Genomic DNA, 51418 nt, shown 5'->3' on the forward strand with positions numbered 1-51418 from the left:
AGCAGCATACTTGAAGTAATGGCAGCTTTCTTCCAGACTTCATCACAACATGTGTCACAATAAAGGTCACTGTGTTCCTCGTTGGTAAATGAAAGGTGATTGGACATGAGAGAACGGAAGGAGGGGGAGGGGGAAGGGGGAAGGGGGAGGGGTGTGTTTACAAAAGGGAGAAGAGTTGGACAGATGGTGGTAGGGGGTGGAATGAGATGGGGGGGGGGGATGGAACGAACATCATTTCTCTCATCTTGTGAATGCTATACTGTTGACCATCTTGCCAATCTTCTCCTCATTACGCAGAATGTTGGACTTGACCGCTGCGATGGTGTCCACCTGGTCAGCGATTGCCTGGTCCAGCTCGGCCAGTTGGGCCTGCAGCGGCTCCAGCTCAGAGTCGGTGATCCTGGAAAGGGGGGGGGGGGGGGGAGTAATTAGGAAATTTGAGCACATTTAGTTGTCACTGTGCTATATAATTATGACTGTCACTAACGAAGTAACTTGGGCACAGCATTCATGTCTGTTAATCATTAATATGTTTGTGTGTTGTTGATTTTGTGAATAGCACTCGATTTGCAAAATTCACAAAAATAAACCCATTGCAAAATATATGGCTCATAAAGTACATCTTTTTGTAAATCTGCATCTGGCCCGAGTAGGGCGCCCTCGCTCATTTCAACTCACCCCTGCTCTCTCTTGATGGCCAAGCCATGCTCCTTGTTCTCTCTCTGCCACAGCTCCAGCTCCTTCTGCATGCTGTCCACGTCCTCCTGCAGATAGTCCATGATCTTGCCCAGCGGGTTGGCGCTGCGGGTCAGCGTCTGGATGGCCCCCCGCAGCCGCTCCACCTCCCGCTGGACCAGCTCGCGCTCCTTCCGCCTCGCCGGATCCAGGACCACCGGCTTCTCCTGGTGTTGGGCGAGGGGTGAGGGTGGGGTAGAGTTGGTTGGGGGAGAAGGTAATGAAAATTGATATGAGGCTGCATGTCTGATCTACTAAACCACATATCACTACACATACAACGTATACATGTATGAATCATTTGTGGATGTCAAAAGGAGCCTTATATTGGCAAATGATCAGTCGTGGTATGTGAATGTAAACCCCCTTTACTCTTCCTCTTCTACTTTAGTGGCCAGAATGTTTCAAATGATTCATTTTTTGTTTTGTTTTGTTTTGTTTTTAATCTATCCCAGTTTTCTAATTCTCTCTTTGATATGTAATAACAGTCAGCTCATCTTCTCTTTAAAAAAAATAAAAATGGACGGTTTCACGAGCTGATTCTCTTGCAAGTCATACTGTTAACAATTCAAGAATGTCCTCTTGTGGTCATGCAACTACATCATGCAAGAAACACACAGTCTTTGATGCAGAAGACAATTTTCTGAACAGTGCATCCCATTTCTTGTATGGAACTTTTTATCACATATTTTATCTGGTGAATCCATCACTTTATGCAAAAATATATGACTGCAAGATGAGAATGGAATGCTCTGAATAGCCAATTTTGAGTGGTAGAGGTGAATACACAGCTTAAGATTCTGGACTCGCCAGCGAGTACTCACATCCTGCTTGGTCTGGGAGCCTTCTAGTTCCTTCTTGGTCTCCAGGATCTTTTTGACAAGACCGCCGTGTTCACCATCATCCTCGATTGACTCACTGGCCATGGGCTGGGTAATGAATAATAAGGCACAGATAGAGAAGTTAAACCATAAAGAATGTCATCTCTGGCTCCATCATCATTCTACTATTACAGTGCACTCCCATTATAACGAACACGGTTGTAACGAAATTCCTGTTACAACGAAGTAAAAATGTAGGCTAAAACATTAACAGCTCTGTGTTCTTTTATAGTTTTATTTGTTCGAGTATAACGAAATATCGATATAACGAAAGAAAAGTGCCGGTCCCGAGCACTTTGTTATAATGGGAGTCCACTGTATCACAGGGCTCGACATTGGCGGTGGGCCAGTGGCTTGGGGCCACCAAACTTTCCACAGCATATCTTTTGGTGGCCCAACTGGGCAACAAAGATTCAAAATAAGTTACTATGTTTCCTTAATATATTTAGTGCCAAGACATTGTTTTTTCCAGCCACCAACATTTCAGATTCAATGACTTACGTGGTCCAAACGGGCTCGAATGGCCACAAAAGAAAAAAGCTAGTGTTGAGCCCTGATCATCACTTTGAATGATCAAGGTCACATGCCTACAAACACAGTCTGCACACCTTTGTAGTCCAAATTTAGCATCCTCCTGTTTTCAAAACTGGTTTGAAACCTTAAGCTTGTAATTTCCCACTACATTAAGTCAGTTGTTTTACAAGGTGAGAAAATTTACACCGGTTGATCGAGGAGTCATCATCTTCATGTTAAAGCATGGACACTTTCATTTCACATCTTACCCACCCATGTATTCAAAAGGACATCACTTTTGTTTGTCAGGTGGTGAGTGTAAAGGGATAGAAAAGACAAATTCTTCTGTAGGTATCTGTGAAAATCTAGAGATATAAAGAATTGTGCAAATGCTCAGAGGGTAGGAAAGTGAGTATATACAAGAGTTTGGTTCCATCTTCATTTTCTTGTTTGCTCTGGACTATCTTCTTTCTGACTGTTTTCTGAAGAAAGTTTGAGATATCCCAATGTAACACGCCATGCCTGTCGTCACTTACCCGTGGTTCGTCATCGATGACCGGCTGGGAGTCCTCCACAAGGAAGGTGTCATCGTCATCATCGTCTGTGTTGTGTGGATTGTCGACGATGACGCTTGTCACTTGCTTGCCACTGCCAACCCTGAACATGACAGAGAAAATGGTTGAACAAGGTACTTGATAGAAAATACACACACGTTTGACAGTAAAAGTCACACACTACAATACTCTCAAAACTTCAGTTATAATAATGATGATGATGAAGGTGATGGTGGTAGTGGTGGTGGTAGCAGTGGTGGTGGCAATGTTTGTCATCACCATCATCGTCGTCATAATCATTGTTGTCATCATCATTATCATCATCATCGTCACTATCATTATTACATGTTCCTAATTATCAGGGTAAGCTTCTTCACAGATAGCAGTGCTATCTGGTCACTTACTTTTAATTGAGGGTACAGTAACACACACAAGAATATAAATATTTCATCTCAGTGAGGGAGAGCTAGTATTGCAGAATAGCTTTCTTTAGAATAGGAGTGGAAATTTCCAGGTTTATATCATCTCACTACAAACTTTAACTTTTGATGACAGTCTTTACAAAATTCCATGGAGTTTTCAAATGTGAATGTTCATGAAATAGGGTAAAAAAGGAACAGAAAGGTCGTTCAAAGAAGGACTGGTAAAGAGTGGTTTCAATCTATCCAAGTGTTGTTAGAGTTTGCCCACCTTGAACTGTCTTCAGTGGAGTCTTGTTTCCGGAGTCTCGGTGGGGCTGGCCTCGCACTGCTGGGTCGAGCCATCCTTCGACTGAAACACAGAATAAGAATATGGGATTGTACGATAAATTAGCAGACTTCTAAATACAATGTACTTCTAAAATGTGTGATGATTTATTTATTTCTTATTCTTATTCATTTGCCACTTTGATAGGCTGGAAAGGGGAAGGTAACAAAAGAATGGGAAGGGAAAGTAAGCAGAAAGGCAGTGGAGTAAGAGGACTATTGAAAGGGAATAATAAGAGGAGAATAATAAGAGGAAGGCAAAGAGATGGGGGAGGAGAATAAGGGGAGGGAGAAGGGAAAGGGAAGGTGAGAGCAATAGGGGGAAGAGGAAAAAGGGGAAGGAAGGGAGGGTTAGGGGAGGAAAAAGGAGAAGGGAAAAGTCAGGTTAGGGGAGGATGGGAGGGAAAAGTGGGGTAGGGGGGAGGGGAAGAGGGAGAGGAGGAGGGGGATAAGGGGAAGAGGTTATGAAGGGGAGGAGGGAATCTACTGAACCAACTCTAGCAGCGCCTGTCTGATACACACCTGGCTGTGACTTGGGGTGGAAGAGCATCGTCAGCGGTCAGGCCGCCCTCATTGTCTTCCTTCTGGTGTCGAGGGCGCTGTTTGGCACTCTCTTGTCTCCCAACATCGGGTTCTGACGTCAGGAAGCGTGACAGATAGATGAAAATATTGATCATGGTATAGGATTTGAATGCCAAAACCACAGGTACTAAACACAAAAATAGTGATCAGGATAAGGAGTATACAACTTGCACTACTTGAAATATCAAAATGTGAGTTTACTCCCTCCAAAATGAGATGATACAAGAAAATCATCAGAAAGTCTTGTCTATCGATTTTTCATGGATAGATATGGTATATGCCCTCTCCAAAGGGAGAAAAATTGTGCAGTCATGCAGCTTTCTTGATATGTGTGTGTGTGTGTGTGTGTGTGGGTGGGTGGGGTAGGGAATGAAATTGACAAACAACAGTGAAAAAACAACCATCTTGTGGCTGTGTTGCTGAAATTGCACATTACAAGGCTGGCAAGTGTGTTTCCACAAATACCAAGTTACAAAGTACAGCAACAGTCATCATCCGAATTCACACATGCAAACCAAATCAAAACTTTAAATGTTCAAAAAATCAGAATCTACCACATGGGAAGTGAGTTCGTAAGTATCAGGCTTGACTAAAATGCAACAGGACTCAGTACATTATCTCACTATGACAATTATGTGATACCAATACACCAATAGGTTTAGCTCTTTGCAAATCACATTAAGCCTGAAAGAGAACTTGGTCCCATTGATATTTTGTCAGATCAAGTTGCATTTATCTTTGGATCCATGGCACACTTCATCCAGTTGGTGTCTTTGAGTCTCTTAGTTCAATATTGCTAATATTCCCTGTCTACTGCCATTTTTACCATGGATGGGAATAAAATAGGCATATTTGGGCTGGATAACACTTTTTGTTGTGCTTACACCATTCATCTATAATCTATGAACAAAGATTCTGATAACATTGTAAGTAAAATGGGCTACCATTTCAATCTCACAGGAATTATGACACGAATCAAGAAATGTACTCCTTCCTTTTATAATCAATGCATCCTTGAAAGATACTATACTATTCAACAATGATCAAATACAAATATACCGCATATCTTTAATGGAAAGACTAAAGATTATAAGAGAATTATGAGAAGGAACAAAAAAAAATCACACATCAAACAAAGCAACTGCTATTCTACGTCTACAAATGTCTGATGAACAGAAGTGAAGACTACTGCAACGTGGAGAGTTAGCAAACAGGATGACGGAAATATTTGAGCTGCATGTGGTCACAGTAGATGTGCAGTGTATTCACCAAAGTTTCTGCATGATTATGTACGCATGGGCAAAGAGCCATATTTAATCTATGAAGAACCAATTGCAAACTGATTCAGAGTGAAAAGAAAACCATGTTCCATTTACCATGGCATAACCTTAATCATTACACCCTTGCCCCATTTATACAGTGTGTATTATGCTTTCAAAAGATTGAATTCTTTTCTTTCATAAGTATGGACATTAAAAGATGCTAAAACAGTATTTCTTTTTTTAATATTTTAAAAAAAAAAGTGTTTTTACATGGGTGTAGAAGTGGCACTCCATAGTTTAGAATCACGGTTTAGCATATTTAGTGTATGGCTCAGACCACCAGTTGCTTTGGCCCTTGATAAACAGACAAAGCAGCACTAGCAAAGGAAATCAGAATGTAGATGTTTTGCCCCATGTCGAGAGGAAGGCAAGATGACTGTGATTGCATGAAGATGAAGACATAATTTCTTTAAAGTTGACAAAAACCTCAGCTGATTCAGAGAGAGAGAGAGAATTATCTAATCCTCCTCACAGGCTTTGAAATATCTAATAGAGTACCACAGTGCGACGCCATAGACATTCATCGCCGTGGAATCTGACTCTAAGCAACCCCACATAGCTCGAGTATCTGTGAACACATTGGTTGCCAGCAATGTTCGTATCCGGTTCCAACCCACAGTCCAAAGCCTTGTGCAAGGATAAATCTTGTTTGGAACCAGCACTAAGGTACTGTATACGCCGAATATTCCACGAGGTTTTTATTTTCGCGAATTTCGCGAGTCAGGTGCTATTCGTAGATTAAAGACACGCGAAAATATTGACACTGATCCCGATGTGAATGTGATGTACGCATTTACACTTCTCCGTTCAGTACAGGACTCAACGGTCGCGAATTTAACCACTCGTGAAATCATCGGGTATTCCCAATTCGCGAAAATTTAGACTCGCGAAATATATGGCGTATACAGTATAACAAAAGACTGCAATATCATCACTTCAATATTCTATGACTTTCTGAGATGCATATGCAAAAAATAAAAATTAATAATAATAATAATAATTAACACCCCCTCCCCCCCCCAAAAAAAAAAAAAAAAAAAAATCTCCTGCTTCAACTTGAGTTGGTCAATAGCACTTGACTAACAATTCACCAGTGTTTCTGAGTAGACTAAACTTATGATGCAGATTTCTTTTCATTTATCAATTGCTACATGCTACCATATTGCACTGCCTAGTCATTATGATTGGTTCAACCCTGTCAGTGCTACTGACACCTACACTGCACGCAATGTTCACTGAATTCTTACAGTAGCAGTTTTGACTGAGAGAAGTTTTCACGGACAGTTCCAACTTTACACAGATTGCACTGTAATTTCATTCGGTATTCTTTCTTTTGGTATGTTTGTTTGTTCGATTTTTTAAAATCAGAAATCAACTGGTCCACAGCAACCTCACATAAAATTGACCTTAAGCTTCTAAATCAGTCTGTCAACTTGTGGTGTTTGGTATCAACATATCCGTAATCACTACAGTATGTTCTATACAATTACAGTATTCACAAACCTGAGGAAAAAAATAAAAATTATACATCGCTATGATTTGTAAACAAGTACACATATTTCTATTGAAATAAGAATGTGTATTTTCATTTCTTTTAAGCCACCCCAAACAAAAAAAGTAATATCTCATTACTCTTTCATTCAACAAAGCTGATACTGACCAGGAACTGACCAGTCACCAACTTGCTTTCACATATAATCAGTTTGCCAACAATCATTATATATATCATATGACAATAAATATCGTATTGCTACATGCTATGAATATGGTATATATATCTGTCTTCCCAAAAGTTTAGTGAGATGTGGAGCACTGGCTTTCAATTAACTGTAAATACTCATGACACATTTGTTAATCTGGTAATGGAGTTGACTTTCCTTTTTATGTAAAATTTGTAGGTGTAAGAAACTATCTGGGTCTGTGCAAGTTTCTCCTACTATTTCTCAGGTAACAGCTAGGATAAGTTTACTCTTCATCTCATCATTTCTATAAATTGCTTTAAAAAAATGAAAGAACATCTGTGGATACTGGAAAACATTTGGCATATCAATGTTGTAATCACACAGCAAGTGCACATATGTGTGCTTGTGCTGCAGCGAATAAAAATTAACATAAGCAAATCAATACACTTAGCAGATTTAGCACAAAGGTCAAAGTTTAGCACTGCTTGGATTTGTCTCATATTGCACCAGTTGGGTGACTTTACCATATTTTTTTCTCTTTTTTTTTATAACAGCTACGAAAGAAATACAACTATAGGTGAATTCAAACCAGTTAACAGTTAGTCTGAAAAGGAAAGAGAACAATTTTACAAGCACAAGCTAAAATTGATCAAAACCAGATAAAATGCAAGAAAGTTACAAAATCTTTAAGATGTGCTGATTTTTGCAAGACAGTTTTTGAACAGTTGATATGAATTTGCAAATAAGTGAGCTCATGTCATCACTTCACCAGTTTTCATTGCTCATGCACAAAAATATAACGAAAATTGAAATTTTCTGCGTCAAAAATGTAAAACATAATTTTATACCTGGCTGAGTAACTGCCGACTGAGGATCAGCCACATCACAATACAAGATTTGAAACTGCGATGTAATTATGTCTGAAAAAAAAGAAAGATTTTATTTACACACTATATAGAAAGTTGTAAGGTGATGACATCATCAACTCACTATTTTCATATTCGTATTGACTGTTCAAGAACTATTTTGTGGAAATTGGTGAAAATTTCACAATTTCATACCTTCCCTGATTTTTATCTACTTTTCACTGTTGTGCTCGTAAAATATCACTCATTCGTTTCAGACTAACTTTAAACTTATTTGGAATTCCCTTTTTACATTAATGCTCACAAACACTGCTGGCTGCATTACAAAAAAAAATAAAATAAAATAAAGACAAAACATATACGGAAGGCTGCATTATGGAAAAATGGCAGTTGAAAAGTTGTGAAAAGTTTGGCAAAAGTGAGTCACGCAAAGAGAGGAACATGTGATGTAAACAACTGAGAATCAGTGACTGAGTCAGGCTAAAGTCAGCTACTCTGGACACAAAAAAAACCAGTGAGAACAGACATGTTCATAATGATGCGACAATGACTTAATGTCGTTGTAGACATTTAGTTCACAACCATCAAGGACACACTTAGTCTTACATTGTATCAAGAGAATACATGTATGTTTGCCGTCTGAAATATTATTGGATTGGATGTGCATAAACATTGCATGCTACTTATGTAATGTCCAGTTTGCAATATTGATAGTATTTATCAGTTTGCTTTTTTTTTTGTCAATGAATTTCAATAAATGATGCATAACTGCTTCACCAGAAAACTATGTTGAATGATTTGACAAGTTCAATTGCACAAAATGTTACTTTGCACATGCACGCACTCCATGAATATCTTATTTTGATAAGCATAATTATTCCAAATTAATCCATCCAAGTGTCTAATATAATATCTCTCCTTTTCTTTTTGATACACCACTTTGTCTTTTCGATGTCGGTCAGAATTATCATAATGCCACAGCCTTTGCGAAACCTGTAGTACATTGTAAAGAACTATAAATAAAAAAGGTGAATCTGAAACACAAAACTTTACCTTACTCTTTTATTCATAATACTTGCACTTTCTTCAAATTACCCTCCATCATTTTACTTTTCTTTGAAAGAATGCATCAAGTATTGACTGTAAGAAGTTTACTCGTGGTAAATTTCACCGGACATCATGAACTGGTGGTGCATTGTTTGTCAATATGTATGTTTTTATGTTACATGTGTTGATGGGTATGTTTGTATGTCAGTGTTGATATGTATGTTTGTATGTATGTTGATTTGTATGTTTGTGTGTATAATGTTGATATGTATGTTTGTACACTGTATGTGTTGATATATATGTTTGCATGTATGTGTCGATATGTATGTTTGTATGTCAGTCTTGATATCGTATGTTTGTGTGTATAATGTAAATTGTACAAGCTGTAGGCACCTATACGAGAGACGAGTGCATTTCAGCAACATTAAAAATCAAGACAGGTGGAAAAGAGATTATGTTCCAAATGGCACACGCATTAGATAAGGGCAGACAGATTCAAAGGAAAAAAAGAAAAATAGATTAGTAAAACCACCATACCTCCTTCAGCATCAGAATCTGTGGGAAATTGATTCAAAAAAAGTACAGCAGAAAATACACACATAATCAAATCAGGAGGGTGAGATCGAAATCTGTTAGTACTCCACGGTCGTGTATCATACACCGTGCACTACATGTACACTGTACACTGCTCGTACAACAACATCAACATCAACATCAAACCGTCACAAGCCCGTGCTACATCCCACAATTTGTGTTGAATTGCAAAATGGCAAAGTTACATTCACAGTCCCCATTTAATTGACATTACAGCATATGTGAAAAACAACAACAACATGTAGATAGCATCTGCCCCTGGTCAAAAGAAACACTTGTAACATTCCAATAAAGTAGTTAATAGCATGCATGAACTAGCGTAGGTATAAATGTATAGTGCTCATCAAAAGATATATTTATATTTACTTTTTTATAGTTACTCAAACTGCAAACATGTTGCATGGATAATTCAGTTTCAGGTCTACAATCTCCTTTACTTTAATACTATAGTACAAATACAAAAGTATTGAAATCTGATATTGTATCTGAATGATTTGTTCCCTTCCACTGACAAATAGCAAATTGGCGACTAAAATGATAAGCTACTGTCAATCTTGTGTCCAAATATTTTGCAAGAATGGTTAGGAGAAACTGTCATGGAAGTGTGAGTGGGGAGGGGTACGTTTCCCTGAATGCCAGTAACACCAGGTATACGGGGGGGGGGGGGGGGGGGGGGGGGGGGGGACACAAATTCATCATTTCAGGTTACACCTACACTTACACCATTGGAAACATATGGAATACACAATTTTTGCAAAAGCATGTACCGAATAACCAATACCGAGCATAGTGACTGTCCTTTCAATAGATATCTATGGACTAGTTGCTTGAATGAAACTTGAGGATTTCAGTGCGGGCATTTCAGAAAGAGTGTGAGTCATCGATAAACACTTAACACCAAAGTGTGCAATGTGGACCAGTGGCACGTTATAACACTGTGGGCATAAATTTAAGACATAGTGTGAATCATTGACCAATACTTAACACCAAAGTGTGCCAAATGGACCAGTGGCAAGTTTAACAGTATGGGCATTTCAGAAACAGTTTGAATGATTGACAAACACTTTACACCAAAGTGTGCAGTGTGGACTGTTGCAATATTAACAGTGTGGGCATTTCAGAAATAGTTTGAATGATTGACAAAACACTTTACACCAAAGTGTGCAGTGTGGACTGGTTGCAATATTAACAGTGTGGGCATTTCAGAAATAGTTTGAATGATTGACAAACACTTTACACCAAAGTGTGCAGTGTGGACTGGTTGCAATATTAACAGTGTGGGCATTTCAGAAATAGTTTGAATCATTGACAAACACTTTACACCAAAGTGTGCAATGTGGACCTGTAGAAATACTCGCATTTCAAGGGGATATCATGCAGTTAGAATAGTATGAAGGCAATTTGAGCTAGATTCCTGACAAAAGTGAATGCATTCAGAGCTCAAAGCAATTCAATGAAGAATGAAACTAAATGATGATGAGGGGTGAGTCAACTGTATTATATAATGTGTTATCAAGTGAGAATATATCTTCTTTTTTTAAACATGCAAAGCTGGAGTGCTGTATGTGTGTGCATGTGTGGAGAAAAATCTCAAAGGCATTAACTATGTAGTGCATTTTAACATCCTTATCAATGAAAACTTCTTTCATGGCTTAAACTTGCTTGGATTGACAATTACTTTGCCCAATGAGTCAACTCTAAAATAGTGGTCAGGAGCCAAAAGTAAACTGAAAATGACCCATTTTTGTATAACGTGACTGAAAGACATATAAAAAGAAAATCTGAAATAATGACATAGAAACACAGCTATAATAATCCTTCATCTTTGCCCTCCAGCCAGTGGTTTGACCTGTACATTGACATTCAATGCTGTTATCTATTGTCATCCTAGTGGAGAAAATGCAGGGCATATCCCTCTCTACCAAACGCTAAGTTCTATGCAAGAAGAGAATCAGAACATACCATCACTGTCCTTCATGGGCCTTCTCCTGCTCCCCTTGGCCGATGTTGGTCTCGGGATGCGGTTGCCACCCCCTCCGTCTTCACTCTGCTTCACGAAAAAGTTTTGGAGAAATCTGTTACAAACATGAAGTGGTCCTTGCAATAGGAATGGTATTGCGATGAACTAACAGAGATAATTCCCCCTCTGCATCTGTTCTGCATTTATGACACCCATGAGGAAGAAAAAACAAAGATGAGATGAATAATCTTCTCTCTTCAAGTTTTCCTGAGAAAGTGGTGCCATGATCATTTTTATTGGAAGTCCGAAGCACCAAAATCAGGGCGGACGCAAAGAGCTTCAAGGGAGATACTTCTGTGCATGCACTACTGTTATATGCCTTTCAGAACGCTATAATTATTAACAAATCAAGGACGCTACTATATTAATTTGTCAGGATGGGAAGAAATACTGAGTTCAGTTTTCAGCGAGTGTCCAGCAGAATCAAGAAGTGGCAGATTTGAAATATAGGCTTTGAAGCTTGACTCTACATTGTAGGGATGAGAGTTTGTGCACGCCATACCGCTTGTCACCTACATGTATATCAGTAAGTGGGACAATACATCAACACTGCCCTTCACATTAATATTCAACATGAATGCTCAGAAACATGGTCATCAACAATACCTGGTGAAATAAAACAAGTTCATTATGTTAATATGGTTGTTGTGCAGTGTCAACACAGCATATAAGATGAGATTGCGCTTGGTGACAGTAGTAATAACACTTGAAAAGAACATGGTTTAATAGGTTAATGGTAGTAGGAATGTTATCAATGGTCGTAGCTGCAGCATGATTTCATTTTGAAAGAAACACAAGTTAGTATACAACAAAGAAAAATAAACATCCATGACAATTTAAAGCAAATGGAAGAGAACTGATTCTCTGCCACCTGCTGGCACAATAATGAGAGGGGGATTCACACGTACACAAATTTAAAAGCGGGTTACAAAACTTGTGATTTTTAACCTGCTAGCAAACTCAAGTTTTTTGTATGTGTGGACACAAACCCCCCCCCCCCCCCAAATTAGCGCGATCAGAAACATGATGCTAAACCCAAGAAATTTTGGTCTTATATCTGAATTAGCGCATTAATTTGCTCTGTGGTGACATGTGAACGGTTGAGCAAATAAACTTGAGTTTTTATTATCCCATCACTCAAAGCGAACGTCACAGCAGCGTGCACTCCACACCACTGTGAGGCACAAGAACAATACATTTATCGATTTATGGATTGGCAATTAGCAGAGTATTTTTGTACGTGCCAATGGTTACAAAAAAAGGGACCCTCAAATTTCGGAGCGCGATCGCTAACCTGCTAATTCTGTACATGTGAACGGTTACAAAATCTCAAGAGAAAAAGGTCTTGATTAACCCACCGCACGCTTTGTTCACTGACTTACATACACACTGGAGTACTTTCTTCACTGATTGGCTCAGATGTCTGAAAACTAATTGTCGATGATGTAAAGAGATTACCTAATCTTCCTAATTCTTATAGTGTCATCATGATCTTCTTGTTAGTCTGCGCCATACTGATAGACCTGAGTGGGCACGCTAATGTTTAATACAACAAAGTAAAGTTTGGATGGATACTGGGGCAGGTGTCTATCCCCGCGTTCACATTAGCGGGGACAGCCACAAGAGATCTTATCTTTTTTACGACTGACCGTTCACATTGGTATCTCATCTGTCCCCGAGCTGTGGGGGCAATTGGGGCTTGGGGCGAGCTCTGCCAGGCATAGCGCATGCGCACATTTGATGACCACAGCTGGACGCTATCAATTTCGCCCCAAGGTCAACCTCCCCTCCAAATCTTGTCCCCGTACCCGACTTGCTTTGCGGGAACAGGGAGACAACTCCCAGTGAGCGTTCACATTATGGTTTTGGAGGAGAAAGTCCCACAGCTCGGGACTTTCCCCGCGTCGCGGGCACCAATGTGAACGCAGGGTTTATGGGGAGTGCAAGTTATAGCAAAATCAGCTTGTCCTCAACGGGTTAAAACATGAACCACAGATATTTAGGAAATTCAAATTTCTGACATAAGGACTATCACAAAGCTTTATTTCAAGTCAGGTGGATCAAACCCCTATCAGCAAGCTTAGCTACAAAAGCTACTGTGTGCATTAGTGTAATTGTTCTGTCTACACTCTCTGATTGCACTTTGTATTAGAAACTGTGGAATATGAGTAGGCAACTAGAGATAATTCCATGTACTCCTTTTTCTTTTTTTTAAGTGTAGGTAAAGTGGAAAGTGTGGCTGAAAATGTTTTCTCCCTTTTGTGCTTAGTTTGTGATGCACAGGTACAAAGGCTAATAATGTTATTATCAACTGCAAGCAGGCAAGGCATATGAAACCTGTACACAGCACATATAAGTTCCTCTGAAAAAAAAAGAAGATAAAACAAAACAAAAAACAAATGAAGTGAGTTTCATTAGCCTCATCTATGCCTAGATGACATTTGAGGTTAAATAATTCATGAGTTTCTCATTACCAATTAAAGAAATATACAGGGAAATAAATTGTGATGTGCATCACGGTGATATCTGGGTAAACAATTGGTGTGGTTTAATCACACAGTTACTACTGGTTAAATGGGATCATACACAAAACACGACACGTCACTTGAATGCAGTGGTATAAAAGACATTGCAGAGTTTTGAGAGGTCCCACTTTCTGGACGTGACATTTCTCTCTTCATTTGTCACAGTATAAAACTACTACTCTCTTCCTAACACTCTGATGTAAACAAAGGATTTGATAAAAGCAATTTCATAGTCGGCTAATTGGCAATCAGCAATATGACATGAAATAATCAAAATTAGTGGTCCATAGACTTGCCTATTTAAAGATCCAAGGTGTCACAACTAACTCCTTTTATCATATTCTGCATTTCAGCACTGAATGGCTAATTATTTGGCGGATCCAAATGTCTACAAATGAGGCATTCATTATCTCAGACAAACAGCATTAAGGAAGAGGGAAGTAGCACTTTGACACAAACTGACACACATACAAACTGGCACAAACACATATACACTTCCTTGGGGGTATGGAGGGTAGTTTTCACTGGAGTTTCATTCATAAATATGGAAATCAGATAAACAAAAAATCACACACACATGCACACACACACACACACACACACACACACACACACACACACACACAAGCATGAAAACACACACACATACACACATGTATATACACACATGAAAACACGTACACACACATACACATGAAAACAACATTTGTGATTCAACTTGTTAGTAGTCCACTGTCCTGCCGATGAAACAAAACTACAAAATGTTAATTTAAAAGAGCACTCTGTGATTACGCAGAGTTACATGGGGCAAATCACGGGGTGATTTAAACGCAACACACGCTGGTGCATCAAAGAATGCGGAATTCAAACATAAACAACACACAAAAACAATTAGATACCTCTGGTGCAGTCGGTCTGAGGTCCTGTTTTTAAAAAAGAATGAAGGTGAATAATGGATGACATTGTTGATCCTGAGTAAATTTCTCACAAAGGATAACAACAAACACATAGCACGCTTGGATGCACTTTTCTTATGTCTGTCATACACAACTAATCAAGCTGCTAGGGTTCAAATGCAGTCAAGCATGTAACACAAAGTGAAAAAAAAAACCTACAATAAGAATCAAAAGATAAAATCTATGTCTCCTATGTAAAGAGGTAATTAAATGTTGATTGACCATATCAATCAAAACCAAAGTAAATATCACTTCAAACCACAGTTCAATAAAAGCAGTTTATATATTGATTGTTGGCACCAAAGTGAATTTTAGCAATTTTTGGGTGTGTGTAAGTCTATTTATGGCTGTAAGTCTTTTCACTCCAACATGTGTGTTAAATTTTCAAAATAGGCAATATCAAAAGAGCTTAGTCTTTGTTTCTTTAATTTGAACAGTTGTTGGTGGGGGTGGTGGGTTTAAGCTTTTGTTTGTATATCAAACCAAAGCTTTCCAACGCAAAGTAATTCATCGTTGGCTGTTTCAATTTCATCATTTTGACATAACCATATCATGCCTGTCAACCTGCAGCTTATCAAACAGGAACTAATGAGTATAAAATTTTGAAGAAAACAAAACAAAACAGAAAACAGAATAAAACTAAAAGAAAGGCAATTTTCACTGATCTTGATCTCCTATACTCTACTGTTATCATATGATTGCTGAAATAGAAATAAACATTAGATACAACTTTTTCTGTCCAGACAGATTGAAAAAAAAAAAGAAGGAATGTTGCTATGAAATCGGAAGAGTTGCCACATATGTCACACATCGCCAGGAAATCTATGGTACCAATAAAAGATTCATTACTTTGCTGATAAATATGGTGCTCTGCAGAGGGAGATGTGTGCAAACAAATAATACATAACCAAAAAAGATAAAAGAACACATGAAATAGGTGCATGAAGTTTGGAGTGAGGGGCATAGTGATGTCGTAGGGTATACAATTGTCACATAATTTCATGCTACATGTACATATGTTATTTGTTGACATGATATAAACTATGTGTATGCATGGACAAAGGCTTTGTTGAAGTGATCCCACAATAAATGATGACATGGTCATTTCACCATAACTTTTCTTTTCTGCCAAATAGCTGGACATTGACATTTCCCAACACCTGAAGACCCTGCCATTTCTATGCACAAACTAATACAAACAGACAACTTTCAGCAATCAAAATGTACGAGTGAAACAGAGTTTGAAAATTGGTAGAGTTATTTACACAGTGGTTTCATAAATTTTTCAGCCTCCTGTTTATCCTCTCTTAAGCTGAAGTTCAGTTAACCATGCTGGTTTTGCCCTGCACAAGAACTGAATAACTTTAATAAAGAACAAGTCCACCTTCATAGACATGTGGGTTGAGAGAATGCAGCAATATTTAGTAGAACACATCAGTGAAAGTTTGAGGAAAATCGGATAATCCGTTCAAAAGTTATAAATTTTCGAACTTTCTGCTCAGTTACAGCTGGATGAGAAGACTACTATAGCTTGTGATGTCACATTTGTACAACGATATAAAGAAAGAATAAAGAAAATTCAACATATTTTCACTTTTCTTCCATAACAAAAGAACACTCAACTTCTCTCTTTCAGAAGGCAGGGGGAACAATATTACCCTTAACATTACTGTATGTCAGTAACAAGTGGAAGAAACGTGCACTTTATTCAAGAAGAAAAGTTTTGTGAAATTCTCTTTTTATTTTCCTTATACCATTGTACGCATGTGACATCGTACACTGTGGTAGTCTTCTCATCCAGCAATGACTGCACAGATACTTTAAAAATTAATAACTTTGGAACGGATTGTCGGATTTTCCCAAAACTTTCACTGATGTGTTCTACTAATATTGCTGCATTTACCCAATCCACATGTATATGAAGGTGGACTTGTCCTTTAAACATTTTTATTCTATTTTCAGCTACATATTGCCACTGTAATAAATATATCTATAAAACAAATACAGTAATGGACAGCCTGAGCAACAGGTCTATTCACTGAACACAAGGCAAACTTTCCTGTAACATTCCATCATACAAAGTCATGAAACTGTAAACTTTAAGGCTCATAGAGCACAAGACAGGGAATCATTTTGAATGAGCTTCTTTAAACAGGGAGAGCGAGGGGGGGGGGCAGGAACTTTTTGAAAGCCATTTTACAGATAACTGATGTGCAGTGCAAAGCAAGCAAACGTGCTTCTCTCCACTCAAATGCAAGTCACACATAAAATAAAGGTGCTTGTGCTAACAAACCAATCCCAATGCAACAGGTCACATTTGAGTCTCTCCTATTTCCATGCTCCCGTTGTATCTATTCATTGAATTGTGTTTTTTCTGTTCATAGAACTGGTCGATCCCCCCCCCCCCCTTCTGAGAGTAAAGGGAGATAATTGGAGTTCTAATGATGTTGTTGTGGACTAATGATGATGCATTCGGGGAGTTGATCACCAAAAATTGTGCATTGTGCCTGCTAATGAACTGTGCTTGACTGCGACTCAAGAACAGAGAGGGGATGTCCTCGGTCTGGAGGGAACAATCAAGCAGGCCGTGCCAGGATAAATTTGCTCTGATAATAGATTTGCAGAAAGTCTTTACTGGGCACACAAATGATGTGGACATGATTTACTGATAAAGGAGAATACACTGATTAGAGAAAGCCATTTCAGATAAAATCTGTGAAATAGAAATTTGAGCAACAAGGGAACATAGTTACAAAGTCATTTGAATGTAAATTATTTGACATGGCATGCCTTTGCCACTCTGATATACTGTAGATATTCTAGTTGTATGACTGACAATGCCTTCATAGTTCTCTTCAGATGCTTTGTATACAGAACATAGACAATTCTGGCATTTTCATGAAGTCATTGAATTTCTGTCTTACAGGATGTTTTAGAATATTGTGTGCTCGACATACTTCAAGCATATTCCTGAAGAAAATGTTTCTTTACACAACCATGAATTCAAAAAATGTTAACATTTCTTCTTCCTTAGTTTTTAAATAGCGGCATGATGCCATATTACAAGCTCTCTCAGAACATATTAGGGTTATAAAGTTTTATAGGGAATGTTTTCATTTGTCATCTGATTGAATGAAATCACTTTCTCTGTAAGGATGATGTATTCTTAATGTGCCTGATAGCTGAAACGTGACAATATCAATGTAGTGATTATGTGTCAGTAATCCCACATACCGCAACACCACATGTTCATACTAAAATATACTCGTCAAAGATTTTTAACATCAGCAAGTATTATATGGCCAAACACTGAGCAGGTAAACTTATTTTGCCTTGTCTCTTTAAGCAATTCATCATAAGCATAGGAATTTGATGACATGATTTGTAATTACTCAATTTAATTTACTCAATTTTCTTTTCCATAAAAGTACATTTGTAAATGACCCTTTGCAGCCAAATTCACTGGCCTTTCTAAAGTCAGACAGTGTCTATTTTCTTGCTCCAACAGCATACACATCTTGGAAGTCTATCTTGTCAAAAGACGTCTGATGTGACTTCTAATATTACAAATTGAGCATATAGGGTGAATTCTGTAAATACAGACAGTCCGCATTGTGAACAAAAACACAATAACAAAGTGTAGTATCACGAAATGACTACACTGTTGGCATAGTATTTCAGTGGTATGTAATTAATCCGTCACTTCCAAACAAGTGAAGAGAGAGAGAGGGAGGGAGAGAGAAGAATTCAACAGTGGCAGTAATTTTTGTAAAGATACACTCAAACTCTGACAGAGGAGAAAGTCCAGGTTTTAGTTATCTCTGATAACCCAGTTAATACTCTTTTCCCATTGCAAATTCAGTAAATCTGATACATTTGTAGTACAGGGTTCATACTCTTTCTCATGAAGTAAATTCCATGACTTTCCATGACCTTTCTAGCCAGAATTCCATGATCTTTCCATGACTTTTACATAATTCTTTTTTTTAAACACATTAAACTGAAAATATGATCTCAAATCAAAGCGAAGTAAAGGGAATACATACATCTCACACAAACAACAGATAAACTTCTATAATTTTTGCAATTTCATGACTTTCCATGACCTTTTGATGAAAACATCAGTTTTTCATGACTTTCAAGGCCTGGAAAACGACTAGGCCAAATTCCATGACTTTCCAGGTTTTCCATGACTCGTATGAACCCTGTAGTAAGTGATAGTTTGATATTAAAGTGATTGAGATTGATGGGGGGGGGGGGGGGGAGAGATGTGATACCCTGTGGAATGAAACACACAAGGTGATAAAAAATGCATATTGTAGATGGAAGATGAGCACACATTAGTGATCAGGAAACTCAGCACAATGCATACCTCCGTGTCATCACTCTTTACCATGGCAACGGACAAAACAAAATAAGTTTTGAGGTGGGGAAAAAATACAGCGCTCGTTAGCATGCAGAAAGAAATGCTTCTGAGAAAAGCGACTACTGCCATCCAATATTCTTGTTGGTTTTTTTAACCCTTCATCTGTATTTTCCTCTCTTTTTTTTTTCTTTTTTTTTTCTGGTGTGTAGAATCACTTTGTCCATCTAATACTATCACAAAATGCTCAAGATTTACTTTGTTCCATTTGCATAGTCAAGCCACTAAATCATTGATTTTAACAAATATATCTCGAAGCACAATGGAACTGTTACCTAGAAATATCATATTCAAAAAATCTGAAAACATTACTCTAAGGAAACAAATCAAATTTTTGGAATGAATGAACAAAAAATAATTCATTGTAATGAGCACATACTTTCTGAGCAATAGGTCTAGAAAGCCAGGGGTAAATAATATGGAAAAGAAACATACATCTACAAGTGGTATGAGGAATCCAATGTGGACAGCGTCACAATCTACGAAACATTCCCATGTAATTCATAGTCCTACTAACTGCATACTAGGTTGTGTACCTTCTATGGATATGTTTTCATATGAAGTCATTTAATTTGCTATATCTACTTAACCGAACAACTGCATATTTTTGCATGAATTTTTGGTAGCCCAGCACTCATTCCTGATTGCCCCAGGCTGCTGGGAAACCACAAATCTTGACCTTAGCTTTGCACAACACTGGACACATATACATTCCCTTTTCTACTATACATTTAACAGCCATAAAACTGCCACAAATTGTGCTTTCCAAACTGTGGGATGATAAATTCATGCATAGATCAATCAAGACGAACATACAGACAGCAGTAAGTTCTTGCATGCTTAACTATTTCAGATCCATAGGGGTAGGAATAACTGTAAGAAAAGAACTATTAGTAACAATCACAATAAGCATGCATTTTAATAAGTATCACAGAGGGCAAGAAATATGAATGGAAACTTTGGAAGCAGGGTAGTACGAGATCATGCAACTAAAGCATACAGCACACCTTTCATGCATATTATGAGGGGCATTGTTCTGACTGATAAGGAAAGAGACACGACAAACCAACCTCGTCATCATCATTTTGAGACTGCGCCTTCAGTGCCTCTTCATCTTTCCGTCTCTGTTGGGAAGACAGATGCATGGAAATTAAACTGTTTATCAGCTAAAAAGATATCACTTAAACTCACACACACACACACACAAACTTATCCCATTTGAAAAAGATATAATTATCTTTTCTTTCTTTTTTTAATGAATGGGACCAAAATAATGAATATCAAAAATCATCAAAATAATGGGATTGGATTTAACATTGGGGCTCCATGATCTAAAAACAAATGAAATATCTCCCCCCCCCCTCAAAAAAAAAAAAAAAAGATGGCTTTTGATGAGGAATCACGGTAGACCTCACCATCTACAGAGACTTGCAGGTGGCATTTCAATGTATACATGAAATGTATTGGTAGAAAAGGTTATATGCTGCTGTTACATTCACTGATACTGAGAAACCAGGGTAAAAGTTGACAAATTGTATATTTACAACTTTACAATGACACATTTAGTAGACTAATGTACTGATTTAACTTAAGTTGTTTTCAGTGAAGATGATGAGAGATCAGTATGAAACCATGAGCATAATGCTAATCTAGATTTAATTTGGCACACTGTAACCTAGGTATTGTCATACACTGTGTAACAGCATTGATTGATTGATTGATTGATTGAGAGGTCTTTATCAAAAAACTGATTTGGCAACCTAGGGTAAAATTGCATGGATGTACATACAAAATTATATATTGACATTAAAAAAATTATTTCATAACCATAAGTACAAAAATCATCACATTCAAGATATATGCAATTAATACAAATTTAACTCTAAAAATCATTACTTATATTTGGGGTACATCAGTCCAACCAAAGGAGAAAAAAAAAAAACCAAAAAAAAAAAAAAAAAGCAACCGAGAGGGCCTACATAAAATCTTAAATCTTTAATGTGTAGCAATGGCAAAAATTGGGGAAGTTGTGTGCTTGAAGTGGAAGGTGCGCAAATGAGAGAAGTGACACAAAAATGATGTTGTCATGTGGCATAAGTTAAATAAAAAAAAAATCGAAACATCATCTCTGAAAACTGTAATTCTTCCATCCTTACCCTCCTTTCTCTCCTTTCCCTGTCTCGCTCCTCCCTCTCCTTCTCCTTCTCCTTCTCTCGGCTGTCCTCCTTCTCCTTCTCTCCGTCCCGGCCCCGACTCCTCTCCTTGTCTCGACTCCGCTCTTTCTCCTTGGACCGGCTCTTCTCCTCCTTGTCCCTCGACCGCTCCTTCTCTCTGTCCTTGCTCCTATCCCTATCCTTGCCGCTCTTCTCCCGCTGGTCCCGATCCTTGCTGTGCTCCCGGTTCTTCTTGTCGTCCTTCGCCCTGTCCCGGCTTCCGCTCCTGTCGCGATTGTCTGAGCTGCTCTTCTTTTCCTGCGAGTTCACCCGAAAGACAAAGAGAGGTAAAATCTGCCATTTTTTGAACACTCATTTATAATGAATAATGAGCTGTTAGTAATCTCATGCCTGACATATATTGCAGAATGATTTATTTGCATCATACACTTGTACATTTACGCCTACGATTCTTTGAGCCCTGTATTTCTTGAGCAAAACACTGCTGTAAGAAATACTGGTCCTCTCAATCTTCAAATGAAAATGTACTTCTTCCTTTTTTTTAAATCAATGAATACAATTGAGAAGTCTACACAGACAACTTCTAAGATAACAGCTTCTGGGGGCCTTATGATGGCTGTGCAGATCATTCGATTATTCTGTCTGGTACTCAAATTCTGCTCTAAATGTAAAGCAGAGACTCCAACTCTCCCGTTTTCGACGGGAGATCTCCCGGAGAAAACGCATTTTTGCACAATCTCCCGTTCTCCCGCTTGAGATTTAATTTCTCCCGCCCTGGCTCTGTGTCTCCCGTTGGAAAGGATTTCTCACTTATTGCTATTGTATGTTGAAAAAATAAGCCTTAGATAGTACCAGAGAACATCTAGAAACCTAGGAACTTGGGCCTCCGAGGCCCCCCCCCCCCCTCGACGTTCCGCGCGATGTATCGCAATCGCAAAAGGCTATCGCTGCGACGTTTCATGACTTTTTTCTTTCAAGTCTCCCGCATCTTTTGACACCAAATTTGCGACACCCGGGCGGACTGTTCCGAAGTTACGCATAAATATGTATATGCATGTCAGACCCAAAATTGCTCAAAAACGTTAATTTGTGTACAATTTCAATGCAAACTGTGCTTACTAGCAAATTTCATAAAAGCATGATTATTTTGGTGTTTTATTGATTAAAATCAATGAATAACATATTTTCTTGTTCGGAGCGATGCCGCGGACAAATTTCATCGAAAAAACAATGAAAAACATAAAGTCGTAAAAACAAAGAAATAAATAAGAAATTCAAAAAAACAATAAAATACTTAAGAATTTTTTCTGATATCACAATTTTTTTTAATTACATTTGCTAAGGACACTAAAAAGAATATTAACACAAAAAATGTGCCTGTTTTGAGCTTTTTTGTGTGTGATTTATACCAAAAGTCTGATTTTATGCATCATCATGCATGAATTAGCATAATTTAGCATAAATGATGATTTTTTGAAAAATTAACTTCATGGTATTTTAGATTACATCATAGGCAATGTGTGTGCCAATTTTCGTCGCGATTGCATGGTCGACGGCCGAGATCTGGAGGGGGGGGGGGGGCCTGGGAGGCCCCCCCTGGCTCTATCAACTACCTAAATAGCCCGGCCTAGTTAGGGTTAAGTTTTAAGTTTACATTGAGCCTCCTGACAGAATCAGCACGACTTCACAGCTCTGCCTTGGTACACACTAGTGTCTATGTGCTAAAATCTGCACCACATATTATGACATTTCAAATTTCACTTGCTGCATAGTTTACTTGATGATTTCTTTCAATACAGGCTTATGTTGTTGTTTTTTGCACCATGTAAGAACTGGTAGCTATAGTGATCATGGCGACAACTCGTAACCATAGGGATGCTGGTGATGACCTAACTCACACATTAATTCTAGCTGACTGGGCACTCAAGACACAAACACACGAACAATACAAAACTACATTCACATACCACTGACAGAAATCAACATGGATATAATCAGCAATGGCAATTCAGTTGCAATTCAAGATCATGACAGTCTGCATCTATGACGCCACCATATCATCCAAGCTAACAAACCTTATTGTCTCTGTTGCGCTTGTCTCCACTTGTCTCCCTACTTTTCTTTTCCTCATCTTTCTTCGGCCTTGGCGGCTTCCCCGAGCTGCCCCCCTTCTCCCCGTTGAGTACTTTCTTCACAGAGTCAGCGCTATCCAGCTGTCAAGACACACAGAGGCAAATCAATCAATAAACAAATAAATGACTGAATAAATAGACAAAAACAAACAAAAAATAAATGAATACACATCTACATGAATAATCAAATATATCAGACATGAATAAATACATCAACCTGTTGAGGATGGTGCTGATTTTGCAATTTAACACGCATTTTCCATAGACACCTGCCCGAGTGTACTCAGGACTAGTCTTCAATGTGTTAACATATGAATGAATGAATGAATGAACGAATGAATAGAGAAGTACATATATCAAGATGAATAAATATTAGAGAAATGAATGGATAGAAACATTAATAATAAACAAATAATGAGTCATCAATATTCATGATTGCTGAGAAAAAAAAAAACACAATACATTCTGACACTGCAGCAAAACACACTTCATTAGTCACTTGAAGGTTGTCAAAGCATGTATCAATGCTACATTTCACAAGCAAATTAAAATGAAAGAAGCAAGTGAAGGGGATTTTTAAAGTAGCAATCAAATGTTGCAACTATCCTGTCACTGCCCCCCCCCCACACACACACACACACATGACAAAAATGCTCCCTTTTGAAATTTTCACAAATCTAGATTCTAAAAAATACTAATCATATGGTATGGTTTGGTATGGTATGGTTTATTAAATGAAATGTTCTCGCAGCCAAAAGGCTGAATTGCAACATTTGTTCACACAATACATGGTTGATTAAAAAAAGAAAGTATTTACAATTTTCAAATCATTCATCACTATTTAGAAAATAACAATTAACATCATTTACAACATTATTCATTATAAAAAATATTACATTCACTACATTCAACACACTGTACGTGACGAATAAACATAAACTGATCAAAAGGGACCAATGCGGTTACTTCCTTTTCTTACATTGTATTCACATCTTTCCCCTCCCTCTCTCTCACAAACACACACGCACGCGCAAACACAGGTACACTCACAAACACATACACACAATCATCTCTTCATCACATCCAATTAAGTGACTCTCACACACATAAACACATACAGACACTACAAATTCTCATTCTCCCACCACACGGCATTACTAATAATAAGTGTACATTCGTCACACTTAAACTGCGTTTTGATCACACAATGTTTACAAACAGTCAAATGTACAATATAATGAATGTTTACAAATATTGATGAGAGTACAACAAAAGTATAGATTCTGCATCATAAGATAATTTGATGCGGTGTGATATCATAAAATATGCCTAATATACTCTCATATACTCTCATAATATATCTCCGGGAATTAAAAACAGTATCAAATGAACAAATTCAAATTATCAACAGTTACCACCGAAAAAAAAAGGCTGCTGCAAACCTGTTGAAAGGTTGTATGTTCTCCAAGTAAGGTAATATTGGTTGGATATTACTTAGCAAAAAGAAAATTGTGGCTGGCGGGGTAAGTGAAAAGGAAAAGAAGAAAACATTACCAATAAAAATGTATACGTATACTATAAAATTACAAAAATAGTAATATATTGGTCATTCTCAACATAACAAAAATATTGCACTGCTGTAAATCTTCCAAGTATTGTAAGTATTCTCTATCAAAGAGTCTCACAATGTTACAGGCGGTACAGAAAGAGAGGAGGGGAGAGGGGTGGGAAAGCAAGAAAGAGAGATGGGGAGAGAAATACAGAGAAAGAGGAAGAGACAGAGTTGTGTGTTTTCCAAGTAAACTGATATTCGTAGAATATTGCTATAAAAAAAATTGTGGCTGCCAGGGAAAGTAAAAAGAGGGAAAAAAAAAACATTTTCAGTAAAAATGTATACATATACTGTAAAATTACAGAAATAATTATATATTAGTCATTTTCAACATATCAAAAATATTGCATTGGTATAAGTCTTCCAGGTAATGTAAGTATATAATTCTCTATCAAACAGTCTCACAATGCTTTGCAGGCGGTAGAGAAGGAGAGGAGGGGAGAGGGGTGGGAAAGCAAGAAAGAGAGAGGGGGAAAGAGAAGGAAGGAGAAAGAGGAAGAGATAGGGGTGAGGGGAGAGAGAGAGAGATGGAGAGGAAGAGTACACCGCAATACTTTGTGTGTAGTGCTTATAAGAGAAAATACATGAACGTTAAACTGTTGACCTTGTCGGACCGCACCCATATTCAACATTATTCAAACTTATCCGGCATCATATCTGGTATGAGTTTGATGATCATGATAACCTTTGTTATTGATTCACATAAATCGTGCATTGATCGTTCTCACAAAGTAAGGCATCGCACTGTTTTTCAGTCTTTCAGTTCTACATCTGTATTCCCTCAATCTCTCACTGCGCCTAAGGCGTCTTTTAGAGCTCTGCATTTCAGGAAACCAGTCTCTGAAGTGTTTGAAGAGAGACAGAGCGAAATTCAAGCATAGATCCTTACGTCGTTGGTACAGGGTTGTGAGTCCGCTTTGCTGCAGAGCAGAATCATAGTTGAGGTATCTATCTCCCAGGATGATTCGGAGTGCTCTTTTCTGTACCCGCTCAAGTTCTGCACTCTGCTGGGCGGTGATGGAAGAATGCCAGACAGGTACACAATACTCCAACAAGGGGCGAACATAGCATGTGTAGATGGTCATGAGATCCTCGGTGGAGGCACGGAAACGTTTTAGCGTGCGGATGACGTAGAACTTTCGAGAGGCTCTCTTGGTGATGTCTTGGATGTGACTCTGCCATCGGAGGTCCCTCTGAAGTATCACACCAAGTAGCTTAAGCTCCTCGACCTCTTCCAGAGTGGCATCGTTCAGCTTATACTCCGATGGTGTTGGTGGTGGCACGTCTCGTGTAAATGAGATACGCATTGCTTTACACTTAGATGGGTTTACACTGAGGCTATTAACAGAACACCAATCTTGGAACTCGTTCAGGACACCCTGCATGGCGCTTTCCTCGTTCACGCGAAGGCTCTCAACAAATGTCAGGTCGTCGACGTATTTCCACCTACCGACAGACGGGGTAGACAAGAGAGCGTCGTTGATGATAGCGAGGAAGACGAGCGGCCCTAGTCTTGTCCCTTGCGGTACACCTCCAGAAGGAGTCAATGGTGCGGATAGGGCACCATTGTATCTGGTCATCTGCTGTCTTCCGTCAAGGAAACTGCTAATCCAAGGGATGAGTGATGGACGGGTACCCATGACGTACAGTTTGTTTAATGCGATGTTATGATTGATGAGGTCGAACGCTTTCGAAAAGTCTGTAACTACCAAGGTGGAGATAGTTTTCAGTTTATCCGCATGACTGTACAGCTGATGTAGGAGGTGCACTAGATAGTGAGTCGTGGACATGCCTTGTCTACTTCCAAACTGCTGTGTGTCGATACTTGCTCGAATGTCGTTAAGCATATTCAAAGGATGAATACGAGACATTCCATAAAATCATTTTGAAGTTGGGTTACTATGGCAGAACAATGTGGAGTAGACTAATCATGTATAAACAAATGTATCTAAATAATTTGCAGTAGGCCCTTTTCATCACTTTATTACCCGATATGATATAAAATGTCAATATCTGTTTGAGCATTCATATTGTATTTGGCAACAAGGATAATTCAGGCCTAATTATCCCTCTGATAATATTCTCAAGGAACCACAACTGGCAGAAGTTATTCCATTTCCTTTCAAAATCTGCATCCTCCCACATGTAATGTATACAGTCCTTCAAGCGACTTATTTGGCTTAAAAGTTGATTCAGATTCCTGCAAGATGTATGAATGTAAATACACTGTATTTGAATATCTGATGAGATGTGCACTTACAAACAAAACCCACCTGAGGTTCAAACACTCTCAGAAGAATTTTAATGAAGCTTATAACCTTGGGCAATCACAAAATTATAGCTTGCATGGCTAAGGGTAGTGCAAGGCTAGAGAAGACTTTTGTTTAGTGCGTTTTTGCTTTAAAAATTCACGGCACAGAAATATTTATAGTATGGCTATAGCTTATGTCAAGAGAACATTAATAGTGACATTTACAAAATTACATGCAGAGTATGTAAATTCTGCATGCTACCTTTGTCCATTAGTGCATGTATATAATATGCGTATGTGTGTTTAATTGTCACTGTTTCCACCATCGGTTCTCCAATGTATTGTTACTGATTGCTTTCACCTCAGGATCAAAACACCGTAGGATGAAGAGTTTAGCAGCCACGTTCTAACAATGTAGCAGATAATCTCTTAGCACTTTCACACCACCAAAAAGCATTAACAGCAACAAAAAAGAACAATTTAAATTTGTCCTGCTCCATACTTTCATCTGTATGTAATATGTGCAACCATTGAGAACTATATGTGTAAAAGACTAAAGACAGGTGCACCATTTTCGCAGATTACGCAAATTGTTTGAGTTTGTTGATGATCGAGTAATTGCAGTAGTTCTGACAAACAGGCTTTATGGGACTGTTAGCAATACATAACCTTGGGATTGGACGGGGAGATCTAACTTTATCATTTATAATTGCCATCTATACCACTGACATCAAAGGAGACAACAATAACAACAATATAAGAAAGGAGGAAGTATATCATTACACGACCCTTTTCTGAAATTATTGTATACCAAAATGCCCGTGCCGATAATGAAATTATAGTCATCTCTGTACCATAATTGCATCACACATTGTACGTTGCAATCTCACCTTTTTGGATAGAGCAACTCCGATGGCTTGTAGGAATTCATTTGTCTTTTCTGGTTCGTGACCTGCCACAATTTTCGACGGCCGAACTGACAATGACTTCCCTGTGACCATTGCTGTAAAGGATAGTGTGAAGAACGGTTTAGAGCATTTTTCAGATGATACTCAGTTGGGTTTACATTGATCATTGATATGATATACAACTGTTACATTATGATAATGATGATATTTCTCTGTTGCTTTTAGTTTGAATATCAAAATGCAATTTACTCTGTGAAAGCTGCTAGACCTCTGGCAGTTTGAATCACAATGGTTGTACCTCCTGTAATAGCTTTGTATCTTTGTTTGCAAGAAAGGCAGCTAGCAGGCTTCCTGTCTACTTCCAAATGACTTCTATATTGGATTGCAACATTCTACAGACTATCTGACGTTGAAGTTTAGAACTCTTACTTTTACATCATTTATCAATGTGTCTCAGGAAAAGATTAAGGTACATTTACTGATACATTTTATAGTGCATGCTGCGACCAACACTTAAAATCAACTTCATATCACACATCAAAAATCACTGGAGAAATTGAAGACAGCATACATACCTACTACATCTATTGCTTTCTGTAAAAAGGCGATTTTGGCATCTTTATCCTGAAAAGGAAATCATAAAGCAATGTGTGGAGTCAAAATACAACAGTGAAACATGTGCATGAAATATACCTTGAGTCAAACAGGTCTCCTGTACAACTGTGCCACCACAAATTTCTTCACTTTGTGCAATTCATTAATGCATACATTATTTGAGAGATAATGGATCATGAATCATGTCTGAAACCTATTCTGAAATCATTCACTTTTGTTATTGCATATTAAAGGGATCGTACAGTTCTGGCTGAGACCTAATTTCAGGTTTCTAACATTTTTAGGTGATATAATGAGAAATCTCATATGAAATATGAAAGAGCATGCAATTTTATGAGGAATTCAACGTTTATTTGATAAAAATTGGTTTTGAAATGGCTGAGATATCCAAAAAAGAACGATTCTAATAAAGTGTGGGACCCACACTTTGTAACCATCGCTTTGTTTTACTTTGTTTTTGGATGTTTCAGTTATTGCAAACCCGATTTTCATCAAATAAACTTTGAATTCCTCTTAAAATGGTATGCTCTGTGCTATATCATAGCTTGGTATCTTGCAAAAACTCGAAAGCCTATTCCTCATCTCAACCAAAACTGTACTATCCCTTTAAGCTGTATAGCAAAGTTCGAAACAATGACCAGTCATGGCACATGCAGTAACTTCAGGATACATAATTTTAACCGTTGAGGACGAGTCCCGAGTATACTCGGGCAAGCGTCTATGGGAAATGCGTGTTGTAGCAAAATCAAACCGTCCTCAACAGGTTAACATCTGTCTGCTGTAACTCGTTCACAATGTAACATGTCTGGTGAGTATCTCACGTTCTTACAAAAATATGCCACAATACTACATTTTCATCTTATAAAAGATAACATGTGACATATTTGTGTATATATATCAACTTTGTACCTTTGAAACTAAACATGTTTCCAAATGTTAAACATAATAAAATCTAATCTCCATGGTAACTAGCATGAGATATTCTTATATCAGATCAATCTTGCACTTCACAGGCTCAATGTCTACTACCGAGAGAGTTTTCATTGACACCTGCATATCAATTGTAAACATATAATACACTGGTTCACATGAATTTTACAGATAGCCAGAACAATGCACTGTTTACTTTATACAAGTGGTGTACATTGAGTTTGTCACTGTACTTCTCCTCACCTTAACATTTTGTGAGTCCATTTCAGCTTCTGTAAAAAGGCCTTTCATGAAACCAGTTGTTCGTATTACCTGCATTAAAAGCAAAAACATACAGGAGACACTAATTAGTAAAATAGAAAATTGATTAATTCATACACGTACATTGGTAATGCAATAGTCTTCATTTCACGATTTACAACCAGAATGAGTATTCATTCATGGTAATAAGGGGGAAAAGAAGAAAATGGGAGAAGGAAAATGTGCTGATAGTTTACTGAAGTTAGGTTAGGTTTAGGGTTAGGGCTAGGTTAGGGTTTGTAGACTTTATACAACTTGTATGTCATATCTATGATTAGATTAGTCAAGAAACATTAGAAAGTCCCTCCAAGAATAAAGGGGAGAAAGAAAAGAAAGAACAAAGGGGAAAAAAAAAGAAGGAAGGAGGAAAGATGCTATATGCTGTGGAAATCGGCCTTGCCACTGTGTCAATCATGCGTAAAAGTACCGTATGGACATGTTTTTGGCATGGCCGCATTCATGAGTATGACTCGAGATCTGACGTTACTGTGGAAGAAAGCTAAGCCCCACCGCCTCAGCTTGAATGGTACACAGTGGGGCCGAATCACGAGTATAACAGGAAAGCTGCCGTAGCGGGCGTAGGGCGTAGTATTAGTACAGATAGGCAGTGAGTGGGGCCTACAGTGTATTTTACAAGTGTACAAGTATGCCTTAATTTCTATACTATAGTAAACTTGGAGTAGACTTCTAAGTAAATACAGGCAGCCTGATGACTGATCTGCCACTGTAAGTTAAGTCAAGTGGGCAAATGTTACAGTAGCGTCAATTACCGTATGGTCACCACTTGTGTGTAAGTTTTATGCACATCCGGGCTGGCGAACTAATATCGGCACTGAATTAGTTCGTCGCCCATAGCCTGCCACATATTATTAGCGTGTGTGTTATACATACGCTTCAATGAAGGAGGCATTGTCGGTCACCGCGTTTGAAAATCTCCCTTAATCTGCCACCTGAAATCCATTTTAAATCAAAAACATCCTTGCATTAAAAATGGTTTTATCACCTGTTACATATGGTAAAATATATTTTGATTACAATTATTTACGTTTTTACGGAGGCAAAAGGTGAATTACGAATGTATTTTGAGAGTGATGAAAATCCGTCGCCCAACCTGATCTCCGATCGCGGCGCGCGTTACATGCGATGTGAATGTCTGGCGACCTTACCGCAGTGGCGACCATACCGTAACTGACGTTAGATGGTTCTCGATATCTTCCTTGAAACTTGAAAGAAAATTAAAGTAGTTTTGGAAACCCCCAAAACTGTGTGTGACTTTGAACCTTGAAGTTGAAGCATTACCGGTAATTTAATCCCTTTAAGCAGCTCCTTGGAACTGTCCCAGGATGGTAATGCCATGGTGTCATGCATCACTGAGTGAGACTGAGGTGGCATGGTGAACAAGATGATTTTAAAAGACCACTTCCACTGCACTAACGTGTTACATACAATCTCCACTAACGTTAGAACTATAGGGCCTACCCCAAAATAGAACACGGTGTTCATGATGTTGATCTAGAGTCTAGACTAGGATCTATCACGATTAACGTTAACAGCTAGTATTAAATCCTTGGAAGAATCAAGCTTGAAAACACTCAGCAGTGTTAACACTAACCATGCTAACAGTACAGTGCTAACTTTACAGCCATTGTAAATTTAACATGACCTGTCTGTGATATGACCAATGATGACATTTTGTTTGTGACTGTCACTGTGTCCCATAATTTTATTAAATTGTATTAACGTTAAATTATGGCATAAATTTACATTAAAATTTACAATTGTAAAACACTGTTTAACGTTACTGTCGTTAGGTTTTCTAGACCTAACTGTTTGACGTTTAAACTTCAGTGGCACTGCTTTCACACAAGGGAGATCTGGAGTCGTCACATTTCACCATTGCTGTGGTTTACCACAAATTAGAAGACATCTCACACATGCCGTCGTAATAAACCTTATTATAAGAAGCCTTTCAGAAAGGAAACGATAAGGCATGTCGCAATGACTGGCAATTGTTACCGGTGCAGTGCAGTGCTGCACTGTGTTACCCAATGCAATCTTGTTTACCTCAGTGAAGATGTCATGCAGAAATCTGAACGGAGGTTTCTTCAGTAGTTTCTCGGTCATTGGTGGCTTCTTTATAATTTTCCCAAGAGAATCTTGAGTCTTCTTGATGTATTCCTCGCCCATGTTGTTTGAATGTACGTCACCTCATAACTAGATTGTCATTTACTTCGATGAGATCCTGCCAGACATGAGTAATTACGCTGGAAATTCCTGGTTGGTAACGAGCCTTTTCATTAGAAACGAGACGCTACTGCACCGGATTCATTTTTGCAGCCGAGAATTTGTTCCCATAATGCATTGTCCCATTTCGTCGTAGAGGGCAGCATCTTCAGTGGCTCAATCAAAATCCCCAAATGGTGTGGGGAGGAGAAAAATCTTTTGGGCTCAATCAGTGCCGTTTATTTATCTCTTAATATACGGCACTGGCCTCAATCAAAGGGATTTTTTTTTTTTTTTTGGATAGACGTAAAAGTCTATCAAGTGTTCCCAAGGAGACTGGTATGATACCATGATTAATTAGACAGAATAAAAGTTGCATATTATAACATACGGAGGGTGGGCTGGAAAAATAAAACTTTAAGGAGACCTCCGGATGATTTTCAGATTTTTACATTTGAACAACTATAAATTAGTTATATTGAGGACAGAGTTTCAGAATTTGCGATAATTGGGATAAAGAATAAGAATATTTTCAAAATTAAAACAACTTCCAATGAACAAGGATGATGACATGGCAGAGTCATCATAAGAATGCATGAGTTGTGGCTCGAGGAAGCAGAACAAAAGAAGAAGGCATGCATAGATTATATACACAGGTGAACTCGCAAGCAAGCGGTATTGTATAAATTGGAATTACAATGCTACATTTCTGAAATATGTGAACCTCCTATGTCATCATCCTTGTTCAGTGTAATTTGTTTAAGGTTTTTCGAAGTACTGTTTCTCTGCTCAAGAACCACAATAAATTTCCACAAATCTATACATGGAGTTGTCGATTTATGTACTACATGATGTGAAATTATGAAAATCGTCTGGAATATCCCTTTAACTTTATGACACAAGATACATTGAATGAGTGTTCCCCCGAGGTAGGTCACCGTAATATTAAGATAAGACAGGATCAAAGTTGCATAATATATAACATAAGGAGGGTGGGGTGAGAAAATAAAACTTAAAGGGATGGTATAGAGCCTATAGTATCGGTGGAGATATGGATTGGGCTTTTAGCTTTTTGCAAAAAATACCAAGAAAGCCCTTATGAAATAGCATACAGCATACCCAAGGAGATATTCATCAGTTTATTTGAAGGAATTCGGTTTGGAATGGCTGAGACATCCAAAAACAAAGTAAACTAAAGCGACCGTAATAAAAGATGGGTCCCACCTTTTATTAGGGTTGCTCTATTTTGGTTTTCTCAGCCATTTCAAAACCAATTCTCATGAAATTACATGCTCTTTCATAATTATTTCATGAGAGTTTCCTCATTATCTCATCTAAAAATGTTAGAAACTTGAAGTTAGGTCTCAACCAAAACTATACGATCCCTTTAACTTACTATGACACAATGTTACAAGATATTGTATAACAAATGTTTTCAAAATGTGTCTTCCACATCGTGAAGTTGGAGAAGCTTTACCCCAATTATTAACCCAGTAGTGTATCCATCAGGGGCCGCGGAAAGTTTTTCAGTTGGGGGGGGGGGGGGGCTGCGCAGCCGGATGGGGAGGGGGTGTATCAAGGTCACCCCCCCCCCCCCTCCCCCGCTTAGACGCACTGGCGTAGCCTGGATAATGATCTTGTGATCTGGGAGGGTGGCGGTTACTATGCGAAGAAGCCAAGCGACCGAACCCGAGCGAGCGGAGGGAAGGGGGGGGGAGGGTGTGGGAGGGGGATGCCTCCCACGGGGAGAACTTTTTGCATTTTGATGTTGTAAATGGTGCAATTTGATGCATCTTTTTGCGTCTTTTATAGACTTGAAACCCCCCCCCCCCCCTTAGACGCACCGGCGTAGCCTGGATAATGATCTCGTGATATTGGGAGGGAGGTGGTTATAGTCCAGTCAATCTAGCGATTTTTAGGGGGTAACCCACCACTAATTGCAACAGTAGGAATTTCACTGCAGAGCAAGTCGTTGAGGCCTCCTGAACACCATACTAAAAGTCCCAAAAAATCCAGCGGGGTAAAATAGTAAAATTTGCATAATATGCAAATTAGCACCTGAAATGAGAGGAAATTGACAGATCTCAGCTTCCCGTCATCCAATTTTAAAGATTTAAATGTATAAACTTATATTTTGTAGGTCAATGAACACGATAGATGCCTTTTCGAATTGGTCGTACAAAAATAATTTACATAAAATGCAAATTAGCGGTAACTGTAAGAGTACATTCATAACAACAGTACTCACGTTGGCATAATGCACGTTTTGCATATGGGGACGCGGGGTTGAGGGGGTAACTTTGGGCGCCTCCCAAGGGGCCGCTTTAAATGTGCACCACTTTTTACTATATAAGTATTGTAAAGCAATGTCTCCTGTATTGATTACATTGCATTTCTTGAAAACAAAAATACCCTTGCTATAAGGCACGATCGAATTTTGACAGTATGTACTTTTGGAACATATGTATTCGCGTTATATGATATTATATGTTTCCTATATTGCCAAGAGGATAAAGGGCATTTCGGGGGCACACGCCACAGGGTCGCCCTTCAATAAGCACCCTCTTTATTGTGTAGATCTTGTAAAGCAAATCTTCTTCTATCATATTCATGACTTTTCATTTATATAAGAGTGTATTTGCTGTATTGCTGGACCTACATTTAAAACAATTCACGCTATAGAACAACTGCATTTGCGTTGCTAATATCCGTATCTTGTCATAAAGGGCGTGAGCGTAGGTGTTTAGACACCTCCCCAGGGATTACCTTTGCATGTCCACCTTTTTGACAATGTAGTTATTGTAGAGCAATGTTTCCTCTACTAATTAGTTGCATTTTTTTGGGAAACAAAAGTGCCTTTGCTATACGGCACGATGGAATTTCGAAAACATGTACGTTTGGAACATACTCGCGTTATATGATATTATATGTTTTCTGTATTGCCGTGAGGGTGGAGTATTTTTGGCACATCCCACAGGGTTGCCGTTTGATGCGCACCCTCTTAAGTGTATAGATCTTGTAAAGTTAAGTTTCTTCTATCATTTTCATAACTTGTCATCGATGAAAATTGTATTTGATGTATTGCCGGAACTACTTTTACAACCATTCACGCTAGAACAACGGTATTTGCGTTGCTAATATCTGTGTTTTGTCTTAAGGGTGCGTGAGCGTAGGTGTAATTTTGGACCATTCCCAAGGCATTGTCCTTTAATGTTCACCCTTTTGACAATATGGATATCGTTAAGGGATGTCTCCTCTATTAACTACAATGTATTTTTGAAAACAAAAGAAAAACAAACATGTACGTTTGGAACATATAGTATATTCGCGTTAATGATATTCAATGTTTTCTATATTGCCGTGAGGGTGGGGTACTTTGGGGCATATCCCACAGGATTGGAATTTAATGTGCATCCTCTCACTGAATAGATATTGTGAAGCAATGCTTCTTCTATCATTTCCACGACATTTATCGATATAAAAGTGTGTAGCTGTATTGCCGGAACTACTTCTAAGACCATGCACCAAAGAACGTCAGTATTTGCGTTCATAGTATCCGTGTGTTGTAATTACGGGGCTTGAGCAGAGGTGTAATTTTGGACACTTCCCAAGGGATTGCTGTGAAATGTTCACCCTTTTGACAATAAAATTAAGGTAGAGCAATTTTTTCTTCTTTTAATTATATTGCATTTCTTGAAAACAATAGGGCACTTGCTGTACAACCGTTGGAAAATTGGAACATATTCGTGCTAAATGATAGTGCATGTTTCCTATATTGCCCTAGGGTTTTGGATGATTTGAACACATCCCACTCGGTGGGCTTTGATTGTGCACCCCTTTGACTATATGATATTGAAAAGCAGTGTCTCTACCATTTAAAAATCATGAAAAGTAAAGTGTTTTTATTTACAACCCGGCAAAACGACTTTCTACGTGCATGTACAACTGAATTTGCTTTGGCATATAATGCATGTTTTGTTAACCTGTTTTGGGACCACGAAGGTCAAGGTATGGGTGATTTGGGCACTTCCCAAGGGCTTGCGTTTGAATGTCCAACTTTTTGACAATATAGATATTGTAAAGCAACGTCTCCTGTATTACCTGAATTGCATTTTACGAAAATAAAAGAGTATGTGCTAGACAGGCGGAAGAACTTTTCAGAGGCATGTACCCATGGAACATTTTTTTTTCGCCGTTGTATATACTGCATGTTTTTCATTGCCCTCAGGATTTCACCTTTTCATCTTATAGATATTGTAGAACAATAATTCTTCTATAACTTCCACTGAAATTTAATGGAAATGAAACAAAAAGGACGTTATAGAGGGTTGTTTGTTTGTTTGTTTTTTCGCTTCAAACAGCTGTTTTCACGTGTATATACTGTGTTTTGTACCGGGCTGTGATGGTATAGGGATAAATTCGGGTACCTCCCTCCGAGTCGCTTTGACTCATGTGCACCACTTTTTAAAGATGTGCTTTCATGGAAATAGTCTTTGCTAGACGGCCAAACGACTTTAAAAAAATCTTGTACGCTTAGAACAACGGAAATCGCGTTGGTTGATGCATGTCTTGCAAATGGCCGTGGGGATATGATCGATAGGGGCAACTTTGGTCACTACCCACAGAGTTTCCTTTGACTGTGCTATCTTCAATATCTCAAAACCCTCAAGGGTGCAAGAGCTGAATCATCCAGAATCGAATAAGCAACTCTCCAAATTGGACAGGTTATAGATGTTGACAGTTGTTTATATTCGTACTTTGATTCTACGTAATTAATGGATAAGCTATCATTATCTGTCTGATAACAAACTATTATTCGCTTAAAATTATTCATGCTAGGTTTCTAATGCTGAAAAGTTTGTTTTTGGTGAAGAGAAACTGAAATATCACATTTGAACACTCTTGATATGCTCATATCGGGCACTTTGGTGCATTTGAACATTCCGTTGGCTCGGTACCCTTTGCATATTATGCAAATGAGGCCCAGATTATGTACATGGAATTGTTTGTATCGCACTAAGTGACATTGCAAACATATGTTTCAACACTTTCAGTGTTCCAATCTGAAACCTAGAAGCATAGTTTTCATGGAAACACTGTATTATTATCATTATTGGAGCTAATTTGCATATTATTCAAATGAGGCCATGAATATGGACATGGGATTGGTTGCATCGCACTAACTTACATTGCAAACATATGTTTCAACACTTTGGGTGTTCCAATCTGAAACCTAGAAGCATAGTTTTCATGGAAACACTGTATTTTTATCATTATTGGAGCTAATTTGCATATTATGCAAATGAGGCCCAGAATATGTCCATGGACATGTTTGCATCGCACTAACTGACATTGAAAACATAAGTTTCAACACTTTCGGTGTTTCAATCTGAAACCTAGAAGTATAGTTTTCATGGAAACACTGTATTGTTATCATTATGAGGAGCTAATTTGCATATTATGCAAATGAGGACCAGATCATGTCCATGGAAATGTTTGCATCGCACTAGCTGACATTGTAAACATAGGTTAAAACACTTTCGGTTTTCCAATCTGAAACCTAGAAGCATAGTTTTCATGTAAACACTGTATTTTTATCATTATGGGAGCTAATTTGCATATTATGCAAATTTAGCCACTTTACCCCATTGGATTTCTTGGGACTTTTAGTATGGTGTTTAGGAGCCCATAACAAGTTGCACTGCAGTGAAATTCGTACTGTTGCAATTAGTGGTGGGTGAAACCCTATTTTGACTGGCGAGGGAGCGAAGCGACCGAGCCCTAGCGAGCGGAGGGAAGGGGGGGGGGGGGGGGGTGGGAGGGGTTGTTCCCCCTCCCACGGTGAGAACTTTTTGCATTTTTATGTTGTAAATGGTGCAATTTGATGCATGTTTTTCCGTCTTTTATCGACTTGACACGGCCCACTTGTTTAAGGTAGCAGGATATTTTGATGTGCTGGAATATTATTGAACAATTTGTCTATAAAGTGGTAGCATTTGAATAAACTTCTTGTATTAATCTATTGTTACAATCAATTTCATGAACGTTGTCTGTTAAGCAATCAAACAGAAAAGGCATGCTCACGAGGGTGTATATACACAAAGGTGATTTTACATTTTCAGACCTGAAATTCAGCGATCTGGTGCAAACTTTTGGTGCAATACTTGGATTTTTTTCTAGTTCCCCCCCAAAAGAAAAAACAAACAAACAAAACAAAATTTCTGGAAATAATTTGGACTTTTTTTCAGGAAAGTGTTAATAGCAAAATCACGGCATTTAGCTCTTATTCCGCGTGTGCATCATCTACTAGGTGTTTCAAAAAACATTTCCCACTTTTGATCATAAATATTTCAAAAACTATTCATTCGATAAAACTGTCATTGATATGAGTAATGGCTGGATAGTGTACAATTTGGTTGAAGGTAATTTGCATGTGAAAGCATAACTCAGTCTCATTAAATCTAAGATTGATTTTGAAGTAAGGTTTCAGATTTTGGTCAAATTTTAACCCTCTGTACAAAAATTGAACTTCGCACAGGAACCAATGATGTGTATGTGAGTGTGTGCTGACAATGGCCCTGAACAATGGACATGCCTGAACCACCTGTTGACTAGGCGTCAGTCTGGCGCTCCCTGGCACATGAATGCTTAATCAATAATTCATGTGGATTGCCCTGGGCACTGCTAGTCTGAATTCATGCACGGTAAAGTGCTTGCAAACACCACATTTCATTCCAGATGGCAATCATTTTCAAATTTTGCTTCTGACATATCACTAAATTTGGGATATACAGCTAATAAGCATGAATGATCTAAAGTTCCTCATTTTCATACAACTGTCTACTAATTAAATAGTCTGACAAATTTTTTGCTTTTTCGATAAAAAGACATCATTTTGGTAAAGAGTTCAGCAGCATTTATCATTGGGGCGATTTGTTTCGCTAAGAGTAGATTTATTTAAGGCTCCATATACACAAGAGTATTATAGACCTACTCTGATTGATTTTCTTTACTTCCTGTCACCACGTTTACGATAGAACAGAAAATATTCATTGTAATTGTTTTTCAGAAGTAGGGAGAGCACTGACGCGACTCAACGACAGTATCGACAGGCGTTTGACTTTACACAGATACTGCCAGAGGCTGAATAAAGACTAGGTGTGATAGTGGAATTTCTCATGAATGAATAATGAAGCATTCAAACCCTGGCCATTGTTCAGGACCATTGTCGGGGTGTTAACCACACACTCCCATACACACCCATTGACCCCTGTGCAAAGTGAAATTTTGTACAGAGGGTTGGAAATAGAGCAAAGTCTGGAACCTTACTGTGAAATTAATCATGGATTTCATGAAACTTATTTATGCTGTCATATTTAAACCACCTTCAACCAAATTGTACACTATTCAGCTATCACTCATATCAATGACAGTGTTATCTGATATATAGTTTTTGAATTATTAAGAATCAAAAGTGGGAAATGTTTTTTGAAACACCTAGTATGTGTATGTACAAAGTCTAATGAGGTAGAGGGGGAGGGTGTGGGAGGGGGATGCCCCTCCCACTCGACGGAGCTTTTGCGTTTTTAAAATCAAGATAAAGCGAACTGAAGAACACTTTTTGTGAGAAATTCGGGTAGTGTGATTTTTCCCCCGATTTTTCCCCTTTCTTTCTTTTTTTTTTCACGATCCAAAAGTGTGTGTGTGTGTGGGGGGGGGGGGGGGGGGGGCTGCAGCCCCCCAGCCCCCCCCCCCCGTTCCGCGGCCCCTGTCCATATTATCCAAGACCCAATAAACAATATTTTAATTGTCCACTTCGACTCTGATTCTGTGGCAGCAGACGACCATGCCACTGTACTGTATGCATGCCAGAACGGAGTCTATAAAAAAACACAGATAGTCTTTGCTCAAGTGACACAATTGGCAATTTTGACGCATTAGGGTTTATTTAAAAAAAAAAAAAAAAAGCCTCCGGCCGTGTTCGTTGCTGTACAATCGCACTTAGTCTCGATTCAGACACACAGGGGATATACTCATGTAGCGCAGACCGCATTCTTGGCTAAATAAAAGGCTAGACGAGTCGTGGAGGAGGTAACCAGAAGGCTCTGGAGGTAACCACCGATGAAGGGCGCCAACCATAGTTGGATGAGAATCTATTTTCTGCAAGTCGTGTGAATGCAAATGCATGTTGACTATTAGGCCTATGTTAAACGAAATGAATTCATATTCATGCAGTGCATGCATGCTTTGTAGTAGGCCCTATAATTCTGTATATCATATCAATGATCAATATGCTTAAAACGGTATTCATATCAAAACGTCTAAGAAAATCTTCTCTTTCTACAAATCTCGATCATCTTCGTGAGAGTTGCTTGTAAGTAAATGAAAATTGTATGCACTATTTATACTCACGTGCAGGTCCTGTCCATCATGAAACCTGAAACACTTGTCCTAAAAGCCATTCCTGAAATATGAAAAAGTAAGATTTATAAAGCAAATGTATAAGTTATCTATAGTTTTAAGTAAGACGTTTATTTGTGAATGATTATAGAACGGGATTATTATACACACAGTAACAGGCCCATTTCCACGTTCCCAGTCACACGAATAGTCACACAGTCACAGTCACTTGAAACTTGAAACTTGAAACTTGAATAACAAAGAACATGATACACTCTTCTCTTAATTGGCATACACTGTTTGCAACATTATATGCCTATAGGGAATTATACAGTGCATAATAGTGAGTTGACAAACTACACTGTACTATACTTCTATACAGCATGGCTGTGTTTCAATGTAGAAATTGCCCAAGTTTTGCTTATAGTGTTGTTTTGTTATGATATGAATAAATTTGTTTCAGTCAGATTCAAATCATTTTCAGACCTCCATAATCAATGCTGATAATGCAAAGAATTCATATTTTCTTGGAAAGTTACAACTTCTATACAAGCTTGACAGCTTTTCTTGGGTATCCCTTCATGTGTCTCAGCTCTTTTGCATCTTGCCTGCATGATTATACTTTCAATATTTGCTGTATTATATACGAGTTGTGCTTGTTTTGTATTTTGCATTTAATACCAAGAAGTATTAGTCCAGGCTAGAAGGCATCTATAGCCTTGCTTTTTGATGGTTTCTTGTCAGTTTGAGGGTGCTGATTCCAATTCTGATTGATGCCACTCGCGTACCCTTGAGCATTTTCTGCAAAATGCAAAAATCCAAAATGGCCGCCAGATATGCTAATTTGGCCATGATAATCACAATAATGTGCATTCTTTAACCAATTATGTTATTATTCCACCAAACTTTGTTCATTTCTGTTCCTAGAGATACTCCATCACAGCTGCATATGCAAAAGAATTTTCATTTCGTGTAGGCACATTTAGTATTTTAAAGCTCATTTTCAATCAAAATGGCCGCCATTCCTATATGCTCATGTACAATATAATGGCAAAAGAAATATGCACAGAAATATAGAACAAATTTACTGTATTTCTAGTCCCGTACCTACTCTGTTATAAACTGTTGCATGTGCAATACAAATAATATGTTGGGTGCCACTCACAATATAGAGGGCTTACATGTATTGTTATTCTTCTAAATGCAAAAATTCAAAATGGCCGCCACTCTTATTCTCCTGTACAATGGATGGCAAAAATATATGTGGAAATAGAAAACCAGTTTGCTGGGTTTTTTTTTTTTTTTGTCATGCAGCTACATTGTTTAATCAAGATTTAGTGCTGATTAGGCCCTATTTATCTGAAGGATGTTCTTAACAAAAAGTTATTCTTTAGTCCTAAGTTGCTACATCCATAGGCTTTTCACTAGGAATTAGGAATGGAGTTTTGAGTATTTAATATTCATAAGCCTTACGATGTTCAACACAATTTCAGATCTTTTATTTTGTTTATATATTTTTATATCATATAAATGCACTTAACATCACGCAAAAAACCAATACCTTCGTATAAAACTACATGCAGATTGAATATAAAAATGTAATACTAACACAATATATCAAGAAGCCTAGATGCGTGGTATTTATCAAATAATGCTGAAAATGGAGGGGAAGCTAGAAAGTAAAGCTTTGGAAGATACAGAAAATCCTATACAATACTGCAGAGATACATGGTTGCGGACAAAATCACATCGGAGCTTTTTTCCTCAGCAAGGAGTTGGGGTGGGGGGTGGCGAGGCGAGTTTGAAATGGATCATAACCTTCATCACTTTGATAATCTAGGAGTACCGCCTTGATATTTTCGAGAAAACTTGATTTTCTTCTTGAATTAAAGCAACAACAAAAACTGGTGAGAGCATAGGAGGGCATAAACGAAACTGTCCAAACGCAATACCGTACAAACATCAACCAAGGAGCAATGTGAGGTACTTCTTTCAGTTCTCTCACAATTCCCAGGTGTTGATTTATACACTTTGACACCATGAGATTACATTCAGTCTTAAAACTAAAACAGTCATTTTTATTGTCTTCAAAGATCTATTTAATTGATTATTTGGCAGCAGGCGACATCAGCCCCATGATTTGCAAGATTCTCTGGCTAAAGATGCATTTCAGTCCTGCAATTGCCTTAATTGCAACCACTTCTTATGATGTTCAGCACTTCCTCAGGGGTCAGAGGGTGATAATTTGCCATAGGAACAAAATGAAGACATGAAGACTTGCTTCACCACCCGCTGTTGCCAGGCTAGAGACAGCGTTGTAGGTAACTTGGGTGGTATCAGAGAATGGCATCAGACCACCCTCTGCACCACCCAGTTTTGGGATCAAAGCTTTCAAATTGGCTTGTGGGATTTCAGATGCAGTGATGGCAGATTGTTCGAGGGGGGGGGGGGGCATTTCATGAAGCGTTTTGTCAGATTTTTTTTTGTGGACAAACTGTTGTAAGCTACTAAAATTCTTGCATCTGATTGGCTGAGAGCAAATTTGTCAGACAAATTTGTCAGACAAAACGCTTCATGAAATGCCTCCAGGCTTGAAGGTCAGGGTATGCGTTGACGGCACTGGTGACACTTGCCACCCTTTCCTTCAAGCGTCCATCCTTTTCCTTCAAACTTCCTACATGAAGTGATTGCCATGTCATTATGTATGTTAAAAAGGAGTGGAGTTAGTTTACAGCCACCCTGGGGCAATCCTGAATCTCCTAGTGCTGAATATTAAAGACAAGCATGCAGTGTGAAGTTGTTATAGTGTTATAGCACTGCTTTCAGAATGAGGCAGCACTTTACAGATCTCAGAGGCTCCCTTGACATCATGATAATATTATACGCAAACACATTCACTCCAAGAAAACTGGTGGTAAAATCCATCTACTTCGAGAAAAGTGTGGAGCCTTTCACCTACCATGGCTGCTTTAGGCAACAATGTCAGCATGCCTATTTGTCAGATAGCTCTGTGGATGGTTGCTGGCAAGGTTGGACTTTGGATCTTCTGTAAATGAGTGTTCGATAGAGGAAGTCCCGATGTCTTCATCCTGTCTCTATGGCAAGATCACCCAGTTACCCCTAAGTATATACCTTGTAAAGCAATTGCAGGATTACAGGGGTCGCGGAATCGAGGGCTGGGCAGCATCAGAGGTGGGGGCAAACAGTGTAAAACAAGCTCCTTGACTATAATGGACCCATCCCATTATATCCATCATGAATCACTGCATTGTACTAACATTGGTAAATATTCCATAATTCCGCAATTCGTTATTGAAGGAAAGATGTGAGCAAAATACTCATCTCCAGACAGAAAATGTGTCAATTTACAGTGGCAAGTACGAAATTAAGAGTACCTGATGTTATTTTGAGCATGTTGAGTGATAATAGGTGCCTACGTATGAGGTTAAATCTGTTTGAATAGGAGTAACTGGGCGCTCCCCACAGTCAGGTGGGGCAAGACAGACTTTTCTCCTGATGGAACTAACTACTGCTCCTTACAACGACTCACTCAGTCACTCTTATAATATGCGTCTTTCAGCATCATTATGCGTCAACTCTATTACACAGTGATTGCATTATAGAAAAAATATAAAATCATTGTTGGATGTTACAAAATAAGACTACTATGACGTGATGACTTTCTGTTTCTTTACCTTCTGTTTACCATAAAAAAGTAAAAAATATGGTGGATACTACACACCTACACTTTTATGTTCTACATGCAGTAGTCAATGGTGCAGCGTGCTGGTTTTTTCTTTTCTTGTTTTAAAGCGCCAAGTCACTATTTTTCTTTTCTGTTTTTTTTTTCTGTAGCAAAATGTGTTTCGTGTATTAAGATTAAGAGTTTTATGAGTACATATATAATTGGTGTTGTATTATATTGGTATCACATATTCAGATAGGGCCTCATCCACGTCAAGCTCTGCTTATGATGACGGTCCCCTGTATTGATTTCTCCTTTGTAAACTAGATACAGTATGCCTTAATATGTTATTTTGATTCATAATTATGTCACTTCAGACTGAATGTTGTTACGCAAATGATTTTTCTTTGTATTGATTTGTATGTATCTGTATCATTTTGTTTTCATTTGCAATTGTATTCGGAGAAAGAAAATGCAGAAATAAACCAAACAAACAAACTATACTTACCAAACTCTTTGTAATCCTCCAAACACAAGTCCATGCTGTTACATTTTAATATAATGCTACCAGCCTTGAGCAAATGAAATCACGCAATCATAGAACCACTGGTAAATCTGATCTGCGATATACAGATAAGACAGAAGGTCATTTGTCATTTGTATTTTCAAGCAAATCATATTCTGGGTTAACATGAAAAAAAATTTAGGCATTTTTTTTTTATTTCAGAGATTTGACGAGAGGAATTTAGGTTGCCTTTTTTTTTCCACTTTCCCCTGCCTCATGTTCTTTCTCAGATGAGGGGATTGAAAAGTTTGTATAATATCGTTTTTAGATAATGAAGAACAGTACAGTTATTTGGAAATTTCATTTGTGTCATCATCTAAGATTCAGTCTTTTAATTCAGTAAATCAGAGTGAATATCATGATGTTGAACATCTCAAGGCAAATAAGTATCAAATGTTCATATCTAATAATTCCTGATAAACGATCTTGATGTTGGCGTCAATTCAAGTTTTGGTGGTTTTTTTTTTCCAATTCCTATAGGGAAAAATCCAGACTGAGGTGGCAAATTTGGATGTTTGCATCACAAATGAAACAGCTTTTTGTCAGTAACAACCTTCTGATTTATAATCAGCTCCCAAATTGATAAACAGTGTAGCTGCTTGACGGAAAAAAAAAAGAAAATGTGTTTATTTCCATGTACATTTTGCCGTTCATATTGTACAGGGACATATGAGTGGCATCCATTTTGAAGTTTTGTATTAAGAAGAACACATAAGCCTTATACAAACAATATATTTTCTGTTTGTTTATTTGTTTAATTTGCTTGTTTTGCTGATGGCACTTATCCGATTTGCATTGCACATGCAAAACTTGATAACAGCGTAGGTATGTGACTGGAAATACAGCAAATTCATTTTTCTATTTCCATGCATAATTTTTTCCCCATTCATATATAGTACATGAGTATAGGAATGGCGGCCATTTTGAATTGAAAATAAGCTTAAAATACTAAATGTACCTACTTGAAATGAAAATTTTCCTGCACGTGCAAATAGAATTACTCAAGGAACAAAAATTCAAAAGGTTTGATGGAATAATCTGTCATAAATTTGACACAACTGGGATTATCATGGCCAAATCAGCACACTGGCGGCCATTTTGGATTTTTGCATTTTGCAGAAAATGCACAAGGTTACGCGAGTGGCATCAATGAGATTTGGAATCAGCACCCTCGAATTGACAAGAAACCATTAAAAAAATCATTGTATCAAAAAACAAGGTTAGGTGCACTTTCTATGGAGCCTATAGCATGGACTAGTATATCCTGTTTTGTAGAATGATCATAATAAACTGAAACTCAAACTGATCAGGAAACGGAAATGGAAACTAAAATATAATGTGTGCGGCTGCTATTTTATCTGCAAGACGTTGTTTATTCAAGTCTCCCGTTGTTACCAATGTTGCCATCACGAGTAATTGGCATCGTCCTTCTTGCACTGCATTTTATCATTTTGGTAATCCAACGAATGTGTATCGACATTCACATTACGATTACCTACTAAACTGATTCAAACAATCTGAGATTTTGGCATTACTCATATATTTGCCTTTAAGTATTCCTTCACTCAATCTGTTATATACTGAAATTTGGTTGATTTAATTTCCTTGCATTTCTTAATTTGAAATTTTCTTCAACTTTTTCTTTTCCTGTCTGCCTAGCTTTTAGACGGTGTATGGTGGTGGCTGACAGGAGGTTGTGCATACCGATGCTTTGTGTAATAGCGTATATGCATTTTCTGAGGGGGATTTTCTGTTTCATTGCAACAGTATATAGGGCATAGACCAGGAGCTGGCTGCTGGTCAATTTACCCCATCAAGCCCAAAAGGTTTGACCCCTCAAAGTTACTGGGGCCACCCCCCTCATTACAAAACTGGGCGTCAGCCTGATATCTGAGGGCGGGGTCGTCCCCCAGGGACCCCCCCAAAATGGCCCCCGGCGGGTGTAATTTACCCCATGGAGCCCATGGACCAAACCTGGTCTAAAAGAATGGCCTAGGGGTGTACATAATAAAAATATAAAAACTGACAAAATATCTGGTCGGGAAAGGGGTTGCCAGACCGTCCCCCCCTGGGCCCCCCCCCCCCCCCCTGGCGGGTGTAATTTACCCCACGCAGCCCATGTACCAAACTTGGTCCAATGAAAGTACTATGGGTGTACATAATGAAAATATAAAAACTGACACGATATCTGGTTGGGAAAGGGGTTGCCAGATCCCCTCACCCCCCCCCCCCCCAACCACCGCCCATTACGCCCCTTCGTGGGTTTAATTTAGCCAACAGCACCCATGGATCAAATTTGGCTGGGGGAAAGTAGGCCCCACTATGGGTGTGCAAAAAATAAAGATAAAAGCTGACAAAATATCTCACTTACAAAGAGTAATCAAACATATCCCCTACCTTTGCTACACCTCCCCCCCCCCCCCCCATTTTTTAGTGTGAAGGGCCTATACAGTTTGGAGAGGTACGAATGAGCGTGTCATAAAAAGTAATAAATGGAACTTCTTGAATTAAGATGAAGTTATGACAACAGAAGCATTGTGTGTGTACATATATCCACATGCCCCATCCCACTCCCTCCCCCAAAAGAATGGAGTTATTGATATCTACACTAGAAACATAGTCAGACAGTGCAGACCTTTGCCAAGCAGCTCATTTCCACCCATCCACACATGCTAAAAACTGCCAAATTTCCCATATAAAAGCCTTTTGCTTTTAAATGCCATCAACTTCCAGCTGTGTGGTAGTGCATTATACCTTGAGCACATGCCTTTACCTTTAGTGCGCATGTATGCAAACCTCAAATCCATGCAGCTTGAACTCCCAATTCCATTGATCTCATCTGCCATAAGATAAAAATCATCAAAATTTCATAAAGATTCCCAGATCACTACCAAAATGTATATTTATCATCTGTTTTTAAAATGTAATTGTGTTATTATCATCTTTTCATACAAGTTTCATCCAAATGTGTTCTCAACCTTTCAAGTTGTTTTGCATACAAACAATAATGCAGACAATACTATATATAAGTAACATAAAATCTCAAGTGGCAGAAATAATCACAACTGTATCCAACATCCTCCAGTTCAACTGTGTTACCATGCATGTGGAGCAAGCTCATGTACAACAGTAAAAAATTGTACATGCAGTGGGTGCATAGGCCATAGTGTGGTTAATTGCATGCATATATTTGTATGTTGTATACATTTTACTTGTTGCATGCAATTATACATTTCGAAGATCGGCAACACGTGTATCATCAGTCTGCAAACAATAAAAAGGCGGTGTTTTCCTGACCTTGGTAAGTGAACTGGGCTTTCCTATTGTAGGTACACCTGTACTATACTGGTAGGCCCCTATGACAGTAGTACATGTATTTCATCACTGGATGACAATTGGTGTCAGTAACAGAGCAAACAAAGAAAGGTCAAGAGTCTAGATCTTGGACTAGATCTAAGTCTCAAATATGCTATGATATGGCTAGATATCTAACGTTAGACCTATATTTCCTATACATGCTACAGCTTGTAGAGTACCTAGTACTATTTGGGGAAACCAAATGAACTGGAACAGGGGATGGATTATCAGCGAGATGTAGTGTATCATGAGTCATAACTGAGAAACCAATAAATAGAACATCAATGTTCTCAGCCTATATAGGTTTAAGTGTCAAAGGTGTGCATTGCTTTAAATTTGCACAGAACACTTAAACCCTGAATTTGTTAAAATCACTGCACTTCCTATCATTCATAGCTAGAGTCAAAAAGGCAGAATTATACTACATTTCAATTTCTCTATCTAATAGACAACTTTGACTTTAGGATTAGAAATAGCCTTATTAATAGCTATATGTATCATAAGTGTTGAAGATCCAGATGTTCCAGTGAATGAATACTTGCAGAATTGGGTATGAAGATTAGGCAAATAATCTGAAACTCTCTTTAAATATAGCAAAAGAAATAACAAACTGTCCCTGTGTTGTAGCCTCTCCCAGGAGAGGCTGCAGTGCCAGTGTGGTGCATGTAGTAGTCTTTGTGCAGACTCATTGACAACCAACAAAGGTTTGTACCTGTAAACTATGAGAGCTGCACAAGGTATAGAAAACAAACAACTGAAGTGAAAACAAGCTTACAATGTATGTGTACTTTCGCCTCATACATCAGTGTAAACAAACTCAGAGTTGAGCATAAATACTGTAGCAATGCACAATTATAGCTTTGGCTCTAACAGAGATGTAAGTGACTGACCTTTGGTACAGATTCCTATATTTTTGCAGGTATTTAAAATATTATCTTACTACCAATGGTTTTGATTTGCAATCTAAGCAATTTGAGGCTTCATTTGGTCACAGCTCTTCAATCTTAAGGCTCTCTGTCCATGTTTCTGGCATGGTAGACATGCTGCATGTACTGTAGCTTGTTAAGACATCGGTATCACAATATTTGCAACTTTAATCAGGCTGTTTGTTATTTCTTTTGCTATATTTAAAGAGAGTTTCAGATTATTTGCCTAATCTTCATACCCAATTCTGCAAGTATTCATTCACTGGAACATCTGCATCTTCAACACTTATGATACATATAGCTATTAATAAGGCTATTTCTAATCCTAAAGTCAAAGTTGTCTATTAGATAGAGAAATTGAAATGTAGTATAATTATTCTGCCTTTTTGACTCTAGCTAAGAATGATAGGAAGTGCAGTGACTTTAACAAATTCAGGGTTTAAGTGTTCTATGCAAATTTAAAGCAATGCACACCTTTGACACTTAAACCTATATAGGCTGAGAACATTGATGTTCTATTTATTGGTTTTTCAGTTATGACTCATAATACACTACATCTCGCTGATAATCCATCCCCTGTTCCAGTTCATTTGGTTTCGCCAAATAGTACTAGGTACTCTACAAGCTATAGCATGTATAGGAAATATAGGTCTAACGTTAGATATCTAGCCATATCATAGCATATTTGAGACTTAGATCTAGTCCAAGATCTAGACTCTTGACCTTTCTTTGTTTGCTCTGTTACTGACACCAATTGTCATCCAGTGATGAAATACATGTACTACTGTCATAGGGGCCTACCAGTATAGTACCTACAATAGGAAAGCCCAGTTCACTTCCCAAGGTCAGGAAAACACCGCCTTTTTATTGTTTGCAGACTGATGATACACGTGTTGCCGATCTTCGAAATGTATAATTGCATGCAACAAGTAAAATGTATACAACATACAAATATATGCATGCAATTAACCACACTATGGCCTATGCACCCACTGCATGTACAATTTTGTATCACATGTATACAGTTTCTTGTACTGTTGTACATGAGCTTGCTCCACATGCATGGTAACACAGTTGAACTGGAGGATGTTGGATACAGTTGTGATTATTTCTGCCACTTGAGATTTTATGTTACTTATATATAGTATTGTCTGCATTATTGTTTGTATGCAAAACAACTTGAAAGGTTGAGAACACATTTGGATGAAACTTGTATGAAAAGATGATAATAACACAATTACATTTTAAAAACAGATGATAAATATACATTTTGGTAGTGATCTGGGAATCTTTATGAAATTTTGATGATTTTTATCTTATGGCAGATGAGATCAATGGAATTGGGAGTTCAAGCTGCATGGATTTGAGGTTTGCATACATGCGCACTAAAGGTAAAGGCATGTGCTCAAGGTATAATGCACTACCACACAGCTGGAAGTTGATGGCATTTAAAAGCAAAAGGCTTTTATATGGGAAATTTGGCAGTTTTTAGCATGTGTGGATGGGTGGAAATGAGCTGCTTGGCAAAGGTCTGCACTGTCTGACTATGTTTCTAGTGTAGATATCAATAACTCCATTCTTTTTGGGGAGGGAGTGGGATGGGGCATGTGGATATATGTACACACACAATGCTTCTGTTGTCATAACTTCATCTTAATTCAAGAAGTTCCATTTATTACTTTTTATGACACGCTCATTCATACCTCTCCAAACCGTATAGGCCCTTCACACTAAAAAATGGGGGGGGGGGGGGTAGTAAAGGTAGGGGATATGTTTGATTACTCTTTGTAAGTGAGATATTTTGTCAGCTTTTATCTTTATTTTTTGCACACCCATAGTGGGGCCTACTTTCCCCCAGCCAAATTTGATCCATGGGTGCTGTTGGTTAAATTAA

The 51418-nt window shown here is 38.2% G+C and overlaps 1 protein-coding gene across 1 annotated transcript; it reads right to left on the bottom strand.

The window, feature by feature from the left end:
• Positions 1-240: 240 nt before the first annotated feature.
• Positions 241-32609, bottom strand: LOC139730803 (TRAF3-interacting protein 1-like). Its single transcript, XM_071641672.1, has 17 exons — positions 32433-32609; positions 30312-30380; positions 29099-29147; positions 28506-28618; positions 23696-23833; positions 21603-21917; positions 20517-20570; positions 19396-19410; positions 14967-14990; positions 11485-11569; positions 9466-9483; positions 3952-4063; positions 3374-3454; positions 2666-2786; positions 1560-1664; positions 679-902; positions 241-400 (listed from the first exon to the last, which is right to left on the bottom strand). Exons 1-17 carry the CDS (start codon positions 32553-32555, stop codon positions 241-243), a joined length of 1806 nt encoding a protein of 601 aa, XP_071497773.1. The 5' UTR covers positions 32556-32609.
• Positions 32610-51418: the final 18809 nt, after the last annotated feature.

The sequence above is a fragment of the Diadema antillarum genome, unplaced genomic scaffold (genome assembly GCF_040938485.1).
Source record: "Diadema antillarum isolate AM-2024a unplaced genomic scaffold, OU_Dant_1.0 seq00000338_RagTag, whole genome shotgun sequence".
In the NCBI taxonomy this organism is placed as follows: domain Eukaryota; kingdom Metazoa; phylum Echinodermata; class Echinoidea; order Diadematoida; family Diadematidae; genus Diadema; species Diadema antillarum.

Coding starts and splice junctions, on each gene's coding strand:
- LOC139730803 (XM_071641672.1), bottom strand. CDS start 32,555: ATGGGCGAGGAATACATCAAGAAGACTCAAGATTCTCTTGGGAAAATT. Junction 20,571..21,602: donor GGGAAAGGAGAGAAAGGAGG/GTAAGGATGGAA, acceptor TCTTCCCAACAG/AGACGGAAAGATGAAGAGGC. Junction 2,787..3,373: donor TCCACTGAAGACAGTTCAAG/GTGGGCAAACTC, acceptor TGTCATGTTCAG/GGTTGGCAGTGGCAAGCAAG.